This window comes from Corvus hawaiiensis, chromosome 1 (assembly GCF_020740725.1).
Source record: "Corvus hawaiiensis isolate bCorHaw1 chromosome 1, bCorHaw1.pri.cur, whole genome shotgun sequence".
NCBI lineage: Eukaryota > Metazoa > Chordata > Aves > Passeriformes > Corvidae > Corvus > Corvus hawaiiensis.
Genome location: NC_063213.1, coordinates 23,910,815 through 23,982,903, shown reverse-complemented (window position 1 = coordinate 23,982,903; position 72,089 = coordinate 23,910,815). Strand labels below are relative to the sequence as shown.

Genomic DNA, 72,089 nt, shown 5'->3' with positions numbered 1-72,089 from the left:
ATGGAGGCACCACAGCAAGCTGGTAGCTCGCCCCATGGAGTAGTATCAGGAATAGAAGTGGGCATATCCAAACCACAGCTCCAAATCCCATCAGCTAGGACACTTTCCTGTCATGTGTAGTGACACACAGTCATGCATTTTCCACTTCATTTTTTTCTTTAGATAAATTCCTGTAGTGTTTCTACTGTTATCCCTTGAACCACTTTCACAGTGTTGTGTTTTTTACCCTGCTCTTAATACACCAGTCTCATTCTTGGTTACACTGTAGAGCTGCATCCCAGCTAAACATGTTATGGGAAGTCTGATTATGAGCACACTGGAACCTGCTCATTTAATTTATAACTTTAATGCTCTTTGAATGCAAACTTTTATAGTGAATGAATATTATAATTGATCCACTGTGAACAAAATGCTTGAATTAAGTTCATTCCTGCTGCAAAGCCTTGCCTTGAGATTTCAGGCCCTGGAATGAATAGATAAGTAAAAAGGGATTTAAGAACATGCTAATGAACAGATCAATAATATGTGCATGCAAAATGAGTACAAGGTAACAAATTCTGTACAACTTAAACCTGGGATGCTGCTTCAGCTGCAAGTTAACACAGAATGTTCTTGGATTCTCTATTATGTCTTGTCTACATGAAACAGAGACATGGGAGGGGGTGGTGGGTGTGAAGGTTTGGTGACCTTTGATTTGTACAACACCAGACCCTCTGGAAAAATTAAGCAAGTTGTAACCAAAGTATCAAATCAAAATGCAAATACTTATTTAAGTATTCCCACTGTATCAGACCTACAGAAATTGCCTATTAGCAAATGAGATTGCCTATTAGCCTACCAACTTTTACATTTTAGAGGAAATTGTCCTCAAAACGAAAGTCTGCTCAAGCCATAAATTCACAGGCATTCCCATGCTGATAAAGGGACTTTCTGTTTCCCCATCCCTAAGAACCCAGAAATGTAGAATAAAATTAAATAGCTTTATCAGCTAGTGACCTTTCCAGCTACTCCTATAAATTGCATCCATCTATACTGCAATGAATGTGAAATTACATTCAGCCCCTACTTTGGTCAGCCCCTATCTTCCCCTTCTAAAATTATTCTTTCTGTCCCTCTGCACAGCACATTAAAACTGAGCTTTGTGAACTAAGCCTTATTTTTTCAAAAGCAATTGCAGTTTTTTTTAAACTTTAGACAGAAAGAAGACCCAACCAAAAAAACCCAAAACACTCCAGTCCTAAAAAAAAAAAATCACTAAAGAGTGCTTAGGAGATATGACCGGAGTTTGAAATGAAAAGCTCTTAGGAGACCTCCCATTTTAGCTCTGTGAGACTTCCCATGGTGGAGCTTTAGATTAAAGCTTTTAATGAAGCTCAGCTGTAGTGCACAAAAAATTCAGGTCTATTATTGCTGTTTTGCTGAATTACCATTAATTTCATCTGATAGAAAACCAGCAAAGAACACTGGATTAACACTAGCTACAAGAGGCCAATGTAATTTCAGCACTACTTTACACATTTTCTGGTTCCAGCTCTCTAATAAGTGTGAACTCCCTGTCTTCTCTTTTCAGCAACCCCATCCATGCTGGGAAGTACCAAAGCTCTTTAAGTAGATAATGGCTGCTACATGAAGAGTAATGGTTTCTATTTCTATTACTGCTTCTTTAAGACAGAAAAAAAAGTAAACATAAAAGTTACTTTTCATTTTATTAAAATACTTGTGCATTTCCAACATTGTGTTTATCTGATGTTCCTCCAACCAAGCATAGGCTCTGTAGGAAACAAACTTTCTTTGATGTTGAGGTGACTGAGCCAGTGACTGTGATGGTTGAGGGGCCAAGGGGCCCCAGAATACCAGAGGCCTGCTGGTGGACTGATTCTGAGGTTTAAGAACACCCCTTGACCTCACGGTGAGAAAGGAAAAGCCTCTCCCATCAGGCTTTGTGGTGCTATGCAGCCTTGGTCTGTTTGAATGGCTTGCTATCCTACATGCCCCGAGAGCTTCCCCACTGGCTCCCTTTCCCTACTCCTGCCTTTGTACCACCCCTGGGCCCTCAGACCATTGGTCCTGATGCTCCCTCCAGTCCCCTACATAAACCCTGGACACCCCGTGGTTTGCTCTCTTTCGTCTCTGGTCTGCCTTCGCAGCAGGGTGCAATAAGTCTTGTCCATGGAATACCAAATGGGAGACCCCCCCTGATTCCTGTGCCTCTGGTAATGTGTGAGCTATCCAGCCTGAGTGTGTGTGTGAGATTCGGCACCTACAGCCATGCGGGTGAAAGGAGTAAGCTTGCTGGAGCGCTGTACTGCACCCACCAGAACAATCCCTGGCCAGGGACGTTTCAGGAAAACGCAGCTACCCTTCACGGACCCCACACACTGCGTTAATTTGAAACAAATCTAACTTACTAAATGTCTTTAGTCTTATCTTGAAAGATCACAAATAACTTTATAAACTGCGAACATATAACACCTCCTTACCTCTCAATTCTGGAACAAAAATTTTAAAACGCCGAAGATCATAACAAACAATAGTGTATGTTTTATTTGTTGGAAACTGAAAACACAGGCTAGGTAGGTAACATGCAGTTACTCAGTTGCCTGGAAAATGTGCAGTGGGCAAAATGTATAGAATCTGGCTGGTATTGAGTTAACTGTCTTGACAGCAACTCCTGTGCTGCTGTGGGTTGGATTTGTGCTTAAATCAGTATTGATAACACACGAGTATTTTGACTACAGTTAAACCATGTTTGCACAGCATCAGTGGTTTCTCCTTTCCCATTGTGCACCCCCATCCCTCCACAGACAGTAAGCTGGGTATCAGAAAGGAGTTGATAGTTGACTGGGACAGCTGTCCCAATTTTTTCAAAGGGAAATTTCATAGCATATAACATCATAGTTAGCATTAAAACTGGGATAGAGGAAGAAAGGTGTGGAGCTCCTTGGCTTCCAAGGTGGCCATTATGTGGAGGCTGTCTGGGCATCAGTACGCTCATGTGAAATGGTAAATGATTAGATGGCATTGTGCAGCTTTTTTTTTCTCTCCTTCATCTGTTAAGCTGTCCATATCTTGATCCATGAGTTTATTAGTTTCAGTCTTTCTGTTCTCTTCCCTGTCCTACTTGGTTGGGCTGCAGGAGGGAGCAATGAGTTTCTGTGTGTGCTTAGCAGCTGGCTGGGGCCAACTCATCACAAAAAGAAAGGAGGCAGAAAAAAGTAGAAGAAAAATTATTCATTTTGTAGAAACAGTCCCTTTCAGCTAAAAGGGGACAAGTTCAGAGCAGTATAGATTAAATCCTGTGTAGCAGAATGGACAAATACATCAAATGAAAATCACCACAAAAGGAATTTCTTTTGCCTGGAATTTTATTTCAAAGAAAAAAAAAACCTAAAAACCAACCAAAGCAAACCAAACCCCAAAACTGAAACACCAAAATGTCTGGTTACAATATACTTAGGAGAAAAGTATTTTGTCCTTTCCCAAATTATCTCTGGTATTTTGTAATTCCAGTCTTGCATTGTACAAAGATTTAAATTTGAAGTCCAAATCCAAGCAAAGGTTTTGATAGCTCTGTCTTTTTACTGCTGTTTTTGATAGTAATGATTTTAGAACATCTTGTTGTTCATTGAACTTTGGAAGGAAGCCAGTACGGAATTCACTTTGAAATTAGCAGATCTTAAAATGTGTTGCAGTGGGGATCCTGCAACACGCATATATCAAACCAGGAGTCCCGTGGAAAGGAAATATATATGGACAGACAGATTCTTGCTAGATGTTTCAGAGATGTTTATTTCTCCAGCCACATGGCCGGGGCTCTGCCGAGGAACTGTTCCAGTCACGGGACCAAGGGTCCTTCTGCCCGCGCAGGGAACACAAACCAACCAATGGGAACGAGGCTGAGCAGGGGCAGGGAAACCCCGTGTCTGTGCCCTCAGGGCCCCTCTCCCAGGGCTACACGGCAGGGGAGGGACCCCAACACCTCACCCGTTTTATTTTAATAAAAGGAGAATGAAAACAACTGGATAAACATAACAAGAACAGTTTCAAAACAAAACAAGCCACCCTCCTGAGTCTTTAAATGTCCAAACAGATTCTGTGGAACATCTTAGGGCTGACAGAAGGGAGACAGAACTCTGAGCATGCTTTGTGGGGAAACTGAGGCAGGAGAGGGTTTAACTTCTTCCCTCCCCCTTTTCATCCCCCACTCGGCATTGGAAAGGGATTTTTGGGGAAACAGTTGGCAAAAGCATGGTTTTGTGAGGGAAACCATGGGTGAAAAAACGGATTGGGAATACACTGGGGGTAATAGGACATAGGGTAAAAGGGAAAGGTGGGATTAGGAAAGGGAAACTGTAGGGGGGGCTTACAATGGAGATATTGTCTAACATGACTACGGTTTTTTGCATATATACTGCCTTTTACAGGAACACCATCAGGCCCAGTGACCTGCGATGCTTGTAACCCTTTTCTCCCTAGTACAATATTAAATTCCACCACCTCTCCATCTCCCAAGCTTGGGATGCATTTTTCAGGGTTATTCTTTTTAATAGCAGTTCTATGCACGAATATGTCTTGCTGGTTGTCACACCTTGTTATAAAACCATAATTTTGCTTAACATTATACCATTTTACTATCCCTAAGGTCTTAGTTGCTATGATCTTTTCCTTTTTCCGAGTGGCTGCTGTTTTCTGTCTCGCTGCGTCTTTGCTGTCTCTTTCGGTCGCTCCTGTGTTGGAATTGTCAGGGCTGCTGGTGCCTGCGCGCTCTTCCCGGGGTCGCGTTCGGGGCTGCGCGGGCCGGGCCGGGCCGGGCCGCTCAGTTCTCCGTGCGTCGCCTCCTCTGGTCGCAGCTTCGCTGCCGCTGCCGGGCGCTGCACCCACATCTCGGCCGGGCCCCCGAGCGACGACCCCCCCGCGCCCTGCTCCAGCGCGCGTCTCGGCTGGGCGCGGCTCCGTTCCACCGCCATCGCCGCCAGCCACTGCCCGCGCGCCGCCTCTCTCGGCCGGGCGTTCACGGGGCTCGCTCCACCACGCGCTGCACGGGGCCATTCGGGCACCGCCGGGTCCCGCTGCTCCCGCCGCGCCTCGCCCCGCCACCGACACTGCGGCTCGCGTGGCTCCGCCCACGCGCGGGAACTGCCTCGCTGCTGCTCGCAGAGCGCTCGGTGCACGTGGCCTGGGCCGCACGGTCCCTGCGCCAGGATTCCCTTCGCCAGGACACAGCTGACATTGCTCAACAGTCTCGGTAACTAAATAATATTCACGAAAATATTCTTCCATCGGCATATATTTTGACTCCAGTATTAACTGTGTCCAAACAGTTTTCCAAAAGCCCTTGGTAAGAATTAAATCCCAAGAAACATAGAAAAAGTTCTTAAACAACCATGCCAGGAAGTGTTTCAGTTCTTTTTGAGCTTGAATCAAGCTAAAATTTACAAATCGTTGTTCAAGAATCATTTTAAGTTTAAGATAAATGTCCATATGCGGCTCTGAGAGCCAAGAGTCTTCCCACGGTTCCTCCATAGTTTAGATACGGAATAGCAAAGCAAAACCAAGAAGAGGAATCCAAAGTTTCCAGGGTTTACTCACACAAATCAGTCGCTTAGGGATCGGGGATCGTTCTGCTCACAATTCTCTACCATTTGTTGCAGTGGGGATCCTGCAACACGCATATATCAAACCAGGAGTCCCGTGGAAAGGAAATATATATGGACAGACAGATTCTTGATAGCTGTTTCAGAGATGTTTATTCCTCCAGCCGCATGGCCGGAGCTCTGCCGAGGAACTGTTCCAGTCACGGGACCAAGGGTCCTTCTGCCCGCGCAGGGAACGCAAACCAACCAATGGGAACGAGGCTGAGCAGGGGCAGGGAAACCCCGTGTCTGTGCCCTCAGGGCCCCTCTCCCAGGGCTACACGGCAGGGGAGGGACCCCAACAAAAATGAACAGCAAGCAAGTTTTATACTGGCTTACTTTAGTTTCATCTGTATTGGTCTTAAGTTTCCCAATTATTTTCAGCACTTTTAAGTATTAAAAACTTTTATGGTTTTAACAAAAAAAAAATTTCTGGAGAAACATTTTTAAATTTAAAAATGTATTTTTTTTACTTCTACTTCTTGATTTTCGAGATTTACTGTGCTGTATTTCACTCAATGTCTTCCTAACTGGCTTCCCTGTCACTTAAAAGTGAACTAAAACTCAGACAAGAGTCTTTTGTTCTTGATATAGACAGAATGTCAGTGTCAAGCAGTCATGTAACTTATGAAATAAGTTTAAACCCAGCTCCACTAACATCAGTGTGGCAAAATTACCAGTGATCATTACTCCAAATCACAAAAATTCCCAGTTCATACTCATGCTAGCTCATCTTTAGTATGAATGTATTAATCTCCAGCATGCTCAACGGGACCTCAGCTGATTCTGTGTCCTTTCATTCCAAGGCTTTTCAGAATATGGCTAGTTTATTTTTGCCTGCTTCTTTCTCTCAATCTAAAATCCTAAATACTCAACAGTGGCAGTTTCATGTGCTGGTACCACAGTACTTCGTAGGGAACTTCTGTGTATTTTTCTAAGAGGTCTTGGAACTTCAGTGGTGTTTAACCCAGTCATCATATCTTCACTCATTCATGGTGTTTAACAGTATTTCTGTTCCCTTAAATTCTTCCGGTATGCAAGATGTAGTTTTCCAAGAACGTCTCAGAGGTCTATGTCTTATTGAAACCCTTCCATACAGGAAATATCAGAGTGAAAAATGTTGTCATACTCCACTGCACAAAATTAAAGAGGAACTGAAGGATATACTGGGAAAGATTGATTTCTTGGTTGTGAATGGAAACATTATATACTGAGATACTACAATCACAGCCACATACCAAAGCACATCTTCATATTAATCTTCCAAAGAGCATTCAAAATTAATTAGAAGTTCAAGCACTACCATTCCTTCTGGAACATAAATGTTTTATTTCAGCTGTAACCAGAAAGATAATAACCAGCACAAGCATTTGAAGGGAAATTCTGTTTTGAGATTATATTGCTCAGAAGCCCCAGTGCCTTCACACTGCTGAAGCAGAACAAGATTTTTGTTTCACATGGCAGTCTGGATGAAAGCCATTCCTTGAAAGAAGTGCATTTTGAACTAGTTCAGTGTGAATGACTGGCCTTAAACATGATTCATGTTTGTGTTAAAAGTTCTGGCACATCAAAAGGTTTTGCTTCCAACTTTTTGCCAAAAAAAGTGGTTGACACTCGGCTGCTTTATTTATTTTATTTCCACAGTCATAGTGTGAAGTTTTAGGGAAGCTCTTCTGAAGTTGAAGCTTTCAAAGTCTAATTACAAGGAAAAAGAAACACTTTTCACATACTAGCTCACATTTTTGACTTCAACTACTTGCTAATCCACACACACAACAAATTAATCTGCTTAATTCATGTAGGTCAGATACCAACTTGGGCAAGACATAGCATAAGATTAATCCTTTTCATCAGTGAGTGACTAGTGCAGAATTGTCACTGTCAGCTACTGACGTCAGTGCTGTTGTAGTAGATTGGAGCAGCTCAGGGTACACCCTCTGTTAATTTGACCAGTAAACACCCAATGTTATAAATTTTTAGGCTTCAGTGAAGGAAATCCTGAAAAATAACTTATAATACACTTATCTTAGAATGACATTTATAAGATTACCGTTTTCAATACTTGTCAGATTTCCAGCTTTCTTGGGTACAAGGAAAATTGAAGTGATAGGAAATTGCATAGGGAAAAGTTTACTTGTGGAGTTGTGTGTATATCCTTATTTCCAATGCTGAAGAAAAAAACCTGTAACTATAGCTTCACTAATGGAACTTCAGCATTGCTGCCTTAGCCAGAATTTCAAGTTACTAGTGGGTAGGAGTAGGGAAATCCTTGGAAAGAGGAAATAAAAAAGAGGGGAGGGATGCATTCCCCCAAGCATTTTAGAATTCTTGGGAGCCAGCATCTAATCTGTGTCTCCCATCTCTCTTCCTGTCATACTTCTATGTACTAATTTCTTGATGGATATGGTTCTCAAGGCTTTAGCCATTTGAGAGGAAAGAAAAAGGAATGGCATATAGTTTCACATATCAAGTTAAGCATAATAATTAACAGTATTGATTTTTTTTAATAGTATGTAAGACCATCAATTTCAAAGCTTAGAATTTCACAAAATATACAATTCAATCTCTGTGAAACCTCTTCCAGCAGGTTTCTGGGGTGATAAAAGACAGAATCTGGGATAACAATTTGAATTATATTCTACTTCCAGGTTTACCCTTTGAATGCCTGTAGTGCAGACACAGTGGAGGATTACTTCCTAATTCATGAATAGAAATAATTATATTGTCTGTCAAAAACAAACACAGAAGAAATGAGTTACATAAATTATTATCAATATGGGGACAGTTCAAAGCCGGCAACAAAATAGGCATTTTGCTGCTATTGTTATTGTCAGCTTCAATAGCTGTTAACCCCAGTACTTCCAAGTATTCAGGTCTTCAAAACAACATGAAGCACACTGGTTTACAAGTATCAGGTTCTGATACAGCAGCAAGGACATCTCTCAGCCATATCTTGGTCCTGCGATAAGCAAGAGTCTCTGGTTCAGTCTTGCTGGTTCAGCAAGCAGAGTCTGCAAAAACCTTCATAGCAAGGGATAAGGAGTTTGCCTTGCCTCATGTGCAGCCCTAATTCATCTCAGAAGAGACTGGGGACATTGAATGTTGAATGTTTTTGTTCAGTGACAGAATGCCTACTTGGTCACTGAAGTCCTCTATCAAGATGGTTGCTAACTAGAAACATAGATATTCCCCTTGAGTTTCATTAGTCTGAAGCGAATGTATATTTACTTGACTACTAAAGAGCCTGACTCCAGTCATTAACTTCTGCCTTGAGTTTGCCTTCCATGGTACTGGGAACTGCTAAGCTCCCAGTTGCTGTGCAGTACCATAGCACTCTGTCTCGCTCTACCTCTCTCCTGTTTCCAGAGATGGAGCAAAGGTACAAAGCTCTGCTGCTGTGAGCTGGGTCTGGCTGGGATGAAGTTTACTCTCATCACATCATCCGATATGGTGCAGTGGTTTGTATTTGTAACTAGAAGAGTGATGATAATGTACCAATCTTTTAGCTGTTGTTAAGCCATGTTTGCACAGCATCAAGGCCTTTCTTTCTGCAAGTCTATAGGTGTGGGTCAGGGGTCTACAAGAGTCTGAGAGGGGACACAGCTGGGACAGCTTGCACAAACAGAGCAAAGCAATATTCCATACCTTACAGTGTCTGCTTAGCAATGAAAACTCAGTGAAAGGAGGAGGAAGAGCTGATCCTCAGTGCTATGGTGTCAGTCTTCCTAAGCAGCCTTTATGTGTGCTGAGGCCTGGCTTCTCAGGAAGCAGATGGACACCTACCTTTCAACAGGAATAGTGAATTAACTCCTAATTTGCTTTCCTTGTGTGTGCAGCTTTGTTTCACTTATTAAACTGTCTATCTAAGCACACAAGTTTTCTCACTTCTGTGTTTCTGATTATCTCTTCAATCTCAGTGTGAGGGAATAAGTGAGATACTGTTCAGGGAGGTAGCAGCTGGATGGAGTCATCCCACCACAACCTGAAAGAATACATTATGAATATATACTTCCATACACACATCCTCCCTCTTCTGCCCACCTCATTTCTTAAAAGTTCATGTCTCCAAAGAGCCCTTTCTATTCATGGGACACATAGATACAGTGCAACAGGAGAAATCAGCCTATGCAATTCAGATCAGGGAAGCTTTCCATCCCATTCTGATGTAATATGTGCAACCAACTTTTCTTCACTTGAAGAATCAACTCAAACAGCAGCTTAGTTCTCATAACAGTAAATGAATGTGTACTTCTGGTTGACAACTGAGCAGCAGACTTATTAAACCTTTTTGTTAGCGGCTTATTTCTCACACAAGCCAAAAAAAAAAAAGTGGTAAAAGAACTTTAAGTTCTGTCTGTCTAAACCTTCTGATTCTGTCTGTCTAAACCTTCTGATTCTGTCTGTCTAAATCCTACTATCACTGTCCATTGCCTATCATATACTCAAGTAGCTGTGTATTTTTTACAGCTTAGTATAGCCTTAAGCATATGATTCCTACAAACTCATTTCACTCAGTCATTATTATACATGCCTAAAATGGAAGAATAGTTCTTAAACAAGAAGCCTCCTGAAACAGGGTTTCACTTCACGCTAACTGCTATATGGGCCCTGGTACAAGACTGAAATTTTTGAGGAGGGTTCTTACTAGAAGCAACACTACAAATGGTGGCAGAAGAAAATGTGATACCAAATTTCTTCATAATTTTTATTAGGAAATGTAGTTTTTGTAAAAAGTTGTTAGAAATTTGTCCATTTGCTAGTTATGGGGAATTATAAGAGAGAATTGAGTTGTGAGCTGTAAAACCTGCCTGCAGAGGCACATGGCAGCACAAAGGAGCACATGGAGGCACACAGAGGCTTGTCTCCACCAGACCCTGAGGTGTCACACAGCAGACCCCTATGAAATGTGTTGCTAATGTGGCAACATGGAATAGGTCATGCCATATAAGGAAATACTGTGCCTTAGAAAGGTGTAGAAAACCAACTCGCTCCTTTGAATAAATGATTCAGATTCCCTGCTGGTCTGGGTCCGAGATTCAATCGCCGACAGCTAGTGATGGTGTTGACTCAGATTTTTTATTTTTTAAAACAGTGTACTGATTTTGACTGGGATAGAGTTAACTTTCTTCACAGAAGTTTGCACAGTGCTGTATTTGGTATATGTGATCAAAACTGTGTTGATAAGGCACTGTTGAGCACTGCTTACATAGCATCAAGGCCTTTCCTGTTTCTCATACTGCCCCTCCAGTGTCTAGGCTGGGGTGGGCAAGGAGTTGATAGGGGACACAGCCAGGAGAGTCTTTCCAAACTAATGAAAGAAGTATTTAGTTGCTGAGTGATAAAAACTGGGTGGGAAGAGGGACAAAGGGGTGACATTTGGAGAGATGGTGCTTTTATTTCCAAGTAACCATTATTCTTGATGAAGTCCTGCTTTCCTGTGCATGCTTTGGTTGCATGCTCAGATTTTTCTTTACCCACTAGTTTTCTCACTTTTACTCTCTGCCATCCTGGTGCATGGGAATGACCAAGGTACTGTGTGGAACTGAACTGCCTACTAGGGTTAAACACAACTAATGATTGTTTTACATGTATGAGACATACATCATCCCCAAAAACTGAAGAATTTATCCAAAAATTTTTCTTACCCTCTACTGACTTGTGTGTTGTCACATACCTTCAGAATTTAACTGCAGCCTAAAAAAATTTATAAATTTTTTTCTGTGTCCAGAGAAAGAAAGACAACATAACTTCCTTTAATCTGGTCACTCTCCTAATACACCAAAGTATCATACCAAAAATTTTTGCCACATCAGTTTAGCAGAAGTTCATGTTAAATTGATAGTCTCTATGCCCTTTACAAAAACTTTTCCAGGATAACATCTCCCAGGCTTCATGTACAAATATATTGCTTTGCATATGACTACATCACATTTGAGCATAGATTTTACTACCTTTGAATACAAATATTCTATAATGAGCATGCTCATTTTTGATCATGATCATAAAGCAATAAAACAAAAACCTTCAAAAAGTCAACCTGGTTAACAGTCCTAAACAAAACTTACAAATTTCAAAGCAAGAATGAAAAATTTAGAACCCTATTTTTTTTATAAAACATTTGACTACTGTCAGTTGTTTTCCTTTTTTCTTTCACATGAATTGTATATCAGCTAGTTTGTTGTTTTACTTGGCTAACAACCCTGTAGAAAATCAGATAATTTTCTCCATCCAAAGAGACGATAATCCAAAGAGATATATTTATTTATTGCTTGGACAAAGAGTGGCACAAATGCAAGTGGAAGGCTTCTAAATCCAGTAACAGCTTCTGCTCATGTCTAGACATGACTGAAACACAATGAGAGATGGATAAGAAGGTCAAGCAGTTTTGCATTTCTTGTATGGAGCTGTTACAGATTTGTGCAGGTAAACTAGTATCAGAATGTAGAAATATAAGAATGAAATTTCAGAAATAGTTACCTGAACTTTATAATGGGAGAAATCTCAACATCTCTTCCCCTTAATATCAAACCTGCCTCTAACTTATCTTGGCAATAAAACTGATGGTAATCCACTCATTTTGCTGAATGACAAAGGTGGCTCAAAGTACACCTGCTTTTCAAATGTCTTCAGTTATGCTGATACAAACATTAAAATCCTGGATCAGTTCCTTGATCTGTTTGACCATGCGGTTCTATAAAAACTAAACCAGCACAACTGAGACAGTGTAAAGAAACATGGAAACAGAGAAAAGACAGAACAGTTCAAAGTGGCCTTGACTCCAAGGAAAGAATTCTCTGTAATGATATTCAATGAGAACAATGGGAATTGATGAGTTTTTCCCCCTAATTGAATCCAGAGTTGATTTCAATTAGAATTCATAGCCCATGGCATTAGTGTTGTCATCACTGCAAAATCACATTACAAAGGGCATAAGTTATTCAAACTAAGATTCAAAGTTTTCCATAGTTTCAAGAAGGCGACTGTAATTAGAGTGCATTACTTGGAGGCTATTAGATTAAATTACACATTCACATTCCTTTTAAAGTTGGTGGATTTTCTAGATTGAAAGAAGATGTTAGATTCAATGGTAACGAAGCAATATTAACTAGGTAGTAGTTAGGTAAGAAGAGTGAACAAAATGATTATTATGTCATATATTCATTTACTGGTGACAATCAGGACAAAATGTAGAAGAATTTATCTGTGGAAGAGCTTCCCTTTTTGATCAAATCTATTCTGCCTTTATAACATTAATTCCTTAAAAACACAGAATAAGCCTCCCTAGAAAAGTACTTATTGAAAATTTTCTGGCTAAGTAAAGACATTGGCATCACAGGTTATTTTTTCACGTTGTACTAGTTTGAAAACAAGCCAGTGGGAGGCACTAAGTCAGAATAACAATTTAATAGGGGAAATTAAAGAAAAGGAAAAAATAAAAGAAAACACTGGTTCAAACTGACAGAGTCAAGATACAACCTGACACCCTGTTAGTCAGGGTGGTGGTAGCAGTCTGGTAGAATGGTGGCTGCAGTCCTCTGAAGTGGTGATCCTGTAGAAAAAGGGTCTGCTCTTCCTCAGGTCCAGTGGTGGCTGCATAGCTCTTGTCCTCTGGAAATCCAGTGGAAGGGTTGTCTCTGGTGTTCAGAGTCTCAGATTATATCCACAATGGGATGCTTGGTTCCTCCCTCTGGGTGGAGCATCTCACAATGGGGTAATTGGTCATGAGGCCAAGTGTTGATTAGGCTCATTAACAGAAGATAGTCTGGAGGGAGTTATCTCTGAGTCATGCGGCATGGCATTGATGGGCCATTAACAGAAAGATAGTCTGGGGGGAGGAGGCAAGGAAACACTGCCCCACTTGATTTCAACAGCTCATGAGGATGGTAATAGAATACACTGCAACCCAGGACACAAGTTAAGTATCTCCAGGCCATAAAAAGTAGAGTATGTTAGCCATTTTTCCAGTACCACACATCAAAAAAGCGCAATTCAGAAAAGTTTATCGGGAAAGAATTAAAGATGAGGAAAAAAAGCGCCATTTTCAGAAGGAGACTAACAATATTCTCAGTTTAAAATATTAGGAATATAAAGAATATGTAAAAAGCCCCCTACCCTTCTCTAAATTCTGTTTGCATGTAGAATCACACACTGAAAACAATTTGGATGCCATGTTTTTTAGTTTGGAGGCTGTTGTGGGTTTGTTTGTTTCTTTTGTTTTGCTTTGCTTTGTTTTGCATTTTACTTTGAAGACTTTAGCAATACTCGATTGCTTGTTTGTTTATGCTTCTAGGAATCACAAATACAGCTTTTTTTTTAATTTTAACAAATACTTCATTGCCAATTCATCAAAATGATACATTGAACTTTTTGTAGTCTTAGGGGCATTAAGTATAAAACAAAATGCTAACAGGAAATATGCTTGCAATCTCACATTGACTGTTACATCTTATGGAGATATTCCCTAATGATGAGTAGGAGTTTACTGAATATAAACTTATGTTGAGCTATGTGTTACCTGGAAGTTTAGTTTTGATCAAACAATGTCATGGTCAACTCTATGTCTCAACAAGAATGCAGAGCAGGGTTATTAACTAATTATTTAAATGGCATTTTTCTGAAAAAAAATTAAGAGGAAGAATAATTAATCTCAGTAGTGCTCACAGAAAGTGAAATGATCAAATGACAGTAAGTAAAGAACTATTGCAGAAAGTACAGAAAATAAAATGATGGAAAAATGAATTATTTATTATATATTGTTTTGAAAATACTCTTTCCCTGATAGACAGACCAATTCCACTCCCAAAATTTAGCATTAGCAATTCTCTGTTTACTTAATAGAAGCTATCATTCATGATGACAGGTAGTACAGCACTATTTTGGCTGCAGTTCTCAGTGGAACCATTTTCAAAATAACTTAACTGCATGACACTAAGGAAAACACTGAGTACCTCAGCACTGCATACCAAAGCAAAAAGATAGGGAAGACTTTTTGCTAGGGTAGACAAGAGAGACCCAGGCCAATTTGGGAAACGTTGGAAGAGTAGCAAGAATTATACATTTCCTTGTATGCAAAAGTGAAATAAATGTTACTTGTTTGAGTTTGGCAATGTTTGGAAACAAGTTCTGGATGCACACAGCACTGTTCATCACATTAAGTGTCCACAGAGAGAAAAAATGTGCTTTGTGTTCAGAATTTGGAAAGTATTTTGGCTTACTGCTCCTTTTTCCCAAATCTACTACAAGGCTACCTATTTTGTTTTACAGTTACTTTTCTAAGTCTCAGGGCATGTTTGCTTTTAGAAATAGACACAACAGAAAGGGGAAATAGTATTCCTTAGATATGGTGAATCTATGAGTGTCCTTACATCACTGAGGGTCAGTGGCGTACTAATGACTGCAGCAGCCATTCTTGGTGTTTAGTGGCCTCTGGGGGTCCACACTGGGTCCAGTCCTGCCTAATATCTTAATCAGTGGACTGAATGATGGGACAACATGTACACTCAGCTAGTCTGCAGGTGTCATAATACTGGGAGAAGCAGTGATACCTCAGAGAGTTGTGCTGCCATGCAGAGAGGCTGACAGGCTGGAGGGACGGGATGACAGGAGACACATGAACCTCAGCAAAGAGAAGTGAGAAGTCCTGCACCTGGGGAGGAACAGCCTCACACACCACTATATGCTGAGGGACATGCACGTGGAAAGCAACTGGGCAGAAAATGTCCCGGGGTTCCCGATTGAACATGAGCCAGTGATGTGCCCTTGCACCAAATGTTACTGGTATCCTGGGCTGCATTAGACAACAGATAGCCAGCAGATCAACAAAGGTGATCCAGTCTCTCTGCTTAGCACTGCTGAGACCAGATCTGGAGTACTGTGTCTGGTTCTGGGCTCTGCAGCGCAAGAGAGACATGGATGTGTTAGATAAATTCCAGAAAAGAGAAACGAAGATGTTCAGGAGACTGGAGCATCTCACTGGGGAGGAAAAGCTGGAACATGTGGGACTCTTCAGCCTGGAAAAAACGGGGCTCAGCAGTAAGGTTGCTAAACACCTGAAGAGAGGGTGTAAAGAAGACAGAAACAGATTATTTTCAGTGGCAACAGAACCAGAGACAATGAGCATAATTGGAAACACAGGAGGTTCTCTATGAACATCAGAAAACACTTCTTGTCTGTGAGTGTGACTGAGTACTGCCACAGGCTGCCCAGGAAGACTGTGCAGTGTCCCTCTTTGGTGAACTTCAAAAGCTCTCTGGGACACTGACTGCCTGTGACCCTGCTTGACTGGGGATATTTGACTGGACGGCATGCAGAGGTCCCTTCTAACCTCAACCATTCTGTGATACTGTGATTCTCTGGCTGTTTCTGTAGCTCTAGGATATATAAATTCTATTACTCTCAAATAATTTCAGGTTATTAACATAGTAGTGATTTAATATTGGATATTTTTTCCTCTGCAAGAGGTTCTTGAAAATAAGATCTATTAGAAGTTGAAGAAAGAGATCTAGTAATTAAGTTAATTGTGTCTGAGGCTTTTAAAAAGGACACAATTCATTTCTCTTCATTTACCAGAAGACACTAAAATATCTGCTATTTCACTTCTTTCTAGCAGATTCATTAATATCCTGAACTACACCAGAAATTTCAAATAGCATCTTCTCCCAATATGGTTTTGCAGTTTCTACCACCTAATCAAAAAGACTGCTGAACACATTGACCAGCTGCAATATATTCACACTGATGCTGACTGCCCCAGTCCCTTAAAATTTTTTACTAGATTGCACAAAATATCAGCATTAAAACCAGACGTTTCAAAAATCTAAGCCTGCATTCAGAAACACCAAGTCATTCTTTGTGGCCTGATTTCCTATGAAAATTTGCAAGGCTTTATGGGATGGAATTTTGTTGGTGAAGGGTCTGGTAGACTTCACAATAATACATTTGAAAAAGTAATTTTGTATCATGGCAGATAATTAAGAGTTTAGGATGTCTCAAATACCAGTAGCAGTTGCAGGATAACAATGTTATCTTCTATTTCTAGGATTTTCAGGAGATTGATGGTTAAATAGTTCCTCCTACGGATACGATAAAAAAGAAAAAACATGCTCTCAAATCTTCTTATTGAATAAACACAAATGTAAGCAAAATCAATAAAGAATCATGAGCCACTCAAGTGAAGTCACTGAGAAGTCCAATTACTTGAGAACAGTTAATCATCCAGAATGGAACAGGACATATGAATGGACATGATGAACATTTTTTCTTTTAGGGTGGTCATTTTGAAGATCCACAGAATTTTACTATGGATAAATAGACCTATTTTCTTGATTTTTTTTTTTTTTTTTTCACAGCAATGAGAGTACATTGCATTCGAAAAGGCTGACACATTAGAGGACAAGTCTAGAAATCAGCCTGATTTTTTGCCACAAAATTATTATGCAGCTCCAAGTGGTTCTGGTTTGGGCAATTTTCTTCACAGTAGCTAGTATGGGGATATGTTTTGGATTTATGCTGAAAATAGTGCTGATAATATAGAGATGCTTTTATTATTGCTGAGCAGCTCTTTCACAGCATCAAGGCCTTTCCTGCTTCTGGTACTACTCCTCCAGCTGGGAGGCTGGGGCTACACAAAGAATGGGGAGGGGAAACAGCCAGGACAGCTGACCTCAGCTGACCAATGGGTTATTCTGGACCCTATGGCCTTGTAGTTACTGTGTAAATCTGGGGGAAGAAGAAGGAATCAGGATGTTTAGAATGATGGTGTTTGCCTTTCCAAGTCACCATTCAGCATGATGGAGCCCTGCTTTCCTGGGAATTGCTGAACATATGCCTGTCCATACGAAATGGTGAATGAATTCCTTGTTTTGCTTTGATTCTGTGAGCAGCTTTTTCTCTACCTATTAAACTTTTTTCTCAGCCCATGAGTTTTCACATTTTCACTCTTCCAACTCTCTCCCCCATCCCACCATGATGGAAGTGAGCATGTGGCTGTGTGGGACTTGGTGGCTGGGGTTAAACCACAATATGACTGAAAAATACAGTTTGTAATTTTGCCTGAGAGTATTATACTAGGCCACTGATTATACAAAAATTCAAAATGCCATCCTGATACAACAGAAGAAAATACCATAGTGAGAATCCTTTTCAGTAGCCATTTCTATAAGAAATGTAAGGCATATTGATGAATATTTCTATTCTACTGAGTAGTTGCTAACATTTCTCTGAGTATCACATCCACAATTAAGAAAGAAGTGAGCCAGAGTAGTCTAGAAAGGAAATACAGAAAGAATGAGGGACACAGTTTAGTAAAAGGAAAGCTTGACTTACAAGGAGAGACTAAACTATCAGAGTTTTCAGTTTTCAGAAAGGAAAATACCAGCAAGAAAAAATTATAGCAGCTTTCATGGACCTAAAAGATTAATGAAGCTCCATCACCCTGTCTTTGGGGAACAAGTCAAACTGTGGTTGTGGAAAAAAGATATTTGTAAGGTTTTATTTAATACTAGTTTACTGGGAAGCACTGGGCTGGTTTGCAGAGGAAGTCTATGGAATTGCATCACAAGGGCCTTGGGATTATTATTCCTCTCTCCAAGACCAGGTCAGGTAAATAACTGCCAGGAAAAAGGAAGCATAATCCTTTTTAAGATAAAGATGTGGTGCAGATGACCTTTGGAAATCCCTTTTATTTTTTTCCTTATGAAGCCATGCTTCTACTTCATTATGCTTTCACTTCAATACCAGAAATTCTGACAGAGCTTAAAAAAAGTTAAAAAGGGACCTTACAACACAGAAATATCACTTTTCCTAATTTTGACCCAAACTGGAATCTGTGTGACACAACCCTGTCACAAACTTGTTGATTATCAAGCTTAAAATGCATTCCTGCGCCCTGGTGGCTAGAACCTTGTATCCTCCAAGTGGGTAAAAGTTACTAGTTCTTACTGCCAGGAGTCTGCTTGATTGTCTCTAAGTGAATTCAATTTTAAGTCAATAGCTGCTCTAGCATAGAAATAGTAGACCTATATAGTTCATTGTACACAAAATCAAACAGGTTTTGTTTTGTTTTGTTTTATTCTCCTTAATAACTTCAAAACAAAACCACATTTTAATGAACAGTCACCAGGCAAGACATTGATTTATTTTATGCGATATTGCAGTTCTTACATCCCCTCTGACTGTCGCAGGTGGAGTGGGAGTTTCAGAAAAAGTTTATTAGAGAAGTTCTCCCACTGAGTCACAAGGTGCAGAAAGGATCACCTTTGTTTTCTAAACTCCTTCTCAGAGAGGAGCCTGGGTGCAGCTAGATCCAATCTTAGCCCCAGACTCTGTCAACAGTTTAAGTCTAAGGAGTTATAGAGGTGTGAGGAATATTTGTACAACTTTGTCCTTCAGAATTAAGGATCACAAACTGGATATATTTCTACAAAAATTAATGATTTAGTGTGATAAACGATTAGACAAAAAGATCATAATCAGAATTATTTACTGCAGAGTATAGAAGTTAAAACTGCTAGCATAGTATAGTATAGTGTATTATGTCAAAACAATTAAAGCAATCATATTAAAGCTAGCAAAATCCCCAAACCCCCAAATTTTAAGTAGAGATTTATGCCCATACCAACGACTGCGGCAAAATCTCTTTCTCTCAGCCTTGAGGAGAAACCTAGAGGGGCTTCGTCATCCAAAGGAGGAATTTACACACACACTTCAAGAAGGGCTATGTTAGAAGAAACTGTCATTTGAAAGTGGAACTAGATTTTTGGAGTATAAAGTGGTTGACTGACACTTGTATGTGTCCACACCAGCTGTGCCAGATTAGCATTTTTAGAAAAGGATGCTTTACAATATCTGCCCCATCTTCACCTCACTATCAAGATGTTTAACTTCGGGGTTGTTGAGTCAGACTGGTTTTAGCATAACTCAGCACGAAAAGCAGCATGCCACCCCTTCTCAGTTCATCAATGATAGCTTTGCAAAATAGGACATTTTTTGAGTTGTTTTACACCATTGCAGGCAGAGCATCGTGCTACACTGACATTGTGACAATAGGGCACTTTGTATTAGGCAGAAGGTTTAAGGTCCAGTCTCAAAACTGGTCATGCTTTTACACACCATCATGTGGTTTTCTCCATGCTGTGAAACCACTGTGACGTGCAGAGATAGCATGTTACTGTGAACAGTTGTGAGACTGCCATGGTGACCAGTGATCATCTTGCTCCACATGCTCTCTGTTCTGGTGGATTTTTTAAGAAGCTGAGAGCTGGTGTTCAGTGTTAATAAAAGTTCTTCAGTGAAATGTTATTGATCATGGCAGGACTTTTGAAAGGTGCTTTTCTCTGTGAAATATTAAAGGCACATCCAGCATGGACTATCATCTATTAGCGTGTCTGAAACACTTTTTTTTTCCAACTTTGATGTTCAGAAATGCTGAAACACGCTTTGAAGCAGAACATTGCAGGAGAGACCAGTCAGGGGAAGACTAGCAAGATGTTAACTAGTATTTATGAAGTTTTAGAGACGTGGGCTTAGACACTTCACATCCAGTTTTAAATAAATACATAAATCACCATAATCCTTTTTCCAGGGGAAGTCACAGAAACAATCTTCCTCAGGGACATGGAGCTCCACCAGCATTTTACCATGGCAAGACTGACCACTAGACTCCAGTATGAGATGCTGTCAATGCCACTAATGTCATATTTGCATTCCCAAAGACCTATTGCTGGCTGCATCTTTTTTGCTACAACCTTAATGGGTAGCCAGTATGTCACAGACAGCATCAATCTACACAAAGCTAGCTGCTCCCTGTAATACCTAACATCTGAGCATGTACATCATTAACTACAGCACTGTGTAACACAAGCTTCAGCAGGCTGTGCTTGAGTACTACTTGGGAATGCCATACCATGGCATGACTCTGACCTTTGTTTCGTCTAGGCTATTCTAAACCTGCCCGATCTACAGAGTCATCTTTTAGAACAGACTTCTTAGTAAAGTTTTTATTGATGCTAATTGGTGCCATTCTAAAATAAAAAAGAAATAATACCTTTTTATAAAATTAAAAGATTCAAGGAAGAATGTACTGAGTTTTCCCTTCTCACATTGTAGATGGAAAGAGCAAGTCTTGAAATGGAGGAAAAAAATTGCCCTTTTAGTAGCCGAATTCATTATCCTCGTTTCCAGCTATTTTTGACATTTTTTTTCTTTCTGAGCAGTGAACATTTGAAAAAGTTACTCTGTTTCATCTTACACTATACACAGTTTTCAGATAGTTTCACCACTCTATTAGAAACTGTGGTGCTATGCTATGAGATTAAAAAATATATAATCTGGCCATCACTGTGGGCATTGTTCCCACATTCTATTACTGGCTGGCAGGTGGGCAAAACACCTGGTAAGAAACTAATATAAATTGGAAAAAATACTTAAAAGGCACTAGAAGTCTCAGTTATGCTTTAAATATTTTACAAAATCTGTGATCCATAGGCTCTGCCTCCAGCCAAAATCCACTCAAAGCGAAATAGGCCTAAAAAAACCTCTCCGCAATAAATAGATACCTCCTGGAGATATTCTAGCCAGCAAATCTCCACCTTTGTGTTTTGAACAAAAGCTTCAAGAAAACTTTGAAAAATCCTCCATGAAACATAGAAGAAAATGGGAGAATATTTTTTTCTACCTCTCTAAGTTTTTCTAGTTTGCCTCACAAAAGATCTATTTTAATAGCAATGTCAGGCCAATGTGGTGTCAGCACCAGGTTCTGAAGTACACATTCTAAAGTGCTGCTTCACAATTGACTTCACGCTATTCTCATAAGAAGTAATTTGTCAAAAAAACATAAATGCTTTTCTTGATCTCAGCACAATGAGAATGAACTTTTGGGAAAAGACAGCATGGAGAGAAAATAAATACATATATATTTATTTATATTTCTATTTGGTACATATACAAATTATAACATTTACAACAGACATAATGATAAACCTAGATGCACTTATGTTGTAGGGGTCTCTGTTTTTTGTTGTAGAAGATGGAAAATTCCTGGCATTTTAAATTTGAGGTTGAATAGCAGTATTTTAAAATTAATCCAAGTTAGATGAGGCACTATGTGATTGGGGAATAGGAAAGGGTAAGAAGTGATCTTCTCAGCTAAGAATCTGGTTTTTTGCTCTGAAGAAAAGGTAAAAATTCAGCAAATTTGGAGCTAAATGACAGATGAGATTTAATAAAAGATGACTGTACTAGAGAAAGATAATTCTGACATGATGTACTTACTTTCTTCAACATGTAATTTCTGTGCATTCAGGAAACTAGAAAAAATAATCTCCTTGGACATCTACAAATGTCTCCTATCATGCCAAGTGGAAAATAATGGTGAAATCTGGGAAGTACGGGTGTCAGATATATGAGGTAAATGAGCAATTGGCTGAAGGAAGAGCCCCAAGTGAGTTATACTAAAAAAGGCATTTTGAGACTGTAAGCCACATACCCAATGAACTTCTCTAAAATACAATTTGGGATCAGTTTTATTTACACTTGCATTTAATGATACTGACAAATTAGTCAATATACACTCATGAAATTTGCCATCACTGTGCACTTGGTGAGCTGTCTTGGAGAGAGAATAGCTGACCTTGACGATGGTAGCCATATTAAGTGGATAGACCTCTTTGTTATGAAACAGAGGTTCACAACCTTGTGAAGAAATAATGAGCTGAGAGCTCACTAACTGGTAGCAGGAATAAAAAAGTATACAGACTTCTTGAATTAATCACAGGAGGTGAACTGATGAAAATAAACTTGGCCCTGGCTATTAAAAAAACCAAATACAATGCATAACTAGGAGCAATGCCTAGCAGGCATAAGGAACTAAGAGAAGAAGTGTAGGAGAGAAAGAAAAAAACAGAGAAAGCAAATGGGGAAATCTCTTTGAACCTTGTCTTAAAATAAGAAATCCAGAACATCAAATGAAATTATCAAAAAAACTCAGTAAGAATACACATTTTCACGATATGCATAATTAATATTGTGGATTTTATCACACATGAATGAATTCTATGTGATGTTGTAGATGTCAGAAATATGAATGGAGTATAAGTTAGTCAAACTGGATGCTAGATCCCAAGGAAAATTCCTTTACCTATGCTCCTAAAGTCATACATTTTTCACGTCTTTCCCAGTGTTTATGTTCATAGCCCATTCCTATTCTATATTTTAAAATAAAAATCTGTGCATGTTAATTTCCATTTTAGTTGTAATATAGTCATAGATGTATACACATATATGTATAAGTGTCTATATAATAGATATTAAAGTAAATCCACTGTACACTATTTCAAGAAGAAATTGAATCACAGATACTGAAATCTAAAAATCTTATGAATCATATTAGGGGGGAAGTAGTCTACAAATGTAGATTATATTTCATAATTTTAAAGGAAATATTAGTCCTTCTACTAAGCCTCATTAAAATAAAGCTCATCTCATCTTGCCCCTAACAAAACAAATCAAACTGCCGTAACCAATAGAGGAAAGACAAATACAGAAAATAAAATACCAGAACACTAAACTGACCATCAGACTATTAAACACAGTACTAGTATCTTAAGTAGCAAGGCATATAATTTGCTATGTACAATATTATTTCCTCCTTCACCACAGAAGGTGTTTCAACAAAAGTGCTGAAAAGGTTTTTGTTTTTTTTTTCTTTTCACATATATATCTAAGACTGTCCTGTCCCCTTATCCCACTCCTCTTTACAACACAACTGTGTTATATTTACTAGGTTTTGTGTTATACACAATTACATGTTTCCAAATTAGCTCTCTAAATCATTTTCTACTACACTCACAATACCTAGTTGAACCCATCAACACACCCTCTAAGAGTGTCTGTGCTCCCACTGCAGGCTTTGGTTTTTTGCTTGGAATAAGTATGTCTATGATAATGCTTGCTTGCTTGCTTGCATTTTGTTAGATGAGGTTGCAAATTTCCTTCCAAACTGCAGTGCTTGCAAGTAAACCCACATGCTTAAGCTGATAAATGAAATGCTTACAACACATGATTATTATGAACAATTTCAATGAGTCAAAATTCAGAGGAAGACCAAGCAGTTCTGCAAAAGTTCAATATATGTAACAGTGCTGCCTTCAAAGGAAGCTATGAATGTGTTGCTTAGAAGGAATCAAGATCACAACAAACACAGTGAGACATCTTGATGGGTAACTCCCTTGCCCCTCCTGATCCAATAGAGTTACACTGAAAAGTAAAGAAACATCAGACTTTAGACCAGAAAGTATAGTTCTTATTCAGTAAGAAACACAGCTCTGTTACCATAAAATCCACACAACTCCCCAAAGCAAGAAGTGGGTAATACTTTACATACTTTACAAACCTCACCCAGTTCCATCCAAAATAAATCTTTTTTATTTAGTTAGACTTAATAGTCACAGCTAATATTTAGTTGGGATTTATATACTTTAGTATCAAATTCTTTTGTGATCATCAACATTTAGAGTCAAATTCTGCCTTTCAAAGTCTGCACCTGGTCCTAGTGCAGAATGAGGAGAGTGAAGGGTTAAATTCCACATTTTTGCTGCAGTCTTCTGTCCGCTTGTGTATGTTAAGTAAGTGGAGCATGAAACAGAGCAACCAAGAAAAGGAAGGAGAGAACGGGGGAGGGAGAAAAGATTCCTATCCACCTACTAATCTGTCTGCTGTTAAATACAACACAGTCTAAATTTGGTGGGAAACTCCATTGCTGAATTCCGGATTTTACAATTATAAATGGAATTCAATTTCGTTGATGCTCCAATTCAAAGAGTCTATCAAACATCCATTTTGATCACAAGCACACACACAAAACTGTTCTTAATACCAAACAGGGATGATATTAAGGACAAAGGAAAGGAAGAAGAGATAAACAGCAGACCAATTACTAGATCTCTGTAATCAAAGTTATTTTATAAAATAAATCTCCTAAATGATCTTAAAGGCAACTACAGTGATGCTGGAGAAGAAGGTAGAAAGAAAACAAAAAAGAAAAATGTTACCAGCAACTCCTGCCACAGGCCCATCCCACACATCCTTACACGTCTGCTCAAATAGTCCCCATTTCCATGAAGAATGAGCAAAGTGCCTCAGACAAAAGGCATGTCCTACTAGACCCCTAAATCTCAAATTAAAACCATGTAACATTTTTTTCTTGCTATTATAATGCAAAGCTTTTTTGTGCATGTGCATCTTCGTCGAGGGGAAGCAGAGGGACAAGTACTGATCTCTTCCCTCTCACGTCCAGTGACAGGGCTTGAGCAGATGGAATATAGCTGTGATGGGGGAAGTTTAGGTTACAAATCAGGAGAAGATTTTTACCCAGAAGGTGGTTGGGCACTGGAACAGGCTCTCCCAGGAAGCGGTCACAGCACCAACCTGACAGAGTTCAAGCAGCATTTGGACAATGCTGTCAGGTACATGGTGGGAATCTTGGTGTGTCCTGTGCAGGGCCAAGAGCTGGACTCTATGATCCTGATGGGTCTCTTCCAACTCTGCATATTCTATGATTTTATGATTATTTTTTCAGCAGTGCAGTTTGCTTCTCATATATATTTGCTTCTTACATAGCTTACACAAGTATATGCATAGTGATGCTGTAGAAACTTGCCTGCTGTAGGCAACAAATTTCTCTGATGAAGCCATATTCACCTCTTTTTGTAGAGAGGTTTTGCATTTCTTTTATTGAGATTAAGGTTATAAGTCTTATTGAAAGGAAGGGAGTTTTAAATAAAATATGGTAACTGGAGCGTTTTTACTGTTTCAGTTAGCACAGACCTGACATCCGTGAATGAACAGCAATTTCTGCAGTGTCTTCTATCACATTGTTTATCCACCTTCCATCTCCAATTTGTCTTGTTATGGAGTGCTGTTACCCGCTACACTCTTGATACATACCACAGACACTGGAAAGGTATTGTGATGTGCCTGAATGTCAAATTAATCAGAACCACCACAAAGAAGTGGGAGACAAGGAGTCAATGACAGTAAGAACATTAAAAACTCTTCTCAAAAGAATCCATATACGATGGGTTCCCTCCTATCACATGGCTGAATGAGGCTTGAGCAATCCCCAAGCTGCTCCCATTCCAAACTCTTATCACACTGACATCCATATTTATCTGTTGTCAGAAGCCGGGGTGAATTCAGCCATGATATCAATGAATGGATAGGAACTGATACAGTCTTTCTCTCTGAATATGATACAAAACTGTACCAGGTTAATTAGAGAAAACAACAGTCCTCCTAGTCCCTCAGTAAATTTAAGATTGCAAGGAGCTACATAACTTGCTATTTTTAATTTCAAGATAATTAAAATACTCCCCACAGCCTTAGAGTTCCCAGCGTCTCCCATAGGAAAAATAAAATAACCTTCCTTCTTTTTAATTTTTAATTGTCAATTGTTACACTACAGATATAGATCTAATACATCAAGTGGAATAAATAGGCCACCATTGAGGACACAACTGAGGTTACCATCCCTGGGGTTGACCTGTACTGTAAAAAGCCTCACTGACAATGACATTGTCCCACATCTACATGGCATACTATGTTTGCTTATAAAGCGACTACTGATGCATAAGCAAACCATAAGGTTCACATGTGAAATGAGATTTTTTTTTTTTAAACAGATCACTTCTGGAATCTAAAGTTAGTCTTAGAAACAGGTAGAAAACAACATCATCAAAATTTTCCATATTCTCAAAATAAATGCAGTTGAAATTCAGGGAAATATACCAAAGCGATTTTTAAATTTAGGAAAGCAATGAAAGTAATGACGCAAAAAAACTTATTTTTCTAACTAATTTTAAGAAAAATTGCACAAATATTAAGAAAAATATGTCCTCAAGAAGTTGAAGTACTCATGCTGAAGTCTTACAAGAAGAATGATAAGCCGAATATTTGCAGACTCTTCTAGTTTCAATTGTTCACGTTGTAAGCTTACATCTTATTCAAAATGTCACAGAAATATTGAATAAAATTAAGCTTAAGTCAGACCACTGAGGAACCCAATTTACAATACCCTCATTTAACTCATAAGCTAATGATAACTTCTCTCCAAGAGTGCTTTTTTCATGGACTATATACTCACTTTATCTCAGTTTTGTAGACTGTATTTCTGTAGTTTAAAGATACATCTAAGACTACATTATTATAAGCAAAGATACAGTGCTGCTTGACAATATTAGTCTGCCAGAGAAAACAATTAGAGCAAATTAGCACAATTAGACCAAAAGGTGAGATGCATATACTGCCTGTTTGAAAAAAACAAACAACTATTCTACTTTCTTATGTATCGTTAACTCATCTTGGGTTTTCACCAGAAATCTAACTGTGGTTAAAATATTTGTGTTTTGTCTTCCCTCCCTCATTTATTTCAAGCTTTAGCTTCATCTACTTATACCTCCGGATTTTCCCTCATTCTCTCCTTTTTCGCCCAAAGTTAGGTGCTGGTGGAGTGTAAATTGGTTTAGCTCTCCACATATATTTATCAAGATATCTCTGGTACTTCTAACTTGTGTAAATCCTCCTTGATTTAATTTCTCAATAGCTTGTTAGATTTGGGATAATAAATAAATGGAATCTATTTGGAAAGAGATTACATGTCTTCTCCTTCCTTGATTGTAGTGCAGATTCAGATGCAACCTGAAAGAGGCCTTCTGCTGATTGCCAGCTGCCACATAACAGCTGAACAACTGCCAAGTGTCACAAAGATCTGATATGACTTAGGTCAGTGTGATCATAGGGACCAATTATTTTTTCATTCAGTTCTCATAGAGCAGTACAGTGGCCTTTCACTTAACATATTGCCTCCTACTCCTAAAAAATGAGCCTGTTTATGCAAGCCTACGGCATGTGTGTCAAGCTATACTGTGATAATATATGGATTCATTAGGCAGTAAACTGAGCAGCTTCACAACAGGCATTGAAAGGTTCACATGATGCATGAAAAAGTTAGGTATCTCTAGAGTAAAATTGCACTTGTAAAGAACAAATAATAAAAATACTGAGTACATTAATATATTTCTGAAATAATAGTAGCAATTAAACCTTTTCATTCAGTCATCCAGAATCCATGATTTTCCAAAGGGATGTTACCGATACACTCTCATTCTCAGGTTAATTGAACTGTGTAAATCTAATATTGTAGTTTTCATGGCAATAAAAATAACTAAACTGCAATTTATAATAAAATAATTAGAAAAAACCACACAGCAGTAATGAATTTTTTAAAAAATGAATAATCAATTATAGGAAAAAAAAGATGGCCGAGTTACTCAAATAAAGAGTATTAACTTAGAGACTTTACTTTGGTGGCAACAGGATTACTGTTAAAATTAATAGTAATAATGCCATTTTTATCAAATAAACTGAACTGGCTTCTCAGAAACAATTTTATTTTATGTATTTTCTGTAAAATACCGTCAAGATATTTTTCTTATCTTGGAAGCATCATCTTGTTAAAACCTAAGTCATTCCCACCAGCCTGTACTAGACCATAACTGATGGTCTCTTGTGACACTAAACAAAAAGTGCATTAAAGAACCAGTGAATTGTAGATATTACTGTAAAAATGACAAATCCCCCACAAACCCTGTCTTTGATGAATGTTCTCCATCTCAGTGGGCAGAACACTTTTACTTGTCTGTGCCCCTGTTATTCACAACAGATTGATGCAGACTAGAAAAAAGTTCACTGTGACAAACATAAAGAAGTTACTGTGGATCCAAAATACCTGTCAGCAGTTCCTCTGATATATATCCCTAGGTTGGAGTAAACCCAGACTCATTTCTGTCTGAAGCCCCTCTCCTACAGTGGCAGAGTACCTTTAGATTCTCCTCATGTAGTAGATCAAGTTTGATATACTTGAATAATTACTGAATGACTGTAATAGTGCATAAAGGGAGGCATATGTGAGAATCTTTGCAGAATCAGGACTCAGGAGAAATATACCTCTCTAGATGATACATTTGGTAGCTACCAGGTACTAATTTAGAATTTAGAAGGACATGATTTTAAATGCACCAGTTTTTAATCTCAAATTCTTCCTGTCCCAAATGATTTCAAATATGGGAATTATTATTGACCCACTGTCCCCACTGCTAATGATTGCTGATTTTGTATCACACTTCAATAACAAAATTTACAGTCTTAGAAATAAAAGTCTAGTTGAATTTTTGATCTGCTTTGAAGCAAAAGAACCGGAACAAGCATGAATTTCGAAAATCTGAAAAATTGAAAACTATATCATCTACAACAGCTAAGCAAAAAGTCATTGATTCCAATAGTGTAACATCAATTGAGAGAAAACATTTCTCTTATGAAGTTACTGTCTCTTGTTAATATAAAGAAGTAGAAAAAGACTTGTTGTAGTCTTCTGAATATTTAGGTTTTTTGTTTTACTACCATTATCTTGAATACAATATTGGCCTATCAAATGCACTTATGCTAAATAAATCAGATCCTTTTAGTCTGTCTAAAGACAGCATATTAAAGACTATCATTTCAAATGACTAACTTACATTTAATATCCAGAGAACGTTACGATGGTAGGAAATCAGTACTTTTGACAGAAAATTTTAAATGTCTAGGAGAGCCTGAGTTTCACATCTAAGAATATGCCTTCTGAAATGTAGGTTGCTTTGAAGGTATTTCAGGTTCAAAGTCCTAGATGGAGAAACCCTGAAGCAGCCAGCAATCACATTTGGAAGTATTGTCCATGAGATTCCTCCCCAGTTGCAGAACACTGCTGTCCAGTAGCTGCTCAGAAGAGAGTACTCTTCCCTCTGCCTTTTTCTCAAACACTTGTGATGATGTAATAGGACAGAAGAGAGCACAGACTGAGCAGATTCCTTCTCATGACAGTGTGAACTTAAGATTTCAGAAAGACTCCACAGCTAACATTTCCTTGGTTGCCAAATCTTAATTAATAGAGCCTTTAGGCTTCTGATAGATATCATGTCCTAAAATAAAAGGTGGTGTAAAGAAAAAAGAAATTGAAGCAATTAATCTGACTAGATGCCTTAGAGTACCTTGAGAAGAAATGGAAATTTTTCACTAACAATCAATTATATTAAACAAAAAATATCAAGTGGAATCTTTGAAAACTAACAAAACTAAGGAAAATGTATGTCACAATTAGTCTTTGATTTCTGGTAGAAAGACAATAAAATGATCTACATTTCATTTGTTTCCTCAGCTTATTCGAGAAGCATTTAAAACTCCCCCATCTCTACCCAGTTCTCTTAGCATAGGTGAGAGCATCCAAAACAAGAAAAGGGCTGTAGACAATAGAACATTCCCGTCTTATCTCAAGTTCTTGCTTTTGTTTGGGATGGATCAATTCACTTCCCAAGTGTTATTCCTGTTACATTTTATGTCTTTCCTGTCTCCTGTGGGTCAAGCCCATAAAATAAAACAGAATTGTCATGACTGGATATCAGGCTCATATTTATGGCTGGCAAAGGTATGTTGAATGTATGTGTCTCAGGAGCCTAGGGTTCACCTGTAAATAGAAAGTGCACATCCTTAATAACAGTGGGTTTTTTTCTCAAGACTTCCAGGTATCTGAGAGCCTGGACAGGGGTACTGTTCTTTGTATAAGGCAGCATTAGTGAAAGTCAAACGGGCATATAGAAGTGATCTGTGAACAGTATCTATCTGTACACAGATGCAAAAAGTGAAGACAAATCTCCTACAGGGTTATTTTGTGTTACTTCCACCCACAACTAGTTTTGAATATTTTGCATGCTAAATATAATTTCTGAGTACCTCAAATTGATGAGGCACATTTTCAATTCATATCAGAGCTCTATTTTTGAAATGTAGCACAAGCAAAAGATTACATAGCCAAGTGACATGATATCCTGTTATGCATTATGCTGATATTTACTTGACTGCAGAGGAATAGCAAGACAGAATTAAGCAAAGAGAAAACAGACTATAATGCAATGAAAGACACATAAAGGATTAGAAAAACATAAGTAAAGCTAAGAATATCAGTAGTTTGTTTGCTTTTTCCATGTTTTTGAAATTAAAACCTTTTTCCCAAGATGAGCTACTAGGCTCACATATTTTGGAATAACAAATCCAAAAGTTTACATCTCTACAAAAATGAAGAAATGCTTCAGTGCACTTCTATCCCATGCAACATTTAAAGTATCTATTGTTAATGGTGTTTTCTCCTAGTATGAGCATTGAACACCCCCAAGATGATTTATGAACAACTAACCTATATCAGGACTGAAAGTGTGGAAATGGAAAAGAAATCCTATGGAAGAGAGGTCACACAAAGGAAGATGGGACGAAACTTCTCTAAAAACACAGGCGCTTAGAGAAATGCACAAGGGGTCTGAGAAAGCACTAGGAAAGCTGCCAAATTATTTGTTTGACATTAACTCACCTTCTGGTGATTCAGTTGAAATAATTATATTTGGTAACTTCACCTCTATTGCTGTAGCTTAAAATGAAGTAGCTTTGCAGGGTGAAGTTTTCCTGAACTGCTAAATAGCAGAGGAAGTTGCGCTTGGGTGCATTATTAAGCATCCACCTGAATCAAGAAGGAAAAGATGGACAAAAGGATGGACAAAAATGTGCTATGGTAAAAGTACAGATATACTTTTGCAGGTATACTGTTACAATACTTTCAAAATAAATTAAAAAAAAAAAGGAGAAAGGAAAAGAAAATTTAATTGTCTTTCAATTATGCAACATGGTTTGACAAGCCAGCAGAGTAAATTAAAAATCACTCTGGACATTATTTAATCTTTAAGGTCCTAAAACATTAATTCCAACATTGCACTACTTATGTCCAATCAACATATCCCAAATACTTAAAATGAATCTTTATTTCCAACTTCTTCAAATATACATTATCATGATAATATTAAGTGAAAAATTCTTTTCCTTTTTGTGTTTCATCAGAAAATGTGATTTGTCTGGTTTGTTTAATGAAGCTATATCAATTACTGAAGACTGTCCAGCAAAAAGCTATAGAAATCTTACTAGCTTGTATGTGAGGAGCCAATTTAACTTTGATTTCTCTCTCAACACTGTCAGATGCATGTGGGGGAGGGGTTGCATGTGTGGCACTTGCAGGAGGCAACCAGGAGAAGATAGGAGAAAGCCTTGTCCCTGGGGGGACTTTGCCTGGCAACCACTTCACACCTCACATGGGACAGGCAGTCAGCAGGGGAACACCAAGGTCCCTGTACCCTCCAGAGAGGTTCTCCACTCAGACGGCAAAAGGTCTCCACCAATGGACTGCTGTGGAATGTTGGACTGGGCCACTGGTCTCCTGTCAGCAGGTGGACTTCGGGAGGAACCAGTCACAAGCTGTTGGGACTCTTTGCCCCAGCTCTAGCCTGCTTTTTGGTCTTTTTTTGTCCTGGCTCTAGCCTGTTTTTGGCTCTTTTGGCCTCATTTTTGCCCTTGATTGCCCTTGCTCGCCCTTGCTCTCCCTTGCTCGCTCCTCCTCCCTCTTGGCTGGGCACTTGGCTGGACACTGGCTGACCTCCGAGCTTTGTGTGTAGTCTGTGTCCTGCCCTACCACGTCTTCTCCCTCGCCTGCTCCAGCCATTGCCTGCCCTGCCTCCCTGTGTTCCTGTCCAATTCCTTGCCTTCTGCATCCCTGCATTCCTGGCTGTGCCACCTGCTTCCAACCCTGCTTCACTCATCCAGCCTGTTGCTGTCATCCCTGCCTTGACTCCGTCCAGGGTTCTGCACCTCCTGCCTGATCGCCCACTCACCTCGTGTCCGGCTGCCCGTTGCTGTGGGAGCTGTGCCTGTGGAGCTGCACCCCTCTGAGATCTGTGCAGGCTCTCCCTGGCAGGCAGCGTGCACACATCCCCTGCCGCTTGGACATCCATGGCACTCCGCACTCCTCTGGTGGTAACGGCTGCTTTTCCTGTCTCCCCCTCTCTTCTCTCTCTCTCTTCCCCCCCCATTCTTATTCAGTTTTCTTCCTCCTTTTCCTTCCCCCTTCTTTTCCATATAAATATGTTTTCTACTCTTCCTTAGTAGGACAACGTCCTTTTTGTTACCAATAAACAGTCCTCAGATATAATATTTGTCTACTTTGGCTTATTTTTGTCCTAGACCATGCATTTTAAAAGAACTCCCTGCAGTTCCCCATAGCGGAACGTGACAGTCATGCAACATCAAATTTAAAAATTCAGTTCAAAAATTTTGAGAAGTTCCATGCTTCTTTAAAAGTTGAGAAAAATGTTAATCTTTCTGTTGCTAGGCTTTCTTGTTAATAAGTAAAGGAGGTATATCAGAAGAAAGGAGAAGAAAACTCATAAATCACATTTATGAAGTAGAAAAATCCAATTGTTGCAGAGGTGTAGTAAAGAACTTGTATATTTGTCATTAATATTTTGCAAGGCACTCTATAGAAATGAAGACTTTAAAAGTAGGGGGATTTTTAAAAATAAATTTTTGCTAAGATAGAATGCCAATTAAATTGAAAGTAAAGAATAGTAAAGAAAAAGGCTACAGTGGATGCATGCTATATCTACATCAGTCCCCACTAGTAACCCCATCACCACATACAGTCTTTGTTTAGTGACATTCGATGATGAGATTGCACAATTATTAGATGTTCCAAAATATTAATTTTGATTACACATAATTTTTGATTGTTGAACTAAATTTCATAGTCACTACTTAGTTGAAATAAAAAAACACCAAAAACCCCAAACCAAAACACACAAACCTTAACATTTTCTCTTAATAAAGAAGTTAAGACTAAGTGCTATGCTTGTTTCTTTTCCTTAACAAATATCCTTTATGACATGAGCTTATGATACTTGAACTACTGGGCAATTTTCCTCTCCAGAAATATTTAGTCAAAACAAGACACTTGACTGAAAACAAATTCCTCCTGGAAATTTACACCCATAGGGAGATGGGGGTCTAATAGGTTGAAAAATGTGCAGAGTCTTAGTTTTATTGGGTTGTAAGACAAGTTCTTCACTAGGAAATTACAATGGAGTCCAACAGTTCTTTGATTTTATTCAGCTGTCTTCATACACTGAACCTCAAGCTACAATCTGTTGCAAAAATCTGTATTGTTGCAGAGTAGAATGAGTTAAAACTGCACAGCTGACTTACTGAAGTTGGTCCAGCAGGAATAATGAGAAATAAGAACTGCAGAAATCACATCCTTCTACAAAGAACAGAACACTCTGCTGAAGATTATGGAACATCCTGCTGTGATAAGCAACTGCGTAAAAGAAGTAACATTGTGGCTTGCTTCCATTAGCTACCACATAGACAGAACAAATGGAAATTGTTATGCAGAAGCTAAAACAGAATAAATATGAGTGCCTTTTACTAATAAATGTCCTTGCAGTATCACTGCTTGGTCCGTGTTTCAATCACTGTCAATTGGTGCCCCTTGTGAGGAGAGTGACAAAGAGTGCCTATCTGTGCAAAAGACGGCGAACCCTGCTGAACACAAGTCTCACTGAGAGGAAGTGACAGCCGGCATCAATCCCTTTGGTTATTGAAGGTGAGCAGTGGGAAAGGATGGGCGCACAGCCATCGTGGGAGGAGGAATCTGTGCTGCAGCTCGCGGAGCTGCTATTAAAAAGCCGTGTGAGACAAATCCCCTCACATGGACTTAAATGTATCCTAAAATGGGTGGCTGGGCATGTTGACAGTCAATGCCATAACAATCTTTACGAATGACGTTTGGGATGCAGCAGGAGTTAAGCTGTGGGCCAGGGTGACAAGGAAGGCTGATCTTGCACAGGCAGAGTTGCTGCCTGCCTGGCGGACTATGTTGGAGGTTATTAAGGCACAGGATGCTAGAAAAGGGTCTGAGGAAGGTGGTACAGAGAAAGAAAGGGTCACCTATCCTGCATAGCTAACTGCCTCGCAGGAACCCCCACAATTGGAGGAGCTCCCACAGAACTGTCTACCTCTGATAAGCGAAAAAGATTTTAACTATCCTAATGACTCTTTTGACCCGAGGAAAGTCAACCCTGAAAAACAGCCTGGTTTATTCCCTCTGGACTCACAATATATGGGTTAAAATTAGATTGCAAGCGTTGGGAGCAGGCGATGTAGAGGTCGCACAGCGTATTGTTGCTCCTGTCACATACTTCCCCTGTCAGCCAGCCCAGTGGCAAGGACTATCCTTTAATGTTATTAAAGAACTCTGACGCGCCCTTGTGGAGTTTGGCATATCATCAGATTTCTTTACCAACATGTTGGGGTCAGTACTTAAATCCAATACTACGACACCTCATGATTTGAAGACATTAGCGGACTTGCCGCTAACACCCACGCAGAGGACACTCTAGGATGTGGAATGGAAAAGACTCTGTGAGCTTAGACAGTTGGAATACTTAAATAGTGGCGATCAGCAGAAAGCTGCAATGACCATGGATCACCGTTTGGGCCAAGGACAGTATGCTCAAGCAGTAGTGCAAAGTAGGGAAATACCTTGGGCTCTGCTTGAGGACATTAGATCAGATGCCTTTGTGATGTTTCTTAAAGTCCCTGGAAGACCACAGAAATCCTTTATGGAGATCAAACAGGGAGTTAAGAGCCCCACCTGCAATTTGTCAATAGGCTGCAAGAATCACTTGATAAGCAGATTTGCAGTGGTGAGGCCCATGATATCCTGCTGTTAAAATTGGCAATTGAAAATGCTAATGTGGACTGGCAGAGTGTGCTGACACCATTAAAGAACCCCACCATTATAGACATGATTGAGACTTGTAATCAAATTGGCACAGTTAGTCACAAGTATGAAGCCATGACTTCTGCATTTGCAGCAATGAAGGTTTCCCCAGCTGGGCAATCACAGATCTATTTCAAATGTGGCAAAGAAGGGCATTTCTGCAAGGATTTCCGCCAGATCCTAGGGGCATGTCCTAAGACCCCAGGACCATGTCCTCGCTATGGAAAGGGTAGGCACTTTGCTAATCAGTGCCGCTCAAAGTATGACAAAGAAGGGCGACCCATCTTGGGAAGTGGAGTGCTAAGTGGCGGTGCACACAGACACAAAATCCACCACTAACACCACGCACCAGAGTGCTGCCATTCTTGCACCCGCAACAGCAGGCAGTGATGGACTGGATGTGGCAGCAGCCACAAATGTAACTCTTGCCGACACTACTGTGCATCTGATCCCCACGGGAATTTGGGGGCCGCTTGGAGACAGCCGAGCTGCATTACTTCTGGGACGATCATCTACTACTATTCAAGGACTCTTTGTGCTACCTCGCGTTATTGATGCTGATTATACAGGTGAAATTAAAATTATACTGTGGACTCCTACACCTCCATGCATCATAAAAAAGGGCAGTTGTCTCACCCAACTCATTCCTTTTCAGATGAATAATAAGCCCCATGGAGACACTGCCTATAGAGGATCACGTGGTTTTGGTTCTACCGGCAGTCCATTGGTCTCTTGAGTGCAGCAGATTTCTGATCAGTGACCCACACTGCCCTGCACTCTGAAGTGGGGAGGTCACAAGACTGTCTTTACACGAATGATTGACACCAGAGCAGATGTCACTGTCATCTCAAGCGCTTGATCACCCCCTGCCTGGCCTTTGTCATCACCAGGTCATGCTTTGACAGGAATTGGAGGTGCTAGTGCCAGCAAGCAGAGTTCAAATTTGATCATATCTGAAGGACCGGAAGGCCAGACAGCCACTGCCCAACTTTTCGTGTTGAACTTTTTGGGGTCGAGGTGTGCTCAGTCAATTTGGTGTCTGCATAAAAATGTGCTCTTGATAGCGGCTGCTGATGCATGCGACACCCTGTGTTTAATGTGTACTGTTACAAAACCTGTTCGGGTAGACCACTGGCCCCTCAAAGCTTATTGCGCTCAACATGTTAATGTAAGAACAATTGCAAGAAGGATGCATTGTCCCATCCACCAGCCCATGGAACACCCCTGTGTGTGTCATATAAAAGAAAAGTGGCAAGTGGTGTTTGTTACACAATTTAAGACAAATCAACGCCATTATGGAGGATTTGGGCCCTCTACAACCAGGGTTACTTTCACCCATGATGATCCCTAGAAAATGCTCCCTGATGATGATCGATTTAAAAGACTGCTTCTCTACAATTCCCTTTCACCCCAATGATACACCGAAATTTGCCTTTTCAGTTCCAAGTGTAAATATACAGGAGCCCCTGAAGCAGCATCATTGGGAGGTGCTGCCACAAGGAATGAAAAACAGTCCAACTATATGCCAGTGGTTTGTTGCTCGTGTTGTTGCTCCAGTGCCCCAGTGCTTTCCCACAGTACTTTTGTACCATTACATGGACAACTTATTGATAGCTGCAGCCACTGCCAAAGAGACACAAGCTGCCTTAGCTGCGGTTATACATGCAGTCCAACAGGCTGGACTAATTGCTTCAGAAAAGGTACAACACTTTCCATCCTGGCAGTACCTGGGATAGTGCATCACGGAGCAAACCGTGAGACCTCAAGTTATCAGCTTGCAGACACAGGTCAACATGCTGAATGATCTGCAAAAGTCATTAGGTGTGATTAACTGGCTACGGCCTCTACTTGCCATCACCAATCAAGACCTTCAACTACTGTTCGAGCTGTTAAAAGATGACAGCGATGTCACCCTGGACTCTTACACCTCAGGGGCATATGGCCCGACAACGTGTGACATCAGCAATTGCTGCACACCAAGCAGCTCGTTGTGATCCAGAATTACCTATTTTGACTATTATTTTGAGCCCCAGCCGACAACCTCATGGACGCTGTTTCACTGGGATGACCATCTGACTAATCCCCTACTAGTTTTGGAGTGGTTGTTTCTTCCTCATGCAATGTCTAAAACTCTTAGCATGCAATATGATATGTTTGCACAATTATTAATGAAAGCACAAAGGCGCTCCTGTGCCCTTGCAGGACAGGAACCTTGTACGTCTGCATTCTTACTATGCCTTATAACAAACTGCTGAGATTTTTCAAATTGCCCTGGCTGCTTTTCCTGGGCAGATTTTAGTGCATTCACCAGCACACAAATTATTCACCACAGGATTTGTTCCCATGCTTAAAGCTAAGTGCTCTGAAGTGTCACTTTCGGCTCTAATGTTTTTATCTGATGGATCAGGAAAGACACAGAAGTCTGTTTTAGTCTGGCAAAGCATTACTACGGGCCAATGGAATTCGGATATCTCAACTGTCCCTGGGTCCCTTCAAGTTGTTGAACTTGCTGCAGCTGTAAGAGATTTCTGGAAACAGTCAGAACCCTTTAATCTGGTTACAGACTCTGCATACCTTGCAGGTCTCATAGAAAGAGCAGAAGCCTCTCTTTTACACAACCCTACAAACTCTGTGTTGGCAGAACACTTACGCGAGCTGATTTGCTTATTATATCAACGGGTCTCTCTATATTTTGTTACTCATACTCGGTCACACACCACTCTTCCTGGAGAATTGGCAGAAGGCAAATGGCAAGCTGACCTGCTCACCACCCCTGTTGTGATAGTCCCCAATACATATGAACAGGCACGCCTTAGTCATGCTTTCTTTCATCAGAATGTGAAAGTGCTGCAAAAGACCCTTGCTTTAACTCAGCGCCAAGCTCGATATATTATCTCTTCCTGCCCAGATTGCCAGTGCCATAATTTTGCCTCTGTGACAACAGGAATCAACCCCAGATGCCTAGAAAGCCTGGATATTTGGTAAACTGATGTTACACACTTTCCTGAGTTTGGTTGCATGAAGTATGTACATGTGTCTGTTGACACATTTCTGGAGGTTCATGCTTCCTGCCATACAGATGAGGCCTCCTGGGACATTTGTCAACACTTTTTACAGGCATTTGTGGCTTTCGGGGTGCCTCGACAAGTAAAAACTGATAATGGCCCTGCTTGCATTTCTCAGAAGCTACACTTCTTCTTTCAACAATGGGATATTTCACATGTTATGGGCATTCCTCATTTGCCAATAGGTCAGGCCATTGTAGAGTACACCCATGCTACTTTGAAAACCTTGTTGCTGCAACAGAGAGGGAGAATGCTCGGGGAAACTCCACAGACTCGTTTAGCCAAATTATATGTTTATAATTTTTATGAAGACAACCCTATGCCACCTATAGTAAAGCACATTATTGCTATGAAGGACTGCGTAGATACTGTAGAAAAAGCCCAAGTTCTTATCAAGGATTGGGAACAAGGTGCAACAAATACAAGGTCCTTATGCCCTGATAACCTGGGGAAAGGGTTATGCTTGTGTTTCCACAGAAATGGGACCTCGATGGATACCAGCTCAACTGGTGAAGATGTATAATTGTGGCACTGCCTCAGCATCGTGAACTCCCAAATCTCCCAGACCCTCAGTTTCCTGTAGACCTTAGCAGTTATTGTGAAAGATACGGGTACATTGAACTGTGACTAGCATACCATATTGAGAAGGAACAAGAAGACATCAGATGGGTCCAGGAAGAATGAGAAAAGCAACATCTACAATTAGAAAATTCAGCTATTCCATGTTTAAAGTGTTTAGACTCTAGTCATCAGGCGTGGGCATTTTGTGAATGCACCAGCTGTCATAAAAGGTGGTTTTGCGAGGCACAGCATCACCGAGCAAAATGCCCTAGATGTGATTCCCTGTGCTATTCCTTTGGGAATTGCATAGTGCCCTGTTTGGTGTGCAGGTGGAAATACAGTCTACCCTGACTTGGTCTGAAAGGCAGGTGTCTGCCAAGGAAGGCAAAAGCCTCCCTTGAAATGGAAAATGCAACCCCCTTCCCCGCAAATTATTATAATTTTGAAATTAAGGGGCTTTCAGGCGAAGATATGAGGAATAGGAATAACAGTTCTTTACTATTATATATATATATATATATATATATATATATATATGTATATGTATAACAAGGCAAACAAACAACAGTAACTATGGCAGTAACAGCAAACAATCACAAACCCAGTCCCAGCCTTCTCGTCTGTCAGGCCCTTTCCCCTTGGGTGCAGTTCCGGTCACAGCCGGCAGGGGCGCTGGCGGCTCCTGGTGAGCAGGGCAGGCGCGATGGTTCCCCCGTGACTGCAGGGGGCACTCCGGCACAAGCTTGGGGAGCATGGAGCAATGGCAGTTTGGCCGAACCAGGAAGGGATGAAGGAAAGGCTTGCTTCACAAACCCCCAGGGGCAGCCAATCCCAGTGCCCCAGCAGAACACTCAAGAACAGCAGGCTGGAACAGCAGGGATGAGCACAAAATCCCAGGGGGTGGATGAGGTGTATCAAACTCTGGAGCTGCAGTGGGAACCCCTGGATGACTCAACAGGCAGGGTGTGAGGGGCTACAGAGTAGCGAAGGCTCAGAGCAGTGGCAAAGGAATGGCAGGGGCAGGGCAGCCATGGCCCGGCTCCCAGTGGGGCAGGGAAAGGTGGGCTTGGTATCCTGGGGTTTTCCCTGAGGCACCCAAGAAGATGGTGAGAAAGTCCCTTTCTAGTGAGGTAGGGTGTTAAAATAGGGTCCCGATGCAATGGCTGCTCAAGCAAGCAGAGCTCCACTCTTGGTAGAAGGAAGGCAGCAGAAAGCAGAAGCCTGCAGCGATGATGAATTCTCCCGACAGCGACCGCAGCTTCTCTCCCCTCCGAACGCTGAGAAAGCAAGAGAGCTAGGGGCTCCACGCAACCCCTTTTTCCCAGTCCAGATCTCGTGGCATGTCTGCCCTACACGAGAAAACCCAGGTAAAACAGTGGCCAACTGGACCTCTCCCCTGTGGCCAGGTCTTTTGTCTCTCTTAAGTATTCAGTCCTTACCGTCTCCTCGCAACATGTATGGGAAAATTCTTTAAGAGAAAAAGAAAAACGAAAGGAGAACTCCTAAAACTCTAACATACCCCCACACCAGTACGTATGGGAAAGGGATTGGGGCCCCAAATATGATGGGCCCTCTCATTTTGATAATTTTATGCTTAAAGGAGGAGAGCGGTTGGGGAGAGGCTGTCATCCCCCCACTGCCACAAAGGTAATGTGTGGCTCACTCTTGCTAAGGCTTTGAACCAATCAGCACTATGCTTATCTATGGCCACACCACAGGCACCCTTCCATACATGTCTGGTAGGAATTCCTGTGGGTGACCCACAGGTGATTGTGACAGAAACCCAGGGTAGGGAACCCCGCGTATCCTGCAATACCTCCATGGTGTCATGCCTGGATAATTTCGATGCTTGGGACGATCATTTACCCCTTGCCCCTTCAGACCCACAGGAACTTGAAATTCTGGGATCGATTAAGGCAGATGTCTGCATATACCTCAACTATAGCAAATTAGGGAAGAAGTATAATAGTGACCCATACTACAAGATGACTCAGGATGTTTCCTCAAGTCAATTGTTATTCCGCAATAGCTCTTCGTGGTGCAATCAAACCATAATATCCAATGGCTCTGTGTACTATGCACCCTCAGATTCTCTCCCATGTGAATTGCATCAAGGGATATTTTTGATTTGTGGTGATCGTGCTTGGCCTGCTTTGCATTTGTGAGTGATAGGCAGACCTTGCACTATTGGTCACCTCACAATATTAACTCCTAATCTTACCATTGGAGAGGGATTCCTTATGGAACAGGGGCATATGATACCCCTGGAAAGATTGGACAACCCAGGGTTGATGAGGAAAAGCCCCTGAACAGGCCCCTGGCTGCAGGCTGGCCTGGAAAGCACCTGGCTGCAGGCAGCCCTGAAAGTCCTTGGCAAGTTATGCACTGGTTGGCTCCCCCGCTGATTAGAGGCTGTCTAGAGGGACTGGGTGTGACTCTTTGCAAAAGTAGATATAAGTTGGCATAGTTGAACAATAAAGGGAGAACGATACTTAATCGTATTGGTGTACGTGTCGTCACTCCAGCCAGCTCTCCAGACTCGGTCCCTAACAAACCATGATTATAAATCATACACATAAGGCAGATCGGGACTGACACAGGTGTGCACTTCATGAATTTACCAAAGACTGTGAACCAAATGCACAGTTTTGGAATGCCCCACTTCTTGAGAGTGTTTCACTTTTAATTCCAGGTGTTGCAGCAGCCAAAGCCCGTGCAACCTTGCGAAAGCTTGGCTGTTGGCTGACCCAACAAACTAATGCAACTTCTATTGCTCTTTCTGGCCTTTTGGCAGATGTTGATTCTGTACACCATGCTACTTTGCAAAATTGTGCTGCTGTTGATTTTTTGTTGTTAGCCCACAGTCATGGATGTCAGGATTTTGAAGGAATGTGTTGTATGAATTTATCTGATTATTCTCAATCTATACATGTGTCTTGGGGTGACTTTATGATGTGTATCCCATATTGCTGCCCTATGCCCAGAAATTAATTTTGTGTCTTTCTATGCCTTTAAACTGAGGCTGAGAGGGGGGAGAGAAAAAGACGAACAAAACTTTCAAAGCAGTTTGCAGTTTGTTTTCATGTTTCAAGGACACAAAGATATACACACAGACTCTGCTCTGTGTTCTGCTGCGGCAAGAGAGAGGACCAGGAGGAAACACTGCTTGCTTTCCAACCAGTTTTCAGCCTTTTTCTCTGGAGAGAGATGGAGAGCTGAACTTTTGTTTTCCTGGGACTTCATTTTTTTCCTTCTTCTCTGCTGGACGGTTTCAACATCAGAATACATTGGGAGGACTTTCCACCGTGGCCTTGGCCCTGGAGGTGTGTTGGAATTGAAAAAAAGTCCGTGAACTCCAGCAGGGGGAGAAATTGCAGTCCAAAACCAATGTGGTTGATAAAAGCAAGCTCCGTTTATTAGCAATCTAAAGGCACTTATATAGTATACCAGCTTGTTAACTCTTAAATGGCTTAAAGCTTATCAAAGCACATTTCTACTTCCACATAATTGGACTTACATTGGCAAGCTTCTACAGTTATGTTATGATTAAAAGAATTCAGAGTTCACCCTCCTCCCTCCAGGTCTTATCTCCACAGCTGTACCTTCTCAAACTCCCTTCTTGTTTCTCAGGCTTGTTTCTCACACAGGGATTTTTCTCATGCAGAGTTTTTCTCACACACAGGCCTTTTGCTTGCAGGCTCTTGCTACAGTTCTTTTATTGATCCCATAATTCTATCAATGATCCATGTCCCTGATCCTCTAATATTCCCAACAGAGGTGGGCCCACCACCACATCCCAGCTCTGAGGAGGAGAAGAGAGGCTACCTACAGAAGGACTCTGAAATTTTCCCAGGTTTTTCTCTCCACAGTGAGAGGTTTTATTATTTAGCATTATTATCCTTTTCCTGCGTGTTTGTTGAATAAATAGTTTTTGTCTCTTTCACTTTCCTTTGAGGAAAATTTATTTTTTCCTGAACCTGGTGGGGGAGGGGTGGTTGTAACCTGCCTTCTCTCAGAGGATATATTTCCAAATTTGCCCAAACTGGCACAACATGCCATATGCTATACAGCATTCAGAAACTGGAGGAAAATGTTAAGAAACTGCAACAGGATGACAGAGCGGATTGGCTAGGTCAACTGTTCCAGTGTTTGAATATCTCCAGATGGGCTGAGAGGCTATTGCAATTGGGAATTTATGTATTGGGAATATTTTTGTGCCTTTTTATGATTGTGCCTTGCTTATTGCAATGTATATAAAGAATGGTTAGTAATGCAGTTCAGCACGAGCTGTATGTACAACAGAAAGGGGGAAGTGTTGCAGAGTAGAATGAGTTAAAACTGCACAGCTGACTTACTGAAGTTGGTCCAGCAGGAATAATGAGAAATAAGAACTGCAGAAATCACATCCTTCTACAAAGAACAGAACACTCTGCTGAAGATTATGGAACATCCTGCTGTGATAAGCAATTGTGTAAAAGAAGAAGTAACATTGTGGCTTGCTATGCATTAGCTATCACATAGACAGAACAAGTGGAAATTGTTATGCAGATGCTAAAACAGTATAAATATCAGTGCCTTTTACTAATAAATGTCCTTGCAGTATCACTGCTTGGTCTGTGTTTCAATCGCTGTCAGTGTATGGAGTCAGACAATACTGGAAACTCTATCTAAAGGAATTTTATTATAAATATAGGGAAACTTAGATTATATACTTAATTAAGGCAACTGGATTTCTATTAAGCAATGAGAATAAATGTTTAGGCAGCTATCTTTGAAATTTTATCCTTGGTGTAGAGGATACATGAGCAAAGCAATGCCAGTTCACAACACAAAATACTTAAATGTTTCATAATTTAAGTTTTAGCTTCACTTGGCAGATTATTCTTCAGCACTGTAATTCCCTTTGATGTACTTAGGTAAACTTTATCTCAAACTACATTGAATTTGAAAGAAATATGTAAGCAAAGAAGCAGCCATAAGAGGAGGCAGTGTTCAAGAATAAATTACTGTCAAGGTCTAGGTTATATGAGACAGTGTGACATTTAACTGAACTGCCTCTTGAAAACAAAGGTAACATGAAGGTCTGGAGTCACACACTGGAGCATGACGCACAGCTGGATTCACTGCAATATCCATCCCTTCCAAAATATTGCAACAACTACCATTTTGATCAGTCTACACATACAACATAAGTGTATATTTAAAAATAGCAGCCTGATCAGTGAAACAGGGATTTGGGCTGAAGTGTTTTCTTTTTAGATTTTTGTTTTTCACTTTTAAAGCAGGTCATAGAGCTTTCAGTAGTTTATGAGCTACTTAAGTGCTACATTGATATCAGTATTAGTGTCTTGTCTCAGTATAGAATACAGCACTGGCTAACATGCCTTGTAGAACTTGCTTTTTTAGTACACACGCACACAGACACACAGACACACAGACATACAGACAAGTTCTCATTTTACAGCTCCAAGCCAAACATCTAGATTCTACCACAGATTTCTAGCAACCTCTTCACCAACAACTCTGAAGACATCAATAGAAAAGTAGTAAATTTACCTGAATTGGTACCAGGAATGCTAGAGCAAGGGTTTGCAAATGTTGAATGAAGAGCCGACAAGGCACTCCTGAATCTCAGGGTGGCAGTGTGATAGATTCTTTTGGGGAACAGCCTCTGATTTCCCTTCCTTCAAAAGAAATGGTTTTTCTTTACATGCTGAAAAACACAGGAAAAAAAACAATGCATGGTAAGTGAAGACAGATGAAAGAATCACTCCAAATCTTCACTAGTGGTCTAAACCAACTTGTCTTGGGGTGACCTTATGTTGCAATTATTAAAGGATCCGGGGCATGGACCATTGATAGAATTATGGGATCAATAAAAGAACTGTACAAGCAATAGGCCTGCAAGCAAAAGGCCTGTGTGTGAGAAAAACTCTGCATGAGAAAAATCTCTGTGAGAACCAAGCTGGGAACAAGAAGGGAGTTTGAAAAGGTACAGCTGTGGAGATAAGACCTGGAGGGAGGAGGGTGAACTCTGAATTCTTTTAATCATAACATAACTGTAGAAGCTTGCCAATGTAAGTCCAATTATGTAGAAGTAGAAATGTGCTTTGATAAGCTTTAAGCCACTTAAGAGTTAACAAGCTGGTATACTATATAAGTGCCTTTGGATTGCTAATAAACGGAGTTTTGCTCTTATCAACCATATTGGCTGGTCTGCAACCCTCTCCCCCCGCCGCAGGCTCCAGGCCTCTCGTCTTTTTACAATTCCAACAACCTTAGGATGTATATCCCATATCGCTGCCTATGCCCAGAAATTAATTTCTGTGCCTTTCTATGCCTCTCAACTGAGCCTGAGAGGGGGAAGGAAAAACTGAGAAAAACTTTTTCAAGCAGTTTGCAGCTTGTTCAAGGTCACACACAGATAGCAATTTGTTTCCCAGCTGTGGCAGGGGAGGGAGGAAGCACCTGGCTGGCTGCTCTCAGGACAGTTTTTTTTTGGCCAGTGGTTCAGCTGGTTTTTTCTCTGGAGAGAGACTGAGAGTTGAATTTTTTCCTTCCCTGGAATTTCGGATTTTCTCCCTTTTCTACTGGACTTCTTGATTGCTTTAACATCAGAGCACATCGGGAGGACTTTCCACCGGGCACAGAGGGCCTGGCCCTGGGCCAAGCCCCAGCTCCGAGGAGACCAAAGGGAGGACTCGAACACTTTCCCAGGTTTTTCCCCCACAGCTAAAGATTTTAATATTTAGCATTATTTTCCTTTCCCGTGTGTTTGTTAAATAAATAGTTTTATCTCCTTCACTTTCCTTCGAGGAAAATTTATTTTTCCTGAACCTGGTGGGGGAGGGATGGTTGTGCCTTCTCTCAGAGGATATATTTCTAAATTTGGCCAAACCAGAACACAACTGATTAGTGTAGACACAGCCCTCATGATGGCCATAAGCTTCCTCAGAAAGAAGACAAGACAAGCCACTAATCTGCCACACAGCCCTGTCTGACTTGATGTTTACCTGACTCCTCAATCTAGATCACAGATCAGCAGTAATCCTATATTCAAATAAGACACTAGAACATTGGTATGTAGAAAGAAAAGGACCTTTCTGAGGTTGCTTTTCTTATTTCTAAAAAGGCATGGTTTTGATATCTCACTGTTGCTGAGAAATACTTTAAAAGAGAAGATGTGTATATAAGCCAGTCTCTAAAACTGCCCCACAAATAAACAGCTTCCAATCTTCAAATTTTCTAGTTTTCAACAGCATCTTGGCTGAGTTATCAATATTAAATATAGCAACCCATGCGCACAGGCTCACGTAAAGTGTCAACCGTACTGTGGATGCTTTTTATCTTCTTCCTCAGATAGTTTTCCTAGTCCAACCTAATTGTCTCTGCCCACAAGTCCTCAGCATACCTCCAGCTCCTCAAGATCCTAATGGTGAGCTGGATTATTTTGCAGACTTTGTGATTAAAATGTTACTAATCAGCTATCACGCTCTCACTGCAAGGTAGCCCATTCATCTTTCTACATGTACGCAGCAGTAACTACCACAATCTTCTTGCAGTAAAACCAAAGAAACCCACATAAACGTCAGAAGAAGAAAATATCTGCTTTGCTTATAATTTATTTTAAAATTTATTTCCTTGTTGAATGAAAAATGCAGCTAAATTCCTTTTTTAAATCAAAGTAGGTCATGTTTCTTTCACAAGTATTTTGAGAGGTAATCAAAGATAATTCCTTTGCAAGGAAAGATAAAACCATATTAGATTGACAAGTCTCACTTCCTGCTGATTCAAATTTATGTTCAATAAAAGAAGAAGATTTTTGGTCAATCTAAAAGTTTCAGCAACTTACATAAAAAGCTGCATCAGGATGCACTGGCAAAGTGACCAACCACTCTCTTACAATATGTCTAAGAAAACTGCATATTCATATGTTCATGCATATGCTAGCAGTATTTTTCAAGACGAGCATAGGACTACTCCTTACTAATGTAAACATAGCCAGAGTATGAGAGGAAACCCAAATGATAAATAGCTGGGAGCTCAAGCGAATCATACAGTACTCTGGTTCACAAAGATAGTACTTTGCAAGTTTATTTCTATTGGATTGTCTTTAAGGAGAAGATGCAGAAGAATTGGTAACTTCAGTCTCTCTTTATTCTCCAAAGACAATGAATTCTTCATTCTTGGCTAAGTTTAAAAGAATTCCAGTGCAGCAAATAAAGAGCAATGCCTTACAAAAAGCCATTCCTGACACTAATGGAGAAATGAGGGGACTGATATAACCTCCAATATATTCAGCATTATTGTAATGAAATAAAAAATTTTGTTATCAAAGTGTGAAATGGCTGCATAAGGACTTTTTATTATTTAGTTAGTTAGTTAGTTAGAGCCAGAAACACTCCTTCAGATATCATGTCTATCTCCACATTGCCCTAAGATTTTCCTTGATTGTCTGGCTGGACAGTATGCCATTCACAGAAATTTTTAGGTACTCTAAACATTTTGATAATTTGCTTTATTATCTCTTTATAATCTTCTTCTTTTGTTAAAATATCAGCAACATTTTAAAACACACAAATGTTTCTACTATTTTTGTTTCATCTCTTGTGAAGATCAAACTGTGAGAGAATAGGTCTAGCTTTGATATTAGGTAGAAATTATTTTCTGTGAGGATGGTGAGGCACTGGAACAGGTTGCCCAGAGAAGGTGTGGATGCCCCATCCTGGAAATATTTAAGGCCAGGCTAGATGGAGCTCTGAGCAACCAGGTGTAGTGAAGTGTCCCTGCCTATGGTACAGGGGCTGGACCTGGATGATCTTTAAAGTTTCTTCCAACCCAAATCAATCTGTGTTTCTGTGTTTATATGTAGTGCTTTTTTAAGGCCAGATAGTACTTGTACAAGTCTGCTGGAACCTACATACTAGTCGGTTAGTTCTTCCCACAGCTGAGCAAGTGTACAAACAGTGGTGACACATCTTCCTTTCCCTTCTCACTAGAACCATCCTGGTTAAAGTAAAGGCCACAAAAATAACAAGTAATATTTTCTTTAGCTATAGAAAACAAATAACCCTTTGACACGTGGCTAAAGAGAAGAAATGTAACTTCGGATTTTCTAGCATCTCCAGAAACACACATTCAGCAATTCTCTCTCTCCTTCTATTTGAGGGCAACACCCTCAAATGAATTTTTCCTGAATTCCCTTCATAGTAGCAATTTCAAATAGTGTGCTTTCCAACAGGCAACTTCTTGAAAATCCCACATTGTCATCCACCTAAATTTCTTAGCATTCCCTGGAAGCATGCTATAATCAGCATTGTTTGTTAGCAGGACAAGTTATGTCATGAAAAAAAATTGTTTCCACCTGTTGGCATGAGAAAGAGGGAATGAGAAAGAAGGGGCAAAATTAATGCTTTTAACTTCATGAACATTGTAATAGACTAGTTTCAAAGGATAGGCATAAACACCTTCCTAATTTAACATGATAATTACTAATTACTTACACTGTCTACCATATTCAACACCCTAATTTGTAAAGTTAAACTTTATTTAATCACCTGATAACTGCATAGCAGTATATTTTTAAAAATGCATATCTTTGGCACAGGCAACATTTAGAAGGTCTTTATCTGTTTTCTTCTGTTCAGCCAATAGAAGGAAAACAACAATAAATAATGCAATGTCAAGAGATTAAAAAATATTCTTCATTATTTTGGTTTAATCTTTCTTTCCATTGGCTTAAATTTTGTTTGCCTATCTCTTCCTGAAGGAATCATACCCCCCCCGCCTTTTCCTCTCGAAGTTTTTTTTTGGACTTTCACCTTTGGCTTACCTAAAGATGGACTGAAGTAAATCAACAGATGGGATACTTAAGAAATGCGCACCTCTTTTTTCTTTCATGGACCAGCCCCCACATTAGAGTTTATTTCTTGAAACTATATCTTTATGTTAATAGAAGTAGTACTACTAAAACTATTCATCTGTTGGAGAAACACCAAGATTTTTATTTTTTTTTAAGGCTGTACAAGAATCTGAACATTTAAAACAAATTGAAGCAGGAAATACCATATGGTGTGAAATGGTTGTCAAGTTCTCTTTCAGTTAGTGCACTCAAAGTGACAACTAAGTCTTTTATCGAGTGACAGAGAGAAATGTTTTCCTCAGCTGAGAATTCCTTTCAGGCCATTAACAAGACAGAGGTCTGAAGTGCACATAAATCAACTTCTTCTCTTGTCTGAAAAGGCTCTGCTCCCATTTCACTCCAGTCATTAACTCCAATAGCAGATCTTTCTGGTTTGCTCAGATGTCACTGTGGTCGCGTGACCATGAGTGTGCAGATCCACCATTGTGGGCCAGTCAATGCTATCGTTTCTTTAGGCACAAGGTGCATTAGCTATGCTCAACATATGATGCATCAAATAGAGGCAGTTCCATTATCCTTATTAAAACAAAATCTTTCCTTTCCAGATCCCACCTGTAGCTATTTGCAACACTATTTTACTCTATTGTTAGAATGAAAAAAACAAGCAAAATAAAATTCACAACTAAATTTTAAAACAGCCTCCATGCAAAACTTATTTTTATTCCTGCTTGCTGTTACTGACTGCTACATCATAGCCATCTAGCTGCTGCACATTTTATTCCTATTATCATCATTCAGTGCTATTAAAATGCTACTATTTTGTTGTCCCTCATCTTTTCCTGTTAAAATATGAAGATAACACTCAACACAAGTGGGAAGGCTACATTTTGCTGTCAGGGAATAAATACTCATTACATGGCATAGTATTTTTCTTACATGAGACGTGAGTAAAACCCTTATTGCAAGAACTTCACAGCATGCAACAGGCATATGAAAAAGTATGTCTGAAAACTGCAGTATTTGGACCTGTTGCTGGATCTCTGGCTTTTCTTCTGATGAAACAGCCCCAATGCTGAGCCTTTCTGGAAATAAGAAGCTTTAAGAAAAGAAGAAAATGCAATAGTGTATGCACCTGAAAGGAACCAGGTATGCATGATTACTTCTAGAGACTTTTTCCAGCAAAATTTTGGTCAATTCTTATTTTAGGTGAACACACTTTTCCATCCTTAGATAAAAGATGAGCAGAATATATGACTAAATCAGGAAATGCCTATTGGGGTTTTCAGTGGATCTGAACTTAATAAAAGCACATACTGTCAGATTCATCCCAAGCAAAAAAAACCCCAACCAAACAGGAACATGCTTGCGACTGTTACCAAGAATTGCTTTCATGGCACTGACTTTACTATCTATACCATACATCCAAATCTCAGTAACCATGATGCTGGTGCTTGTGAACTCTCTAACTTCATCTTCTTAAAGGTATTAAAACCTGGTTGCATTTTTAAAAAAACATATGGTACTGATGAGCCATTTCATTTTGCTATTATCCCTGAGTGTTCTGGAAAAATAATTTCTGTTTAATAGACAGCGAACTGCTCAACCTTCTTTGATGACTCATTAAGTTATTGCAACTCTGCACTCTTTTTTTAAACTAGACTCCTGAAACATTGTTTATAAAGGTCTTTATCTCTCCCCAGTTTAGATGCATGTAAAAGCCATTGCACATTTTTGTGTCACCTAATTTTCAAAAAACCCATTTTTCAAACAACCTAACAGATGTCTGTATTTTCCCCTCTAATTACATTCCTTTAGCATCAGCAGCAAAGCTGCTTCTCTTTTTGCACTCAGGGAAGTAAATAACTGTCGACTCTAAGAAGTTACTATATGGTGACAAGATAAATGCTGACATATTAATGGAAATTACTGCAGATGTTTTTTATTTGTGCTTTAAATGGGTTACTGTTAATGACAGCAAAATTCATTTGGCCAAAGCAGAGAACATGTACATATCTTTTGGGAGTTTTTTTGTACAGTGATCAGCTGCTAGCCTGAAAGAAGAGAAATTGAGGTCTTAGACCTGGTTCCAGAAACCACATTGCAAAGTAAAATGGCATTGAGACGGACAGCATCAAAGTGCCTTAGTCATCCTCAGTATTCAACAGCCAGAAAGTTTTCAGAAGAGTGATCAGCTATTGCAGTCTTTAAAGCAACAAAATTATTAATGACTTCTGATCTTTCAGTTATTATGAAAATGGACTTTTCACTGTGTTTTAAACTGCAGGGCACCAAACTCCATAAGCAACCTCTGCTTTCAGTGCGGGACAAGTGAGAAGAAATACCATATCTGAAGCATTTAAACTCATTTTAAGGCCCTCATATCTCTTTCTTCCCAGACAATAGTCCAATATTGCCTTTTACATGCTGATTCTTTCATCATCTTGCCTGTAAAATTTTAGTTCATTTTCTCCCAAACCTGCTAGCATCCTGGTCTTACATATCCAAATATTTCTCTCATCCCTTTACCCTTAGAGCAGGGTTTGCTCAGACCAAAGGTTCACCTAACTCTGTGTATTGTAGCATGACACAAATGGCTGACAAAGGACAGGTAACATTAAAGAAAATAACATACAATACTTGACACTAATTTCATTCCAGTCTCATTTTCATGTTATAGAACCATAGAATAAGCTGAGTTGGAAGAGACCCATCAGGATCATAAAGTCCAACTCCTGGCCCCACACAGGACACCCCAAGAATAACACCATGTACCTGACAGCATTGTCCAGATGTGTCTTGAACTCAGACAGGCTTGGCGCTGTGACCACTTCCTGGGGGAGCCTGTTCCAGTGCCCAACCATCCTATGGCTGAAGAACCTTTTCCTGATATCCCACCTAAATCTTCTCTGACACAGCTTAAGGCCATTCCCTCAGGTACTGCCACTGGCTGTAAGAAAGAAGAGGTCAGTACCTGCCCCTCCACTTTCCCTCATGAGTAAGTTATAGACTGCAATGAGGTCTCCCTCATTCTTCTCCGGGCTGAACAAGCCAAGTAGCCTCAGCTGCTCCTCATGAGAATGCTTCTCCAGACCCTTCAACATACTTGTTGTCCTTCTCTGGATGCTCTAATAGCTTAATGTCTTTTTTGTATTGTGGCAGCCAAAACAGTCCCCAGGACTCCAGGTGAGTCCACGCAGTGCAGAGCAGAGCAGAGCAGAGCAGAGCAGGACAATTGCCTCCCTTGCCCAGCTGGTAATGCTGTGCCTGATGCCCTCCAGGACACCGTTGGCCCTCCTGGCTGCCAGGGCACTGCTGACTCATATTCAACTTTCTGTCAACCAGGACCTCCATGTCCCTTTCCACAGCGCTGTTCTCCAGCCTCTTTTTCCCCAGTCTATACACAAAACAAGGGTTGCTCCATCCCAGGCACAGAATCCAGCACTTCTCCTTGTTGAATTTCACATGGTTGGCCGCTTCCCATCTCTCTAGTTTGCTGAGGTCTCTCTGCAGGTCCTCTCTGCCCTTGAGGGAGTTGACAGCTCCTTACAGTTAAGTATCATCAGAAAACTTAGTATGCCTTCAAGTCCTGCGGCACAAGGTCATTAATGAACATGCTGAAGAGAACCAGGCTGAGGATGGAGCCCTGTGGAACTCCACTAGTGACAGCTCACCAGTCTGATGTCATCTTGTTTACCATAACCCTTTGTGTTTGACCCACGAGCCAGTTGCTCACCCACCTCACCCATGCTGTGTTTATCCAGCTGTGGGCTGGACATTTTGTCCAGGAGGATACTGTGTGAGACAATATTGAAAACTTTCCTGAAGTCCAAAGAGATTACATCAACTAGCTTTTCTAGATCAATTGAGTTACCATCTTACAGAAGGAAACCAGCTTCTACAAGCAGGACTTCCCCCACAGCTGTACTGGCTGTGACCAATGACTGCATTTTCCGCCAGGTGTTTTTCAACACCACCCAGAATAATCTTTTCCATTATTTTGCTGGGCACTGAAGTGAGACTGACAGGTCTGTAGTTTCCAGGGTCCTCCTTCTTGCCCTCCTTGAAAACTGGGACAACACTATTAATGCATTAATGGAAATCAGGCTGCTTCTAATTCTTTCAAGACATCGTAGCTACAATGGAGATGCTGAACATGAAATTGGTGGAGATAAGAAAGGAGATGACTTCTGATTTTTTTTGTGAATTAATGCATGCCCATGCTATTCTGCTCCTTTCCCCCTAACAAATGGGCCCAAAGTGCTGCCAGCTATAGGACTTAATGCAACTGCATTCTTTTTCATGTCTGCTTCATCACTCTTCTTTCCAAACATACCCTTTCCTTCTCAAGGAGACAACGAACAGCACTGAAGATAGTATGTGTTGAATGGAATGATAGCAAAACACTGTGGTTATGACACTGATCTTACTGCTTCTAATATTCTCGTTGTTGTCATCATTCATCTTTCTTCCTTTAGAATGTTTTTCTTCTCCGTTTACTGATTTCTTCACTGATCAAGCACTTCAAGTCCAGTACATGTGCTCATTAATTTCCATGTTGTACTCAGTGTATTTTAGAAAGGAACAAATCTAGGGAAGATTTGTTTAGATACAGCTCCAATTCCTCCATGTAACTTTTTTCTACATTCATCAGTTTTATTTTTAGTAGTGAAGACAATGAACAGTAAATTCAGCACTGGCTTGGACCCTCTCACAAGTCTTTACTCACCTTTGTTGCAGCTAGGAAGGGTTCATTCTAAACTGCTGATAAAGAGTAGGAAGACTCCTGTAGGCTCCCTGTTGCTTAGCAATATCATAGGTAAGTTCTCATTTTTCACATGTACAGGAGATGGAGTTTGTTCTTCATCTGAAATAAATTTCAGTTATAGTCTTACCTTCAGATTAGAGTGGAAAGGCTACCAGGAAGTCATTCCTGTGCATGGAAAATATTTTCATAATTTGTTTTTGAATACAAGTGGGAAAATGCAACTAAATAAGGCCTTAGGAAACAAGAAGTAGTTCAATCATTTTCAGTAGCACTGTTGAAAAAAATTCCTTCTAGCTCCACCTTAAAATTCTTCTTCAAAAATTGTGATTGTAAAGGAGTCACTTCTGGCTAGTCACACTATAGGCTAAATCTACAGCTTTTCACTTAACCATTTTAGTGTCACACTGTTGCTTAATTGTTAATTTTCTCTGTTTCCGGATTTCGTGTTCTTTTACTCAAAGTTTGGATTAAAAGGTAGAAGACCAAGAATTCTTGTTCGGACTTAGTTGTTTATTATATCTTATCTGTAATACAGCTGCACGGGATGTGCCCCCTATTTGGCAGGGTGGAAAAAAAAAAACCCAAAAAACCCAACACTATAGACTATACAACAGTTAAGTTCTGCTTGCAAGGCTGACAGAACAAAATAACCACAGGTGGTGAAATGACAAACTTCTCCCTACCATTTTTTTCACTCTTGACTTCTTCTCTGGCTACAAAAATGTAAGAATGGAAACTGCAAGACCCTTCACTTTACATGGCTGACACATCTCACTTAATTGTGGGGAATTTTCTCAGCAGAACAGAAGGAGATATTATATATAAGTATGAAGGAAAAGCAACATAAAAATATTCACACTCTAATTTAAGAAAAGCAAACCTACTTCAAAAAACATAATTTTTCCCCCTGTAAAATGTTTCTTTAGACAAAAAAAAAAAAAACAAACCACAACCCAAATAAGAACCACAATCTCAAACAGAACAAGGATTTCCCAACTGACTTAGTCTGTTGATACTTTTTCACTTTTCATGCTACTGCATTTATGTGATGTTTTTGGAGAGGAAGAATAAGGACTTTAACAATTAGCATTAGAAGAAATATAGTCCATGTACACATTTGCTCCTCTTCAAAGGCCTATTCCTTCTTCTCATACATTGTATTCAGTTGTGTTTCCAATGGTATTCCTGTTCCTGAGTATTCCTCAGGAGGAGAATATCAGAGTCAGTGATTATTGTGGGCATATTGGACCAACTAGATACCTAAAAAACCACCCTGATAATGCAGTGAAGAGACAGGGACAGATGCAACTATTAAAGTGAAAGAGCAAATATCTATTGCCCAACTTCTATATTAGAAACTTTCTTAATAATTTGTGGAGATGGACTTGAAGGAATGAAGAAAAAGCCTCACATACTCATCTGAACTTAATTTTAAAAAATGTTTAGACTAAGCATCAGGAGGCTAAAAAAATGTATCATGTTTTTCTGCTTAGTATCTGAAGGATGGAGACCAGCAGTGCCCATTCAGTATGCTATAGCTAAATTACACTTATTTGAAACAAGGCAGCAATTCAAAAAGCCAGCAGCAAATTCTCACCTCCATGGATGTCAGCAGATAAATGTTTTCATTTTCACTTTTCAGTTACTCTTATTGAAAAGAGTATTAAATAAATATAAGAACGAAATCAGTGGCCAAGTGTGATGAATTGTACATTCACCATAGCTAAATGTGCTAAATGTTTGATGAAGGAGATAAATAATTAGTGACATATACATACATTAAAAAAATTTCTTTTGCTCAGGCATGCATATATCTAACATCTGAGTTTGTCATGGCAAAATGTGCTCTCTTTGCTATTTCCCTTCTTTAGCCCTTTACGTGGCTAACCAGGGAACCATGTTCTTTTCCTGTGCCTGTCAAAGAAGCAGTGGCCCATCATTTCACTATCCTCTTTAATTCCTTCAGCTATAGCATGGAGCTATTGATGTTCACTAACTGCTCACTGGGACTTGTATGTAGGGGAACACAACATAATCCATTCATTCACATCACTATTAATATCATTCTTGCATAGGCATAACACCATACACTTATTTCCCAAGCTCTTCATTTGCCTGCTCACAATCAGTCTCTAAGGCATTGTTAATCAGGCCTGAACTGAGAAAATACAAGGAAATTCTTTTGATTGTAAAAGACATATGTATGTATGTATGCATACACATAGATATTCATAGAATTGATATTACAAAATTCACTACCACACAGCATGCAGATATCCTGGCTGAAAGTATATTTTAAGGACTCAGATAAAAGAGACACTTAGAGGTACACTTTAGCACAAGTGTATGCACTAAAAATAGGGAATCTATTACATATTTAGTCTAGCAATCTTTATATTCAGCCTCCAGTACAAAAACTAACTAAACTGCATAAACATCTCTGAACATCTTTAAGAAAGCTGCATATTTACAATAATTTACTAATTTACTTACCATGAGTTACAATCACCTTGATCTGGCAATGATAGTTTTAAAGATAAAAAAGGAGCTTTCTTGAATATTCTGTTTCAGTTTGTTTTATTTTGCTTTGAATTTAGCTGTTCCAGAAATTGCACTTGTAAAGAACTCTAAGAGTTCTAATAAACTAGGCTTAAGAAAAGGACCCCCCAAATGATGAATTTAACTGAAAGTTCTCAAAATGAAAAAAAAAATAAATGCTATTTTTCCTTTTTTTCCCTAGTGAAATGACAGAGTCAGGATATACTCTGACTAAAAGATGAATAACGAAATGGTATACAAAGGATGTACGTTTGTTATCAAGAATGCTTTTCCCCCCCATTTATTTTCCTTGCCTACAGCTGAAATAGGGTGCTCTTCATCAGTTAGACTACTCTAAGAGAACATCTGAAATCCTGTAAGCAGTAAGAGACATTTCATGTGCAAGGAAAAAATTAACGCCTCCGCATCCTGAGTGCAAAATATTTTTTATGTCTACAGGGACCATGATTAGAAAGGTCTCAGTGCAGTATCACTCCATAGCAATGAAGTTTGATATGGATACCCATAGAGTTTGTTGGTCAGTTACTTTTTATGTATTTCCAACCACAGAAGATGGTTGGAGATACTGTTCATTCTATCAGGTGACAAAAGTGAAGTGAGTGAAATGTGACCAGTTCTATAAGCACTCTCACACTTGGGAAAAAACATAAATCCCTTAAATTCTCCTTCTACCAGAACTTAAACAAAAAGCCAGTCATGAAGGTTACACTGAAACACAGAATGCAATCGCTACTTACCTGTCTGTATGCAACAAGATATTAAACATCAAAAGCGTTTGGAAAGGTTAGAATTCCTCAGAAGTTTGTTACCTCAGTGTGTAGATCTAAAAATCATAGCTCATAGCTGGATCATTTTATAATTTTAAATCATGAGAGAATGAAAAATAGTTTGGAAACAAAAAAGCATAGGGGAAGTGAACAGATGGATAAAACAGCCCCATAAAAAGATCTGAAAGAACAATCTAAATAAAGAAACATAATGAAAAACCTTTGGATGTGCAGTGCCATCAGTTCCATTATTAAAAAGGATAATGAAGACTTATACCAAAATTTTACCCCCTGTAGTGTAAAAATAAGTTTTCAATGTGCAGAAAAGCAATAATAAGCTGCACTTAAAGAGCAATTCCATATAAAGAGTGCTAAGATGCAAATGAGGGGAGTGGGTGTGGGGGAACACCACCAGTGATTTGTTTTGATTTTAATAAAGTACCTAATTTCTTATCAATGTCATGTTGGTATCTTTGCCTCATGAACACGCTCAGTGCATTGAAAAGGTCATGGAGTTTGTTCATGCCTTAGGGAAGCCATTTCACATCTGAAGGACGTTTGTGAAGATCAGAGGCAAATAAACAACAAAATATGTCTGTTTCTAGTCAGTCAGAACATATCGTAAGTAAGCAGCAAAATTTCCTATGAAGACTGCTGAGCATGGGAAACAGCAAAGACGGGCATGTGTAACTAGATATAAGCATCCAATTACCAAATTTCTAGCTTTCATCAATTTTTCATAATGCAATGTCCCCAAAATATTTCTTTCTCCCCAACTCAAGAAGTGTCCAAGTTATCACAAAGAAGGTGCAATAACAGGGTTAGTTTTAAAATGTGGCCAACAGTGTCTGTGATTTTCTCTATCCCCTGGAGGATTTTTCCTTATTCAACTTAATCTACTCCTCCCTGATCCACGACAAGTGATCTGGGACCAATTTGAAGCAAACCCTCAGCCATTATTAGCACAAAATAATTTAACACCATGGATGGAGCATCTTATTTACACCAGGGTGTCCACCCTGAGGCCTGGACATCCACACAATGTAAACCAGAGTCTAATCTTAGCAATATCACACAACTCTTGGCTTCCAGAAATGCCAAACATTAGCACACCACAAAGAGTCTCAGGGAGTACATCCTAATCAGTAATATATGACAATAGAAATGAGACTGTCAGAAACTTTAGAACTCTTGATATTAATTCAAAATAGATGTCAACATCTTTAGCATTCATAGAATGCTTTCTTCAAACCTTCTAAGAAATAAGTTAGTGAAAGCCAGTGAAAGAATTTTTATATTGTTTCTTTTTCTGTAAATACACTTTAAAATACAGAAGAGCTGTTAGATGAATATGTTTCAGATTACAAACAGCGACTACAGAAAAACAATGTCTCCCTTACTCCACAAACAAGTATTTCATGTATCTGATTTTAATTCTCTCCCATGTTTTCTGAGATTTTTGAAGCTAAGGACTAATGTACTAATGTACAATTATGTCCATATCTATCTATGAAATATGCCACACACATTAAAGAAAGGCATTTAGTCTGCATGTGGTACAAAATTTTGACTCTGCTTTGCAGACAGTTGTGCTTTAGCAGAAGTGCTCTGACATATTTCATCTATTCAAATTCTGTGCACTTGCACATGCACTTCTATCTTATTCATTGTCCTCAGGGGACAGAAAACCCCCTCAAACTTTCACAAGTTAATCAGGTCTTTTGAGTAACATCAAAGACTTTTTATCTTACAAGCTTCCTTGGTTTTATGGGATAAATTCAGGGATCATTAAATCTGAACAAGTTTCTGAAAACACCTGAAAAATCGGGTGCCAGATGCAGTGCAAAGTTCTATATTGAAATTTCTTACATTATCCTGGGTATGCAGCATATACATATGTAGTGGGTTGAACCTGAGTTGATGGACAGTCTTTTAGACTAATGACGCTTCTCACAATTTACATATTTAAACTGCACGGAAAGGCGGGATTTCCCTTTTGTCCGAGCTCGCCTGCTGGAAGCTGGGGGGACTCCGAGCCTCCAGGCCCCGCCAGGCTGGGCCGGGGCCACTGCCCCTTCCCCCCTTTCCCAATGCTGCGGCACGGACCCTGGGTCGCTGGGGGGGACTATCCCAGAGCCGCAGGCAGCTAAAACCAGCCATGGGCTGCTCACAGCTAAAACCAGCCATGGACTGCCACACAGCTAAACCCTTCCAGTGCGGCTTCCGGGGACAGGCGGGTCCTTCTCCTCTCCATGCGGAGCCGGTGGAGTCAACGGGAGCTGGCAGAGCCTCCTGTCTGCAGCCAGCACACTTCGTGCTGAAGAAGACAGCATGCAGCCAGCAGCACAGAGGGAGCGAGGCTTTCTCTACCATAAAGCCTGAACAAGAACACCCTTCAACATGGCGGCTTCAGAGCCAGAGAGAAAGAGAAGTGAGTCACGTGGGACGGAGCTGAGCATGGCGACGGGAGAAAAGAGGGCGGTGCCGCGATTCTCGCGCGTAGCTTAAAAACCTCCTTGCATGCCGTGGTAAGAAACTGTAATACCACAAACTGTTTGTCTCTTTAATCCATTTGAAGTACATGGGGGGGTAGAGAATCCGCGTGTGGCCTGTGAATATTGTGAAGAGTGCCTATGCCAGGCTATATAGAAGCAGTGAGAGGCTTTTAGAGACTTGTGGCAAAGAAAGCCTTTGTGTGCAGGCCAAAATAACTTATCCTTAAAAAGATTAATAACCCCATGTGATGGCCCATGTTTTGCAGTGTGAAGGAACTGTGAGATTTTTCATGGGAGAGATGCTCTACACCACAGCAGATTGATTGTTTCCGGGCGGGTCTGCTGTTGGTGGCAGTTTGGGAACCACGTGCAACTGAAGAAAACCTTTTTTTTCCTTAAGCATAAGAGAGAGACTTTTCAAGAACTGCAACACTGACTAATATCCCATGTTCTGTTATCCTTTGTGCGAGTTGGGTAAAAGGAGAGAAGTGCTGGAAAGGGGAGGGGGGGAGGGATTTGCTTTAATTTCTTGTTATTTCTCTTTACTTTTAATTCTATTAGTAATAAAACTCTTTCATTGTACTGCAACTGTTTAAAGTTTGTGCCTGCTTTGCTTTCTCCTTATCTCACAGAAGGAAAATAAGTAAGTAATGAATATTTTGAACCAAAACCACTACACTTAATTGGTGTTTCTGCCCAGTTTCGAACTCAACCCGCTACAACGCAGTAGTTTAAAAATACTATTTATTTATGGTATCTTATTGACACCATTGTCTTGTAGGTTTTTCCTCCTAATCCTCTGAAAGAGTAACTCCACCTTTTTCGAGGACAATGCCTTTGAAGCATGGAGGAGGTTATACTTTTCCCTGTAATTAGCATTCTAATTGCAACATATGCAATTTGAATGAGTTATGTGGCCTGACATCCTGTCTCCTGATAGCATCATATGATCTCAAAGAGAAAAAGCCAGATACGTACTGGAAGAAATTAATGTAATTCTCTATCTGAGAAATTTTTAATAGATTGAAATCTATCCTTGAGTGATCTCTTGAAGCCCGTAGAAAAATAGCAAATGTATCTTGAATACAACTTTTTTCAAATGGACCCAAAAGTTAGGCTTCTGATATCTGCCTTCCTCTTTCCTCCTTTGGAACTCAAGACTTGTTTCAGCTCTCCATCATATGAACAAAACAAGTAATAAAGAAACTGTGACAAGATACATGTTCACTGTACAAGAGAAACCATGACTCATCATCTGAAAACAGCTGTATAGGTTGTTTTTTTCATTTATCTTTCAGGTGTGTTAAAATACCTAGTTCTTGAGGAATGGAAGTCAAACAGATTGCATAGGGAAATTTGTGTCCTGAAGCACCCCTTGTTGTTCAAGGACAAACATTAATATTTTAAGAAAAATTTGCCTTTTGTTTAAGATCCTGAACAACAGAAAAAAAACCAGAAGCAGCAAAACTTACTAAGACATATTTCCCCTACGAATAGTTGTATCAGTTTTTAAGAATACAGAATCTCCCTCAGCTTCATGAATACAGAACAAATTATGGACTTCAATTTCCACAGTACATATGCTCTAATCCATACCTTTGGTGTTATTCTTGAAAAGAGCTGAAATCTGTTTGTTTTCTTCTGACATCCATTCCAGTGCTACTCATCCCACAGAACTCTGTAAAGGTAATGTAGACTTGATTTTCTACTAAATTAGTTCCAATGTAATGTGCCATTAATTCATGATCAGACCCCTTATAGCCTGGAGCTGCATTTCTGAAACTAAGGAATTTTCACTGCCCATTGGCTTCACAGATGTGCCATATATTGTCTTTGTTATCTATTCATAATCCATGAAGTTAACTTTTACGAGTACTACATTTTCTATCCCATGCTTCTATGTTCCGATTTTTGTTCCCGAACTTTTTATCCTCCCTCTCAAGTCAGCATAACCAGTTCTGGTAAATATTCCCTCTATGCATACTTTTTCCATGCTCTTAACTTTTTAGTGTGAAAGGAGTTGATCAATTGTTAACTCATGTAAGCACGAGTTAACTATTAAGAGTCAGCAAATGTTAATCAGAAGCCTAAGAACCAGGATGCACCTTAGCATTCTCAAGATAAGAGAAACAGAATGCACCTTGTCAGGGTAAGAAGAACAGAACCTGTTGAAGCCAGCGCAGAAAACACTGAATCAACCAACGAAGGACTGCTCATGCTTCAGAAAGAAAGGTGAAAAGTGCATTGTGAGGAAGACGAGTAGCCTTCATCAGAACGACTCCTGAGGGACACGTGGAGCCTTCTTCAGTTCGACCACCAGAGTACACTGCGCCTGTGCATCATGTATGCTAATGATCTTAATGACTTCCAAGAAGTAATTTTATAACCACTCCTACCCAAAGGAATGTGATGAATATTCATGAATTGTAACCATACACTGTGCTGAGTAACAGTGCTGGCTGTGCGTGTTAGGAGGAGCGATCCCCCACGCACCCAGTGCCAAATAAAGCAAATGCCCGCTTCTCTGACTCTCTCTCTGAAGTGTCTCCAGGCTCGGTTTGGAGTGAATCAAGTGATATCTAAAGTCCCCAGATTAACAACCCATAACAAGGCATTTCTTTTGCAGCATTATCTCTTCTGGAGTTCCATGCCTGTTACAGAGATAACTTGCCAAAACAAAGAAAGCAAATTATGTTCCGTACACCCACGTTGTTTGCCTGTAGTGACAGCGTAAGTCCTCATCTTTAAGCAGTTCTGAACAAGAATGGATGCCAAGAATCAAAGCTGTTTCTTCTCTGCAGCTTTTTTGTAAAACAGAATCTAATTTCTTTATTCTGTTCTCCAAGGCTGTTTTCACAACTACAGTAACTGAAAACCCCAGGGTTTTTAGAACCACTTCCCTGACTCCCTGCCTTCCCCAAACCATTACAACAGCCAGGGAACTGAAACACTGCCCTGATTTTTGGAGTTGTCAGCAGGCTACAATTGAATGAGAAATTATAATTCTACAACTGGTTTGTAAATTAGGCTGTGCTACTTATAAACACAACTTCAGAAACCAGCATGTAATGAAATTACTACTGAGATCAGAAAAGAAATCCTGTACTTTTTGTATTTTTTACTTCTATTTTCCACCTTCAAAAATAGTCACATATCCTCTTACCCATCATTCTTTTGAATTTCTTTTTCATTTAAACTATTATTGACTATATGTTCTTCCTTGTTTTCATTTCTTTTGTTCTGTCTCTCTTCTTTAGCAGTTCTTAATGTAGATTTCCTTAATCTATGTTAATGTTATGTCAGCCTGAAAACACAGCATTCCCATCAGTCACTCCCTTGACAAAGCCCAAGCATCCCATTTCTTGCCTTGCTTTTTCCCTCCTACTGTTTTTCTCAAGACATGCCTGGGAGTTGCTGTCTCAGTAGTAACATTAGAAAACTGCTGTTTCTCACAGGCCATAAACATACCTCCGTGCAGAAGACACGGCAATGAATAAAGTGATGAGGGAGGGTCTGCATTCTCCTTGTGACTTAAAATTTAAAATGTAATACTTGTAAACTAATTATGCAATTTAATTCACAAAACTGATGCACATTTGACAAGGTAAAGTGATTAGAAGAAAGTATTTTTTAAGTTTCTCCTCGTGTCCTTTTGCTGTTAAAGAAGGGTTGGCATTTGGTCATTTCATGTTGTGTTCACCAGTATGTGCCAGTAAAGCTCTTTAGTGTCATACTGTCATCGTGTTTGGTGAGTTATCTCAGTATTAGAAAGGATACATTCTTTCTTCCCTTTCATACTTCTCATACCGTTTAAAACATACAAACTGCAGCAGAGAAAGCAATTTCAGTTACTTTGCATTACAATGATTTAAAGCATTTGTTTCTGCAATGTGCATGATGAGGGAGTTTATTTCTTATTTTTACAGACAGAAAACAGTTTATAGCCTAAATCCCACCAATTAACAGAGAAAATCAAGACCACTTATTGTATATATTCAGTTGTTCTGCTGACTAATACTTCTGAGATATTTTAGAAGCTCTGTTCATTTTATTATATGGAAAATAAGGGATTTAATTATAATTTTAAGTGAGATGTGATTATATAATATCAATCTCACAACAGGTACTAAATAGAAAGATTATATAAGAGAAAATTCTAGCTACATTTTTTTGCAGGGCTTTAGGGGAAGAGGTCATCTTGAAAAACACATCAGAATTTATTACCTTGAATATTAATGTAAGGGTTTGTACTGTACCAAGTAATGACAGCAGTTTAAGGAAATAAGATGGCAGCAGTTTTTAGCTCTCTGAATATTAATAACCTTATTTTCAAATCATTGTCACTGTCACATTATGTAATTGTGGAAGCAGTCTCTACCACTTATATCAAATAGGCATATGTTGTCTTCACTGGAAAAGCAAGCCCCAGGCATGTGTACTGACAGAGCTGGGAATAATGTGTGTTTAGGGAGGGCAGAAAAGAGAAAGGGAAGTCAATTTTTTCAGCTGTACCACTGAGTAACACAAAATTCATTGTAAACATCCCTTTCACTGAAGAGCCTTCTCAGCCCTTTGAATGTGCTCTGGCATACATTTAAATTGCATCTAGACTGCAGTTAAGCAACAGTATTAAGTTGCCAAGACAGAGAATAGATGTCACCAGTAGATCTTTTCCTGTTACCCTTTCAGTAAGAGCACTTGACATCAAATCAGGGTACAGCCACTTTACTGGGGCTGCTCTACAGTGAACTTTCTAGAGTGGTGCCAGAATAATGCTGCAGAAGACATTAAGTCAAATAAAAATATGACAGACATATTTCACATACTCTGGTCTGCAGTATTTGCAACTTATTAAACCAAGACTACAGGAAAATACTAGAACACATATAAAGCAAAAAAAAAGGAGAGGTAATTAAGCTTTTCATTTGGGTTTTTGGTTTTTTGTTGAGGTTTTTTTCTTCTTTTTTTTTGGTGTTGCTCTATTTTTGGGGGGTTATAGTTTTTGTTTTAAAATATTCTTAAATGTGTGTTAATCTGAGTTTCTATTCCTCACATTAACTGCTGATGTGTCTACTTTTTCTTCTACAGATTCAGCACAATTCATTATCCAAGATTTCATAGCCTTCTACTGCCATGTATTTAATGGAGAAGGAAAAGCTTTTGGAGGCCCCAGAAGAAATAAAATTTACAAATCATTTGGCCAGAAAACACTGTTTGTCACTTCAATAAAGAATAGTTTTCAATATTTTGGGAAAGAGATATCTACGCTGTTCAGAGCCTCAAACTCATAAATCCCTGACCAGGTTGTAATAGACTGTTTCACACTGATGGTATTTGATTTCCAAAACTTTTGTTTTTGTTCAGGCTACTACAGAAAGACAACGACTAGAAAATTAAGTAAACAGGGAATAAATGGCTCAGCTGACCTGAGGTTCCAGTCAAGAGAGCACACCTACTTTCTCACACTGGTAGAGCATCATTCAGTTTTACCTCTTTATCACTGACAGCTTCTGCCAAGAATGTTATAAGTACAGAAGCAAAGCCTGACCAATTAGTAAATGCAGAATCAAAAGAAGCATGAGAAGATGTCTACATGCTTTAAAGCTGGTATGGGGAGACTCCTGTATGGTCTAAATTTGCTGGAGTAAATCTTGACCTGATTCTTACAGACAAAAATAGCTAAGTTCCTGTGCAGCTACAAAGATTTACCAATCAGGACCCAGTGTAATACTGGGAATTTGAGTACACAGCATTCTGTCTTATTTGCTTACCATGGAAAATCTGAAAGTAACTAATCTTAGTCAAACTGAAAAAGATTTACTTATATCATGACTCTTTATCAAACAGAATAAACAGGTAGGCCTTTTTCTAGAAGACAATTCTCTTCCAGTTTCTCAATTTCTCTTCTAGAAAAGGAATTACGCTGGAAAATATTTGCAACTGTCTGCATGCTGTAGAAAGATTTCTGAACTAGTAGTGTCAGCACAAATGAAGAGCACTATCCAAACACCTTCTCTCATATGAATGATTTAAGAAAAATTATGGGGAGGGATATTTGCTATCTACTCAAATTTACTTACATTTCTCTCTTTTTATGAAAAACAGGGAGACTTGTCATGTTTGCTTGTAGAATTTGTTAGATAAATGTTTTCTTAGGAAAGTGTGTCCAACACAGAATCCAAATACATATTTGGCAACGTTGTTGGTCAGTTATTTAGTAACTGTCGTATCCAAAAGCAAGTGCCAGCATCCTGGATATCAGGCTTAATATGAATAGATGAGAAAATCCTTGGCAAGCTAACATGCCAGGTAAACAAAAATAAAGATGTTCTTTGGAGATAGAGAAAGCAATCTGATAGTTCTGTATCACAGCTATTTATAGTAATATTACAATTCCTTTTCTTTTGTTTGAGATGAAAACTATATTAAGTAACAGTAGTATAGGTGTGGTACTCATGTCTTTCAAGTGACTGTGAGAAGAAGGGGAAAGAATCCGTTTGGAGAGAGCCGGAAAAAACATGGTAATTCAAGTGGTGAAATTGAAGAAACTGTTATTGCTGCTCACCCTTTCCTGCTCATACATAGAGGCCAACATATAATGACTGGCATATGTAAGTATAAAAATCTCCAGCAAAGTTAGAGGAGAAGGATTTTGAGAAGTTCGTAGACAAACGACAGTATGGGCAGAGGTTGCTTGATTTAATCTTAAATATAGACTTGTTCACAGAAGCAACAAGACAAGTAGAAAATATATCAATCCTTATTTAAGTATTAAAGCCTGAGTAAAAGAAGAACTTAAAGAAGGTGTCCTGAGACAAGGAGGAAAGTGAGGCAGAGCATCCAGTAAAATGTTATGACTAGCTAATATGCATTGGAGAGTGTAACATAATGTATTAGTCAAAACCAGCCTTATCTCTAGTTTACTTTTTCTCTGAATTTTAAAAGATACTTAAAGAAACACATGGAAAGTGTCAGGGGTTTGTGTTTGGTTTTGTTTATTTGTTTGTTTGGTTGGGTTTTTTTGTACAAAGTCTTATCTTGTTAGAACAAGTTCAAACATGTCCTTCTGATAATTTGCTATTGTACAACTTCCTAGAACTCTAACATCATATTTCCTGAAGAAACAAAAAGGCATCCAGAAACTCCCATTCATTGCAGTGAAGAGAGTATGAGAACATCCAGACACAGTAACAAAAGATGTATTGGTACAATGCACCACATAATACAGCCATATTAATTAGAATTGAAGTGTATTTACACTGTTCAATCAATTACTTTGTAATTAAAACTGCTCATTTAACTAGAAGCAAGAATTAAATGCCTGAATTGGTCAATTATGAAACAGAAAGGAAAAGACTAATACATTCATTACTTACAAGCAATCCAAGACAATAAATTTTATCTGCAGGGCTCTTAAGATGTACGTGCATACATGCAACCAATGCAATTAAAATACTCAGATTAATTATTTATGTCTGAGCTTGTAGCCATTCTTCTACCCACATCCATATTTAGGCTGCATTTCTGCACAGGGAATGCAGTATTGTAGCTGCTGTCACTTTTTTTTCATATAATTACATAGCTTTTTCAGATAAGTGCTTCAGTGCCATAGACATTTATATAGACTTCCATTTAATTTCAGGGACAGAAATAATTTACATAATAAGCCCAAAATCTGCTTCAGACCCTGTGGGCCTTTGAGACAAGAGGAATAGGAGACATCTCAAACAGTGAGATGACAGCTCTTGGGAATTGTCATTCCAATCTAAGTTTAACATTGATTGGAAGAAGTGGAAATAACCACACCTTGTTTCTGAACCACTGAAAACACATACTAAGAGTACAGTGCATGTGAGTACATCAGTGGTTTAAGGTAAACTAAGGAGAGTGTGAGCCCATTGCTTAGTGGGGCAAGGGATCCAGTGCAAAACAATAGGGAAAAAACTGAGGTATTGATAGAGTAGCCGCAAAGGCAACCAGCTAAACATACTAACAAAGAAGGACATCTCCTTAGTCAGGAGCCTGAGTCATCCCTGATAAGCTCAGTCAAAACTTCCTTTGAAGACAGGTAGTCGGCAGGACAAAGACACCTTGATGAGTGCAGAATAACAAAGTCAGCAACAACTATTCCAAAAACAGTAGTCCTATGCCTACTTAAGTGTCTACCAAAAGTAATTCCCTCCTACTTAAAATGATCTTCTCTGAAAGAGCTTCCATGCACACAACCTCCTAGACAGACCAGACCTTTGCTAGGGACACCCAGCTGACCTTGTATTCTGTAACACCAATCATCTTAGAAGTGGACTTCTCCATCATCTATTTGTCCCCTTCCTGGGAATAGTTTGGTGAATGTTTTACCAGTAAAATTTCACATAATATATATATTGCTGCTCTCACAGATAAAGGTTCATAAGTATATACTTACTTCACTAGTTGGAAGTACGAACTTACTTGAAATATACATATATATATTTGTTTTATTCTTGTAATGTATACTTGCTTTCCTAGTGGTAACTTTGTAGTGACTTGTAATCTATAGTTTATATAGTGTTAGTAGTGTGTATAAATGTGTGAATTTTTTTACTTGTAGTAAAAAGTACTTCATATAAATTTGTAATAAAGAAATTCTCAGAAACCCAGGCTTCTATGACTTTGTGTACTAAAGAATCCTGAGAAACCCATGGTCATAATCTGTACCCACAGATGGGGTAACCCTCATGGGGTCATGTCTGTGACTGCCACAGGTTCTTAAAACCTTCTGTGCCCAAGTTTTCAATGGTAAGACTGTCCTCAAGCATTGAAGCACTACCCACAAGAAAGGAAGAATTAGGAACCACTTAATCCACTTGTGCGTACAATAGTCCATAGGACCAGATGGGACATACCTGAGGGTTCTGAAGGGTGCTGGATACTGTCTAAAGCCTTTGAAAGGTATGGGAATTGGGGATGTTCCTGATGACTGAAGAAGGTCAGGGCTCACACCCATTTTCAGGAAGGGAAAGGCAAGAAGAGGAATTTGATGAACTATGGGCCAGTCAGCCTCATCTCAGTCCCTGGAAGGGTTATGAAGTAAATCTCGTTAGAAACAAACAAAGAAACAAAAAAATGATAAACGTAGCATAAGTTTAACAGAGGAAATCATGCTTGACCAACCTCCCTGCTTTCTGCCACTGATTTTTTGGATAAGGGAAGGGATGTGCATGTTGTATTCATTGACTTAGCAAGGCCTTTGACACAGTTATTCTTCTCTCGTGTTATCTCCAAATTGGTGCAAATGGGCTGGATAAATGGACAATGAATGAGAGATTGGTGCACTACCACATTGAAAGGGTTGTGATCCAAAGTTGTGTTCAAATTCCAGCAGCCAATAACCAGTAGGGCTCCTCAAATCAGTACTGGGACTTCTACTGTTAGTGTCTTAACAACTTTATGACTCCAGTCATGCAATGAAGGGATACAGAGGGTAGGAAGGAAAGGATGGTATGATGAGGAGAGGGTATTGCTCTTTATGTGAGAAAACAGTTGAATGTCTGGAAGCATCTTAAAAACAATAGGTTCAATTTTCATCTCAATGCTATTTCTTTTAAAAGAGTGTAACTCAGTGTACTTTGAATATATTACTCATATATATCCTGTTGAGGGAAAAAAGGTAGCTCATGAAGAAGAAACGCCAAGTGAAGTGAGAAATGGATGTTACTCTCTGAAGAATTTTGCTAAGATATTTGCTCTGAAAACTTCAAGCTTTATTCTTGAATCATACATTTAGAATCTTTTTATTCATATTTTAAAATCTGGAATTTATGTAAAAATACTCAGAACATTACATTGCTGGGAAATAGTTTATGATTTCTTTACAGGAAAAGCAGAATTTCTCCCCTCCAGTCCCCCTCTTCTCCCATGAGTGGCCAGAGAAAAACATTTCAAAACTATATTTCAAGGAAAAAGATCTTTAAGTTCTTTTCATGCCTACCTTGAGAAGTTGGTAGTTTTTGTATAGAAACTTCTTCTGATCTGCATAAGAACAGCCCAGGCACAGAAGGGGTGAGTACTCATCACTAGAGGATGACCAAGCCAAACCTTCTTTTAGCAACAAGATAGGTTTTAAACCAGTTAAGTGAAAAGGCCAATGAGTGGATCCTGCTAGGTGGGACAATGCTTTTTTATTTTGCCAGTGTCCTCCCTTACACAGCTGACTCAGTTGTAAAACTCTTTCCCCCCTCAAGGTATATTCATATTCATGAGGATATTCACACGTAGGCCTGAAGGTATTCATCCCTTCCCATGGGGCATAACTGGCTCAACTATGCTCAAGTGAGAGGCAGCTGTCATGTCATAGGTGTCGTAAGCCATCAAAGACTCCTGAAGTGCCCCCCAGACACTCATTTTTGGGCCTCTCACCTCTCAGAGGACTACACATGATCCACAGTGTTACATCTGACAGCATAAAACTCCCCTCCACTTCCCCGAGGAGGTATCTGGGCATTCCCACCTGAACTTGAACGTATATTAACCCACTGAACTCTATGTTTTGTGGGCTTCCCCCACCCATGACAGGTCAAGACTGCAACCATCACTTAAACCAATGAGCAGCAAAATTGCAACAATCAAGTCTCCTCGCTTGATCCACATGATATTTTTCCTCTCTGCTAGCTACTTTTATCCTTTCTTTATCTCTTTCTTTCTTTTCCTTATATATTTTCTTAGGTGACATCTTTATATGTTTCTATAGATAATAACTAAAACAGCTACATACCTCTTTTCCATTGCAACCAAATTTTTCTAAAATAAATCCCACATATATATATATAAATTTTAAAAAAACACTGGTTTTGTTGTTCCACTCTAATCTGCCCTAAGGAATCTATTAACCAGAACCTCAATAACCCTCACCTTCAATGCCAGGTCCTAACACAGCCTTGAAGGACACTCTGACTCAGAACACTGAAGACCCTCCTCTTCTGTAGCTCTTCATTTACGCAGTAACATTTATTATTATCAGCAATAGCCATGATAGTATTAGGCAATATTTTTTTTTTCTCCTCAGAATGAAAATATTAGACATTATGTTTGAAGAGACCAACATACTCAACCTGTAAGGGCAATGAAGATAAAAGCTAGTGGAGGTTATCTATTTCCAGATAGACTTTATTTTCATTCCTGTCATCGGTTCAGTGCTGAGTAGACATCAGTGGGACCCACAGAACTAAGAGAAGAGGAATATATTTTTTTGATTAATGGAAAACCATCAGTCTGGGCCCAGAAAGGGAGGGCAAAAAATGCTCAAAGTAGTTAAAGAGTTCTTAAGCACACATGTTACATAGGTAACATTGCTGATATTGTCTAAGAAACTGAAACGCTACTCATGGAGACTTCTTTTCTTAAATAGATACCTATATTGTATACCTGTACTCTCACAATATAGAGCAAAATTTAAATCTAGCAATGTCTTTGTAGTCATATGTCATGGTGCATTTTTAAATGCGAGAAGAAAAACCGATTACTTCTCTCTTTGTTGACTGAAGGCACAAAAGAAGGGTTGTGTGTATTATAAAGTTCTTTAGCATTCACGTTATAAACTCACAAATGCAGCTTGCAATGAAAGCAGTGAAACACAGCACTGAAAGATAAATTTGTTAATGACTATTTGCAACATTTAGATAGTAAGACTTGTTCTCTTATCTCTTATCTGTAATTATGAGGGTGTTGTGTTTATTTCCAGGAAAAAGAAAACAGTAGTGAAAGACCACATCATTAATTTCTTAAGTTTTAGTGACACTCCATAATACAGGACAGACTGTTAGAGTGAAATTTCAAGTTCATAATAACTTCGTATTTTGCATGTACTTGTAAGACTGGAATATGCATTTTGTATTCATGTGTATTAAAATATTTGAATAAATTATAAGCAAAAACATAGGTCACAGCACTAAATATAATTTGTGTCTGACTCATTTACATATAAATGAAAGATCGATATACAACCAAACTCCTTTGCCATGGAAACTCTCTTACTCCTGAGCTTATGACAAGTCATCAAAAAGTTGCTAAAAAAGGGACAAACAGCAAAGGATTTTTTCACTTTCCTTCAGCCAACTAAATTTACTTCTCCAACTGGTCATCTGGGCTAACAACAATAAGAAAGCATTTCATAGCAGATAAATAGCTAGCACTAGTCTGATTTGCCTTCCTTCAAAGTAGGTCTAAAAAGAAAACTCTTAAGCTCACTCCAGCCAAGTTTTTAAGATTCGTTCACACACCCACTCATCACATCTGCTATCAGCTCCACACTTTTAAGCACTCCTTCAAGCTGTAGTCTGAGTGGAGCTCCAAATCTGGCTAAATATACTGCAGCATATTAAAGATCTTGCAGTCAATTTGAGCTTTGTGCACCCCAGCCGCCCTTTCCCACTTATCTGCTAGAACTGTTCCCACTCCCTGTGATTATTAGTTCATGATCCAGTGTATTTTCTTACCTATCTTCTCATATTCTCTGCAACAAAACCTTTTATTTTTTTTCCAGATGGCTGTAACTTTAATTGTATTTTGCTTTTGCAGTGGTGCAAGACCTAGGTTAAGCACCATAAAACCCTAAGGAGGCACTAGCAGAATCTATTTATGTGTATGCCACAAATGAGTCTTCCTTCT

The 72,089-nt window shown here is 39.5% G+C and overlaps 1 long non-coding RNA gene across 1 annotated transcript; it reads right to left on the bottom strand.

Moving 5' to 3' along the window:
- Positions 1-42,285: 42,285 nt before the first annotated feature.
- On the bottom strand, positions 42,286-68,493 carry LOC125335063. Its single transcript, XR_007207324.1, has 3 exons — positions 68,330-68,493; positions 44,553-44,709; positions 42,286-42,313 (listed from the first exon to the last, which is right to left on the bottom strand). It is a non-coding gene; the product is annotated as an uncharacterized LOC125335063 (long non-coding RNA).
- Positions 68,494-72,089: the final 3,596 nt, after the last annotated feature.